Raw genomic sequence first — 72,089 nt, forward strand, 5'->3', positions numbered from 1 at the left:
CTACAGCGATGCGTTCATTTGGTCAATAGCCATATGAGTAGATCATCTAGGCTTTTGCTGTGGCAACACATTGACAAGAAATTTTCTAGCAAGATTTTCTACCAAAACCAACAAACCACTGTCTCAGGACAACACACAGGATAGTGTACAATAAATTGAAACATGTATCAGGGCAGACAAACATGTCAATTCGCCAGACTGCGTTTGGCAGTTGAACACCATTCTCTTCAGTGGGGTGTAAGAGCTCAGCCTCAATGAAGAGTTCTAACACCCCACCACATTGTTATCTCCTGATTCAAACTGCAAGCCAGAATGAACAATTCTGAACTTGACCAATTTGAACAGAAAATTTTAGCTATGAAGGCATCAATACCACTTGGCAATAATTACCAAAAAACATTTTGTAAATTGGTAGCAAAAGGTTTATTATACACTTTGTACCAATGTGCAAACATTTATTTTTATTACCCGTAATGGAAGATGTATTTCAACTGTATTTTATAATCTTCTAATGAGAATTACAATATACAGATAATCATGCTAGGCTGGCTGATATAAATGATACAATTTACATATATATATATAATTTATATACAGTATATATATCAATCTGACTCAATACCAGCTATATAAACCTACCGATTGTTTCCTATATTGTCTAACCAAATTGCATCTTGTCTCTGCATGTTAAAAAAGTGTTGGTAATTATGGCTTCTATCAGGTGAAATACAGGACCTATATACAACAGGTGCAAATTACAGGGTGGAATCTTCCACTGAGAAGTTGGTGACATTTTTAAGGTATACATTTAATAGGATATAATAATGACTAAGGATCTAGAAGAATGTTATTACTATTTTAACTAGAAGTGCTAATGTTTATAAGTAGCTATAGGGATTAGTTTGTTAAGTGTTTAAATAATAATAATCATAAATATTTGGCTCGGAGTAGCTGGACATTGTTCTTTACCTATTTATTCTGTGTATACTTGCATTGCTCTCTAACAGTCTAACAGTTGCACAAACCCTGTTTCTATTGCCATTATTCAGCAACACATTGCTTTGTTCCCAGATATAGTTCTTTCCCACTCCAGGAGTGTATGGTAAGCATACCCAGGCGGCGGGAATGGCCATCGTCTCGTTAGCAGAGACGCCCACCGCTCGCCTCTGCTCCTTCCTCGTGTGCACCATTTCTTCTAGGTTCGTGTGGTGCTCGGTGGCCTTCAACTTTATTCGGCGCCTTCGCACCTGACATCATCGCGATGGTGCGAAATTTAAATATTTGTCATTTGTACCTTGCCCAACGTAAAGGTCTTTTCATAAGTTCCTGGGTGCTTTATTCTGAGTGTATTTAGTTGTTACTGACCCTGCCTGTCCCGGGTTCCATCCTGTCTGCTGCCTGTCCTGACCATTGCCCGTTCTGACTACTCTCTTGGATTCCTGCTTTGTACTGTGACTCTGGTGTGTTTTTGACCTGTCCTGACTATTCTCTCACCTGGAGCCTCTTCTGGCACATACAGTATAATACAGGCATTGTGTTGCTTTGGAAACAGATGAAGTGTAAGTCATGAACATTTGTATGCATTCACCAAAGTGAAAATCCATTCAGTGTGTTCTTTGCATGCCACATACTTTAGTAAAGCGAATTAAACTGTTCAAAAGACCCCAGTTTTCATTTTTATAATAATGCGTACTCCTGGAGTTTTTCTCTATACAAGTCAGTAATCTACATCAAACTATGTATGTCTTGTACTAATGTGCTCCTGAGACACGGGGCCTTTCTAAATGAGTTTGAATTTGGTTTATAACATCAAATAAAAGGTATTCCTTATGGGCTTCTCTAGATTGTAAAAAATAGCTACTTTTTAAGAAATATTTTGAGTCCTATATGTTGTTACAAAAGTGTAAATGAACAAAAAAAATCATGTTTCGCTTAAGATTTAGAAAGTTTAAGTTGCCCTGAGAATAAAAAATACATCATTTTGGTGGGTAAGCTAAAAGTCCCCTGCAGGGCAAAAACATGTTCAAAAATCACCTGGAAATAGACAAAAATGTCAATTCTGCTGGCAATGGTAAACCATGCAGTGCTGCTTGGATAAATACTAAGCAGCTATATAGCCAGTTTAGCGCTAGATTTTTGAAGAACCCAGAGGCTCCTTCGTAAATTCTGTTTAGCGCAGTCTTTGAATTGTGCCTGTATTTGATAACTCTGCTTGAAATTTAGCTAGGAGCATTGTTTTTGGAATTAAGAACATTTACTCCCTTAGCATGAAACTCTGCACAATAAATGTAGTCACTTATACTGCATTTGTCATTCAGCAACAGCAGGAGAGTACAGGCCCAAACCCCTAGTAGAGAAGGTCTCCTACCATACAGCTAATTTTTACAGGCATCATTCAGCCCTATAGAGTTATGCTCTCATCTTCAACAGAAAACACTTGTCACTGACTGGGCTGAATATGATTTAGTGGGACTTGTATAGCAATGGAGCACTCTTTTCAGATTACTGAATGTCTGCACCATTTTTTCATGTGTCCACCCAGAGTTATTGGCATTTTATGGCAGCATGAAGGGGACCATATTATATGTGCCGTGGTGCACTCTGGGATTTTACCTGCCATACTGCTAGTGTCCTCAGGGGTTGGGATGGCTCTGGCCTTGTCTAGTTACATTTATTTTTACGTGTCCTTATCTCCAAATTGCATTATGGTGCCTTCAACCTACCTGCCCTGGTTAATTACAGTATTTATATAAAGCAGATTACAGGTACAGTTATTCAGGTTGGCATTCTAATTTCTAACCCTGCACCCTGACTGGATTAAAGGGCAGATTTATCAAATTTTCAGATTCAGCGCACCACAGATTGAGATTGATAGCTGTGAGATTAGAGCTCACCCATTTTTATTCATCACTATGGGATTTTTTAGAAGCATATTTATCACATGGTGAACTCTGCTGTAACTTTCACCCATTGATACATACCATTCTAAAACTCCCAACAGGAATGAATAGTGGATGAATTTTTCAGAGGTGAGCCGTAATCTCACATTTTGATCAATCTGACACACAGTAGGAGTGGTGATAAAGAAGCATTGCTGGCTCTCTTAATAAAAAGCTTGACCAACTGCATATGGATGTTTAAGGTATTGTAGAGTCAAAAATAAAACTGAAATACTCGGGTCGACTTATACTCGAGTATATACGAGATATATATATATATATATATACAGTGTATATATATATATATATATATATATATATATATATATATACCAACCAAAGATCTATAAAGATACTTGACCTGCATTTAAATGTATTGTTGGTTTAAAAAAAAACCTTGAAATTACCTTTCAGTAGTCACACACATGCATACTTCCCAAAATTTTGGAAACAAAAAGAGGGACAAAACTGTTGCCGTGACATTTTGACCACGCCCATTTTTGTGGCAACACCCCCTACCCTTACCATGTTAATTTTACAAAATTTCGCAGGTTATAAACTTTTAAACATATTTCTGTAGTTGGTTTTCAATTTTGATAATGAAGGTGAAGTGCCCTTTAAGCTGTCTATCTTTTCCCAAGGGAGCTGTTATCTTATATTGTTACAATTACTTATTTGCTTCTCTAGATACATTTGAATGGTTACAAATGAATCTTATCTTCTGTTGTGGCTGGTCTGGGCTCTCTGCCAAAAGCCAATTAAGTTAGAAACTTTGTTTCTTTTTCTGGCAGTTCAGTGCAGAGAAAAATGGGACTTTCCAGTACAAATGAGGGACAGCAGGTTGAGCTGTCAAAAGAGGGACTGTGCCTCTAAAAACAGTTGGGAGGTATGTACATGTAGAGCATGGGCATAAAAAAATACAGTACACATTTCATTGCAGAGAATATTTTGTTTGAAAAGTGTTTGTAAAAAGTGTTTGCATTTAGTTGAAGAAAAATCAGAGCACTAACCTGCCAATATTCTATTCTATATAATATCAGAATGCCAACATATTTGTCCTTGTCCTCATTTTACAATTGGGATTGTGCCTGCTGACTGAGTTCCACTGATATACATTTACCAGCACAACATAGTAGAATAACTGATTGTTACATCCTTGATGACTCAAGTCATTTACTAGGTGCAGTGCAGGGTGCAAAAAATGGGCACAAAACCTGTCCCGTACTTTGCTACACACTGGGGTGCGGCTAGCACTACCTTCAGATTTTTTACAATTCATCATAAACCCAAGATAAATCCTACTTAAAGGTCTTCCACACAGTTTATGTGTGTACTCACATGCAATATTTGCAGCAATTCACATTTTCAGTCTGAGCTGAAATCACACAGGAACATCAGACAATTAGCATTTCTTTTTTTTACTTCTTACCGTACTCCTCCCCAAACTTAATATGCTGTGTAAGCATAATTCTATACCGATTAAATGCATTCATGTTTCTGAAAAATCAATGAGGTCACGACAAGACAAGAAATGGTTTGTCATAAATTGTCTCTTATGAAAGGTAAGGTTAAGAGATGACAAAGTGATACTGCATACAGGCATAGGGTCTATTATCTGGAATGCTTGGGGCCAAGGCTTTTCTGGCTATAAAAATCACCTTAAGTCTGCTGAAATCATTTATCATTTAAACATTCAAGAAACCCAATAGGATTGTTTTGCTACCAATATGGATTCAGCCAGTTTAGTTCCCATCAAGTACTCTGCACTGTTTTATTATCACAGAAGACAAGTTTCCTGTCTCTCTCTCTAACACACTAGAAAAAATGATGTGGCAATCAGACAATAACGTAGGTTGAGCTACGTTCCTTTTTTTTTCACAAATCATATTTTTCCTGTGTGTTTTTTAATTAGATTTATTAAGTGTAAAAACTACAATGCAACAATTCTCCAAGTAAAAGCAGTCAAGGTCCCATAGAAGTCAGTGGGAGCTGCACTGAGCCTACTGGCTCTTTTATTTAACCAATTAGACTTTTAGAAGCTTCTGATTTTTAGAGTTTTTAGAGAAATTTGCAAATTTCATTCGCTGCGAAAAAGGGCAAATTTGTCGCGAATTTGAGCCTGGCGAATGAATTCGCCCATCACTAGTAGTCAGCCATTGTCTTGGCCATGAGGTCTAAGGCGTGTGAGCTTACGTTACTGGGGTGTGATCAACCATAGCCTCCAATGTGCTCATAGCATTAAAGAATAAGTAAACCTTTAAAATAAGTTAAATTGATATGGGTGCTATTCTAAGCATTTTTACAATGTACATTCATTATTTATTTTTCTTTACTTCCAAGATATTAAGGGATAGTGTACTGTTAATATGAATGAATTTTGTGACAACAGCACCACCTGCTGGTCAGTTTCCTTCTGCTTAGGAAAGATGTAAGAAAGGTTTCTAATTCTTTTCCTACGCAGAAGAACATCAGAGCAGCCTCTTTCTTTCTCCTGACAACTTCCTTGACTACTTGGTCGTCTGAATGGTCCAAAACTGACCAGCAGACGGCTCTGTTGTAAATTCATTCATATTAACAGCACAAGTATCCATTAATATCTTGGAATTAAAGAAAAATAAATAATGAATGTACTTTGTAAAAGTGCTTAGAATAGCACCCTCATCGAATTTACATTCACTTATTTTAAAGGTTAGCTTATCCTTTAAGAGAATGACCAAGCAATCTCACCCTAGATGTTCCCAAAGAAAAAAGAAAATGAATATCATACTTACCGAAATTTTCTTTTCCTGGTTAATAGATGGCATCATTTACAAGTGGGTAATCTCCACCCCCCACTTTCGACTGGACAGAGCACATTCCAAAGCAATTAGCTTTTAATTATAGTTTATATAAGTCCTCCCCCACCCATTCCTCCTTGTCTCATAATTCAGCCACTTAGGGAGGGTCTTGTAAATGATGCCATCTATTAACCAGGAAAAGAAAATTTCGGTAAGTATGATATTAATTTTCTTTTTTCCCTGGTTAATATGGCATCCTTTACAAGTGGGATATATTTAAGCAGTATCCAGGGTGGGTTATAAGTATATAAATAACAGAAATCCATATTGCATTTGAACACAGAAAAATAATTTTTATTCTTTGTAAGATTGGACTGCTGACAGAACACTCTGTCCGAATTCTGTTTCCGCTGCCGATCTTACATCCAAACGATAATGTTTCAAAAAAGTTGAGAAGGAACTCCATGTAGCAGCCTTACAGACCTCTTCTGGAGATATTTGTGCCTCCATAGCCCATGAAGCACTTACAGCTCTAGTGGAGTGTGCCTTAATCCCCTCCGGAATCTGTTTCCCCTTTGACCTGTAAGCCTTCTGGATTGCTTTAATTATCCACCTACTTATGGTGGAGATGGCTGCCGCCTGTCCCCTCTTTACTCCAGAAGGGAGAACAAACAATTGTTGAGACTTTCTCCAACCAAATAAACAGACAAGCATCTGACTAAATCCAAAGTGTTCCACTTTTCCTCCTGTTCACCTTGAGGTTTTGGAAAATATGCCGGAAGTACTACCTCCGCATCCAAATGGAACGATGTCAACACCTTCCAGAGAAACTCCGGATTTAATCTTAAAATAACCTTATCTTCCTGGATCACTGTGAAAGGTTCTTTAGATGACATAGCTCTTAATTCACTAACCCTTCTTGCTGAGGTTATTGCTGTCAGCAAGACTGTCTTATGGGTTAGAATTGTGTCTGATACCTCTTGTAGAGGTTCGAAAGGATGTCCAGTCAATGCCTCCAATACTAGCGGTAGATTCCATGACGGGGAGATGTTTCTTCTAAGAGGTCTCATCCTGAATATAGCTGCCATAAATTGTATCATAGCTGGCTCTTGAGCCCAAGCTTTTCCCGTAAAAGCTGAAATTGCTGACACCTGAGACTTTAGGGTTCGTAAACTTAAACCCTTCTCTAGCCCCCTCTGTAGAAATTCCAAAATATTTGATATTTTCATCTCTTTTACTGAAATCTGTCTCTGTTTGAGATATTCCATGAAAACTTTCCATTTTCTTTGATATGCTTTATTTGTCGAGGATCTCCGTGAATTCATCATGGTCTCAACCACTGAAGATGGTATTCCTACTTCAACTAATCTATCCCTCTCAAATACCATGCCTTGAGGGCTAGTGCATGGGCTTGTGGATGTCTCACTGTGTTAACAAATCGGGTATGTTTGTCAACTACATTGGATTGTCCACCACCATCCGCCTGAGTAATGGGTACCATGGTCTCCTTGGCCAATCTGGGATAATCACCACAGCTTCTGCTTGGTCCTGTCTTATCTTCCTTAGTACTCTCGCGATTAATGGAATAGGTGGAAAGACATACAGAAGACCGGTGCTCCAATCCTGTGTCAATGCATCCGTTGCTATCGCTACTGGATTGGGAAATCTCGAATAAAACTGATGTACCTTCCTGTTCTCTCTTGTCGCCATCAAGTCTATTACTGGTCGTCCCCACCTGTGTACAATCTTTTCGAAAGCTTGTTGACTGATCTGCCATTCGTGTCGGTCTAATCGACTCCGACTCAGAAAGTCTGCTATACTGTTTTCTCTTCCTGGCAGATAGATCGCTGACAGATCTTGTAGATTGTTCTGTGCCCAAGTCATTACTGGTTCCAATTCCTTCATCAATTGTACACTTCTGGTTCCTCCTTGTTTCTCCAGATAACATCTTACTGTAGTGTTGTCCACTCGAACCATTAGCGATTTTCCTCTGAAGAAATGTCCAAAGTTCTGTAGGGCTAATGCTACTGCTCTCAATTCTCGAACATTTGCTGGAAGTACACTCTCCTTCTGCGACCAAGTTCCTTGTATTACTTCTGCCCTCCAATATGCTCCCCAACCTGTGGAACTGGCATCTGTTGTTAGGACTTCCCATCTTATGTCTCCTAACCTTCTGCCTTTTGCCAAATGATTGTCCTTCAACCACCATGTCAATGCTGTCTTCACTCTCCTGGGGATCAAAATCTTCTGTTCCCAATCTTGAGTCCACACATCCCACTGGGTTAAGAACTCTCTTTGTGGTATTCTTATATTCCATCTTGCCCACTGTAACATGGGTATTGTTGATGTTAAGAGGCCCACAACACTCATGTACTGCTTTGCTGTACACTCTACTCTTTCCATCATCGAACAAATTTTCTGTTTTATCTTTTCTTTCTTCTCTTCTAGGATTGTGACTATTGCTCTCCCTGTGCAGAACCTTGCTCCCAGGTATACTAGATCTTGAGATGGTACTAATTGACTTTTTTCCTGGTTGATGACCCAACCATGCTTTTCCAGAAATGTAATGACTAGATTTCTATGTATCTTCCGACTGTGAGGATCCTATGCCAGGAGGAGAATGTCGTCTAAATAATGATAGACACTGATTCCTTGTCTTCTTAATTGTGCTATTAACATAATAAGCACCTTCGAAAACACTCTTGGTGACTTTGCCAGGCGGAATGGCAGACAAGTGAATTGAAAATGTTGATTCTTTCCCACTGTGAAGCGAAGAAACCTCTGGTGCGCTCTTGCCACTGGGATGTGGAAATACGCATCCTTCAAGTCTATTGACAACATCCAATCTCCTGGACTGATTTCCAGAATTATTGTGAACAATGATTCCATCTTGAATGGTTTCACCACTAGATGTTTGTTTAGTTCTCTCAGATCTAGCACTGGTCTGAAATCTCCTGTTCTCTTTCTTAGCATGAAAATGGGTGAATAGAATCCTGTTCCTTGCTGAGGCTCTGGTACTACTGTAATCGCCCCTTGCTTCTGCAACTGTTCCACATAATTGAAGAGAATTCTCTTCTTCTCCCTGTTGTGTGGAATCTCTGACATAATTAATTGATCCTTCAGAGGAATCATCTTGAATTCTAGACAATATCCTTTCTTTATTGTACCTAACACCCACTGATCTGATATTGACTTTGCCCAAATCCCTATAAACTTCGATAATCTTCTGGGGATGTTTTGGGTTTGGGCTGCCTCTATCTCAGAAATATCTTCTTGCGCCTCTTGTTGTTGAGCTTCTGCCTCTTTCAACCCTTGCAGATGTACTTTGACCTCTCTTCCAACTTTGTGGTTGATTATACTCTCTTCCCGGTCTATATGCCTTCTGATCCCTAAACGTTGCTCTACTCCGAAACGATTGTCTCTGTTTATCCGGAAAGGAATCAGTTGAAAAGTTCTATCTGCGCTCCTGCGGCAAAAAGACGCTCTTACCCCCTGTCACCTTCTTTATGAGGTCTTCCAATCTAGCGCCAAAAAGCATATCACCTTCGAATGGTATATTGCATAGGTTTGCCTTAGAGGCTTTATCTGCATTCCATGACCTAAGCCACAATGCTCTTCTGGAGGCAACCGATAATGTTAGAGCCCTGGATGAGGTCTTTATTAAATCAATAGATGCCTCTGCTACAAAATCTGTAGCAATCTTGAGATCTGACATAGACTTGAACACACTCTCTCTATCTACTCCTTGTTTAAGAGATCTCTCTATATTATGTATCCATGACTGCATTGCTCTTGAAACTGAGGCTAATGCTATCGCTGGTCTGCAAGAAGCCGCTGTGGCTAAATAATTTTTCTTCAGCATAGTTTCCAACTTGCGATTAGGGATGTAGTGAACGGCGGAAAAAATGTTCGCGAACATATTCGCGAACTTGCGTCAAAAATGCGAACGGTTCGCGAACGTCGCGAACCCCATAGACTTCAATGGGAAGGCGAATTTTAAAAGCTAGAAAAGACATTTCTGGCCAGAAAAATGGTTTTAAAGTTGTTTAAAGGGTGCAACGACCTGGACAGTGGCATGCCAGAGGGGGATCAAGGGCAAAAATGTATCTGAAAAATACATTGTTGACACAGCGCTGCGTTTTGTGCTGTAAAGGGCAGAAATCACACTACGTCACTCAGGTGATGTTTCTGGACACGGAATGTGAAAAAGCTCACACAGCTAGGTGGCACTTGGTTAAAGACTGGGCAAACAATGCCTGCAAGGGCAACGTATACAGTAGTGGATACGGAATATATTATTGCTGCTGTAAAAACATCACTCAGGTGATGTTTACGGACACGGAATTATTATTGTTATTTAGACAGAATGTGAAAAAGCTCACACAGCTAGGTGGCACTTGCATACCTCCCAACTGTCCCTTTTTTGACCACTCAACCCCCTGTCCCTCTTTTGTACTGGAAAGTCCCTCTTTTCTCTGCACTGAACAGCCAGAAAAAAACCAGTTTCTAACTTAATTGGCTTTTGGCAGAGAGCTCAGAACAGCTAACAGGTGCAAATAAGATACTTTGTAACAATTTTGACTCTGGTTGGTGCTGGTAGTGGTGAACTACTAGGAGGAGCAGCACACCAGTCCCTCTTTTCTCTGAACTGAACAGCCAGAAAAAAAACAGTTTCTAACTTAATTAGCTTTTGGCAGAGAGCTCAGAACAGCTAACAGGTGCAAATAAGATACTTTGTAACAATTTTGACTCTGGTTGGTGCTGGTAGTGGTGAACTACTAGGAGGAGCAGCACACCAGTCCCACTCCCCAACACAGCTAGACTAATAGCACTGGGCTCTTACAGTAGCAAAGTAAAAAAAACAAAAAAGAAAATAAAAGCAGTCCTTACAAGGACTATTGGGTTATTACAGCAGTCAGCAGATGAGATCAGAAGCAGTGCCCACAGCAGCTACATACAGAGCACTGCAGTAGAAGGTAGATTACTAGTCAGCAAAACTAACTAACCTAAACTCACTGTCCCTCAAATCCCTGCAGAGTTCTGTCCCTACAATACAGAGCAGTATCAAGTAGATTACTAGCCAGCAAAGTTACTATCAACTGTCCCTCAAATCACTAAACAGCTCTCTCCCTACACTAGCTCTTCCAAGCACACACAGGCAGAATGAAAAAACGCTGCAGGGCTTCAGTTTATATATGGAAGGGGAGTGGTCCAGGGGGTGTGGGGGTGGTCCAGGAGGGAGAGCTTCCTGATTGGCTGCCATGTATCTGCTGCTCTGGGGTGAGAGGGCAAAAATAAGCGCCAGCTAAGGCGAACCCAAATTGGCGAACGTCGCGCGACGTTCGCGAACATTCGGCGGACGCGAACGGTCGATGTTCGCGCAAATTAGTTCGCGGGCGAACAGTCCGCGACATCCCTACTTGCGATCCATAGAATTAGCGAATGAAGAAACATCGTCCACTGGTAGCACTGTTCTCTTAGAGAGTCTAGCCACCGCTGCGTCCACCTTCGGGGTCTTTTCCCATATCTTCTCTTGATCTGAAGCAAATGGGTATAATCTCTGGATCTTATTCTGTATTGTAAACCTCGCATCTGCCTTCTCCCATTCTGCTGGGATTATCTCTTTTATTGTTTCATGTAGCGGAAAAGTTTGCCTTTCTTTTTTAAGTACCTTAAACGGGTTACTCGTAGAGGGTTGTGCCTCATGCTCCTCTGTTAGCTTTAATTCCTCTCGTACAGCCTTTATCAATGGCTCTACATAAATAAAGTCAAAGGTTGGGAATTGTTCCATCACATCTTCCTCCTCTAACTCAGATAAATCTCCCTCAGACGAGTCTCTTACAGGCGAGTCCTCTATAGCAAAACATTCTCTCTCCGCTACTCTCTTCCTTGTTTGTTTTATCTTCCCTGCAGTTGAGGCTTCCTTTATGCCTTGTGCCACTGCCTCCTTAATCCAGGACATAATGTCCACAGAATCCGCTGAAATTTCTCCAGACAACTTCTTTGAGCATGCCAAACAAAATTTTGAATTTCTCACTGCTGGATTCTCACAAGCAGCACACCTTGGCTTTTCTCTTGTTCTTACTGGGGAAGACACACTGATGTAGTATAGACAGAGGGCAAGAGAGGAGATGGATAGAGAGAAAAAAAATTTTACTTTGCTGACATTACACCCTTCTTTTTATTGTGAAAAAATAAAAATAATGGCCCACCTCCTTTCATCTCTGCAAGCTACCTCTGGGCTATGTGAGAGACGCGACTCCATGGCAAACTGCTGAATAAATATATAAGCGTGAGTATTCTCACCAAACACCATACCATTAGCTGACTTCTATATTCGATGCATACCGCTTGAATATTGCGCCTCCTACGCACCCGCTGCCAACCGCTTCGGTGAACAGCCACACGCCGACCTCCCAACTCAGGGTTAGTGCGCGTGGAATTCACTTTCTGGTAACCGTCAGCGCGTCCGCAAGCCCCGCCTACTTTTTGAAGTCACCGCTAACGTCACTGCGGGCTTCACTACTCGCTCCGTTTAACCCTGTGTCAGGCGCCTCTTGCCTCTCAACCACCAGGTTTGAGATATCACTTGCGCGTCCCTGCTACCATTACCACCAGGTAAGGTATCTTGCATCCTTCGGATCACGCTCTCTATTACTTGCATAACAAATGACCAGGCATGTATCGCAAGACTCTCTCAGTGGGAAAAAAAGAAGGGTGAAAGAAAATTACCCCACTGGATTTGGGAGCCAACCAAGGGTCCCGTGGGCCAAATAAAAAGATAAATAAATAAATTAATTAAAAACTCCGCCAGTCAAACTGTAGGACAGATGAAAAAAAGACAAGGAGGAATGGGTGGGGGAGGACTTATATAAACTATAATTAAAAGCTAATTGCTTTGTAATGTGCTCTGTCCAGTCGAAAGTGGGGGGTGGAGATTACCCACTTGTAAAGGATGCCATATTAACCAGGGAAAACAGCAGATTTTCCTATAAAAATATTCCTTTTTGCTCATGAGGCAGTATCACAGCCAAGGTTTCTGTTCTTACTAAGTGGCAATTATCTGTAGTCAGTGAATAAGAGCCGTTGACTACTGAGTTACCCTGCTACTTGGTCTTTCTGTGACTGACGCGCCATAAACTTTTATAACTGATAAGAGTTATTGGCTGCAGTTACGGATGCCCATTCTCTTTTCCAAAGCCAGTAGAGTTCATCTGTCACTTGATACCTTGGCCATGTCCAGAGGGAATATATCCAGATTAAGCTACAGACTGAAAGAACTGCCAGCTATCTGCTATACTGAAACGTTAACATGTACAGATTATATATCGAGTGGCTGTCCTAAACCACGAAACACAGGTAAGATGCAACATTCAGCGTTTCACCTGCATACAGAGCTCCTGCATATCCAAGATGTGGAATGCAACAAGGTCACAGCATGGGTATGAATATTGAAATGTATGTGTATAAGAGCCCTAAAATGCTAGAATTGCCTAATACAAAAAAAGTTAATTCATCCATAGCAAAAAGTGATGGACGAATAAATTCACCATGTGCAAATTTGTGGTGAATTTCCGAATTTTACCACCAGCGAATAAATTTACGAAACTGAGGCGAAAGTTCACCAGTGAAAAATTCGCCCCATCAAAAAAATTTGCCCGCGCATCACAATAGTGGCGTGCATTAAATTGTTGCGCGTCAATATTATTTAGACGCCCATTGACATTAATGCATTTGGACAAAATTGTCGAACGTATAAAAATTGTCGCAGGCGTCACAATTGACGTGTGTTATATAATTTTGATGCCCGTTGACTTCAATACATTTCGCTAATTTTTTGCCGTTTCGCAAATTTCACGGACAAATTTACCCATCACTACTAGCAAATTTAGTGTTCCCTGGATAGTGCCACATCACAGAGTATCACAGATGTACACTACTTTCTGAGACGGGATTCCCACCCTTTTGCCCTTAAATACTTGCAGGAGCAGTACTGCCAGCCCCCAGAGCAGGTTTTGGCTAGAAACACTTGTGTTCATGTTCTGACAGAGGGGGGGTCAAATCTTTTCTGACAGCATTTTTGTGCCAGCAAAGAAAACACTAGGGGTTGTTTATTATATATTAAGTCTGTTTTTTTCTGGTCAGACTTTAAGGGTCTGGCCACACGAGCAGATTCGGGGAGATTAGTCGCCCCAGCAACAAATCTCCTCTTCTTCGGGGCGACAATCTCCCCGAACTGCCTTCCCCCTGCCCTCCGCCGGCTAAAAGGAAAATCGCCTGCAGCAATGCACACACGGCGCTTCATTTTTCGAAGTCGCCAAAGTTTCCTTGTGAGGAAACTTCGTGTGACTTCGGAAAACGAAGCGACATGTGTGCATTGCCACAAGTGATTTTCCTTTTAGGGCCCCGGGCTTTCTGCTGCGGAAACTGACAAGAAAGTGCGTAACTGGAAACAAGTCTGTAAGTGAGGTACCGGCAAGGGTTTAGAGAAGACGTGGTCAGAATCAGGCAAAGGGTTCAAGGCAGGCGGGAATCGTAGTCAAGGGTCAGGCAGGAGTCAAAAACCAGGATAACAAAGTCAGAATAAACGCTTGAGCAGGAACAGATAAACTGAAGCTAGCTTGGGCACTTTCAAAATGGAGACTTGGCTTTTTAAAAGAGATTTGGCGCCAAAGTTTGAATTCTGCACCAGTTGACGACGTCATTATGCTTGGCATCAAAACATGAGCGCCCTGGCGCTCAGCGTCAAACGCCATCGATGTGACCCCGGCGTCCATTCGACATCAGCGCCAGATGCCTACGCCCCCTGGAGACGAACAGAGACGCACCGGGAGGTATTAAGCCGGGAAGATCTCCCGCCGTGTCTTACATAATGCATTCAATTAGAATGTCCATAAGAAGACCCATAAATCAAGGGTAAAAGTCCTGTGTCCTAGAAATTATAAGAAACTAGCCAGGATTTTTACCAAATCTACAAAGTAGGGCCGACCATCCGTAATCAGGGGACATCATACAACTAAGTAAGCAGGGCCTGCACCCCAATAATTAGCCCACCAGTCAACTAGCCACCTTGGATGGAGGGCACTGGCAACACGTAGCACAGGAACCGAGCCCAAAATTTCTTGTGCTCCCGAGGAAGACCACTATGGTCGAAACGCATTGGGCTAATGATGTTATTTACTTTGGTATATTTTTTGATGTAATAAATACTTTTTTATTTTTTCAACTTTGGTGTGCAATTCTTCAGTTGATTTTTTTTCTCACACAGGTTACGCCCCTCGCACAAACTGGGAGCATTAACCCAGTCCCACTCTGAGATACACACAGCATCACCTGACCAAGTTAAGGCACAGCAAAGATACTTATAGCGAGTTCCACACAACAGCAATGCAGAGAACTGCAGTATTATCAGGCAGAGAATAAGCACTGAGGGCAGAGTTGGTGGTTTTCTAGCAAATTGGGCTACTAATTTGAAACCCAGGCGGGTTTTAAAAGTAAAAACTAGCCATGGTACGGATTTGGGCTACTTTTTGGGCCTTTGGCTGGTTTGTACTTTGGAAACTAGCCAAAGTTTTTTCTTGCCCTAACGTGCCAAGCCTGCGTCTCTCAATACATGTTGGGTAATGTAGTTTTTGTTTAACAATTTGCCAACTGCCAAGTTTAATGTAAGACTACAATACCCAGCATGCAATTTGACTGACTTGCGTAGAAGTTGGGAGTTGGTTTTGCGCTCTGTACCCCAGTCTCCTGTCCCATTCTCGCATTTTCCGGTGACTTTCCTCAATTATAGATAATTTTGGGCAAAAATCTATTGGCCACCAAAATGTCTAGAGGTTGACCTGTTTTACCAATATTTATTGAAATAATATGTGTATTAAGGCCTTATGGGGCCCCTATACCTCCTGGGCCCCCCTCTGTAGTCACGGCCCTGGTGACAGGCGAATCGGTCACATTTTGCTTCATTGAAGAATTTGAAAAAGGCTTATTTTTCACATATATTAATTTTTAGTCTTCTTTTCACTGCACATATTGTGCTATTTTAGGCTACTTTGAAGTGCCTCTTGGCTAGTTTTGTACCTGACTTTGGCTGGTTTTAAAAATTAAACCTGGCAACCCTGAGGGCTTAAACGCCATTATAGGGGGCTGGGGAGCTCGTACTTGCCCTGTTTGTGGGGAAAGCACCTGCACCTAAGAAATATGTCATTGTTAGTGATTATAAGTGGAAACTGCAGTCCCATCCATCCCGCTTAGCTCTCGCCCCAGTCCACTTCTGCAGTGTTGCCGTAGTTTCCCAGCAGGGGCAGAGGCGAGCAAATTCTGAGAAAAGAACAAGAGACCCAAGCAGGCCTGGACTGGCAATCTGTGGGTTCTGGCAAATGCTAGAGGGGCTGCTATAAGGTGCCATAGCAAGTCAGTATTTAGTGGGCTGGTGGGGGCTGTTTGGGCCTCTGTGTACCTGAAATGCCAGGGCCTATTTTAATTCTCAGTCCGGACCTGGATCTAAGGGTTATAATCTCAGTCAGTCAGTGTCCAGTACACATAGGCTCAGGGACGTCGCTAAATTTCACAGTGAAAGTGGTTACAGAATGTGTTAGGGGCTGCAGTCAACGCACAAGAAGATATCGCTGAAACCACCCATGTGTCAGTGAGAATAGTCGCTTCCATCACTGACAAGGAGCAACTGGTGGGGAAGAGTCGACTGCTGCTGTGAAGCAAACACATTCCATAGCAATTGGCCAGAAAAAAGCCACAAGCACCTCAATATTATTTGTGTGTAACAGTTTCCTGCCTTGTCAATAATTAATCATTAGAATCAGGTTTTCTACATGGGAGGGTTTTTTTTCTCTCTCTCTCTTTGAAACAAGAGGCAAGTGGGAGGGGCCAGCACACCTGTGTAGAGGATTCTTTGCCTCCCCGAGTTCTCACACAGCTCTTTGCTGTAGACAAGTTACCTGCAACTCCTGGACCAGATGCGCTGCAGGCTACACAGGGAGGCGCACAGGTGAGGGGGATTCACTACAGGGGAGCTCTATGTCAGGCAGAGAGAAGAGCTACCTTAGCTTTATCCCTATCACCATATACACAGGCACTATATGTTACTGTCACCAGCTTCACTCTGAGCCAAAAGAAGTATAGGTCATGGATTAGAGAAGCTACCATTCTCCCAAATGTGTAGACTGAAAGGGGACCTCTGCAGGTTTTTAAGCAACTTTCCAATAAACATTCGATCAGTGTTGTTTTAAGGTATTTGCAAATGTCATTGCTGCCAAAAATCTGCTTATATTCTCTGCACCCTCTGCTCAGACTCCTGAGACAATGTAGCTGAAGCCAGCTGATTAGCTGACCTGGAAGAGAACTGATTCCTGTTGTTTCAAAAGTCTGAGCCAAAGAACCCAATAGGATAAACTCTTACTGCTTTCAAAAGCAATGTCATCTACAAATACAGTAGAACCCACAGTTTGTTTCTTTATGGTGCAAAAAAAGTTTTTTTGGGTGAAGTACCCCTTGAATGCTTTGGCTATGTAGTAAATATTTGATTTTTTTTAGAGTTTTTATAATTTTAAACACTTTCAGAAATTGTTGTTGTTTTCTCTATAAATATGAAGCCTGACAGCCTCACTTATTATCCCCCCCCAATCTGTGCGACAATTGTGTTGAACCTGAATGTCAATGTGATACCTGAATTTCAAGTTTTTCAGCATTCATGGTGTTGCATTTTTTTTGAGTTTCCCTCCACTCCTTGAAAGATTGTGAACAATAGCTAAAGGATACAGGGGCAGTGTTTTTATTGTATTGTTTCCTAGCAGAGAACTTGTTTTGTTATTCTGAGTTGCAAAACCAGCAGCTAATGGCCTGGTACCTAGAAAGGTTACCATGTGTCAGTGACTACTGGTGCTTTTTCAGGTCACTTGGGGTTAATGGATGTTTTTTTTTATCAGATTGTCTTGCAGATATTAGAACTGAAATGAAAGTTTTTAAGGAACGTTATCCCTTATTAAATTAAATATTTTCCATGGAGAGGTATGACTATGGGGAGGTACATATAGCTTCAGTTACTATATTTGTAGTGGGAAAGTTAAACAGGTAGTTATCTTTTAGAATGTCTTAAAGGAGACATTTTGTGTAAAAATAAGAATGTACCAGTGCATTATACTCATTTAGATATAGAAGAATTCTGCTTTAAAATTGTGTTTCAGGCTGATTTATTGAATATTTCTGCAAAAACCCTAATAATCCCTCCCGTCTTTTCTACTTCATGCTCACTGAATTCCCAGGTTGTGTAGGGGAGCCGGCGGCTCTCAGCTCACTGCACTGTAGGACAGGAACCAATCGGCAGTTAGCAGGACCTGATAGGGAACTGAAGCCTGTCTGTGCTGTGTGACTGCAGGGCTTTGATTGGCTGTCCCCCTCCTACTGTGCTTCTGGCAGGGACCATTAGGACATGTAAAAAAACAAGTGTTGGTGCAAGGCACTCAGGTAGACCACGTATAGACCAGACCAAAAACTGTTAGATAAAAATACAGTAGATAATTTTATTTATACAGACATCTCTCGCCTAACGTGTTTCGTCTCTCTAGGACACTTAGTCATAGGACACTCCCACCCCTCATTTGAAACACTGACAGGGACCAGTGAACGTCTATAGGGAGCTCCAATAAAGGGGCTATTTTTAAACATAATATTGATTTTTAGCACCATGTAAAAGCAACACCATAAATTACTCATAATTGCCTACAAAATTAGGGTTTTTTCATTTATCCTATACGTCTCCTTTAAATACTAAGACATTTCTTTTTCTTACCAACTTTTTAAATGGTCTTTTTTTATATATAGTTTATTTGCCTTTTTCCAGCATTCAGATGGCAGCCAGTGGGCACAATTATATTGTTACTGCTACTTTTTAATTACTTCTCTTTCTTGCTTATCTGATTCATCTTTCATTCGTTTATTCTATGTACTGCCTGGTTGCTAGGGTAAATTGGATCCTAGTGAGCTGCTGAACAAAAAAGCTAAATCATTTCAAATCAACAAAACCTTGAAAAATAAAAGACCATTTTCAAATAAGTCTTTTTCTTATACTAAAATGTAATTTAAGGATGAAGTACCCCTTACAAAAGCCTGAGCCCCACAGATGTATCACTTATGGTTGAACCGAATCCAGGATTTGATGCATCCTTAGTACAGAAAGCCATGTTGGTGTCAGGCACATTTTTATTTATCATCACCTACACTAGAGCATAAGGTGATGTTGGGAGTTGTAGTCCAATAACTGCCACATAGCAACAGATTGTTTCATTAATGGTGTCTCGCTACGACTATAGACATTCCTGTACACAGTATTCCCCGAAGCAAAGCCTTGTTATAGAAACCGTTGTTAACAAATGACTACCTTAACAATCCTAACAGTCCCTTCTACTGGACATTCTAGCCATTCACATGTATAATTAGGATAAAGGCATGTTTGTCATATGGGCATGTGTTTATCTTTAAGTTGTTGGCGACACCTGTGTGGGCCAAAGGTAGGGATGGAAACCAGTTCTGAGCTACTCATGGACACATCACTGATGGCAGTTTAGTCACTGATAAGAAACAAAACCCTGCCCTGGACTTCAATAGCAACAAAGTGAAGTCATAGAAGAAAGCTGTTAACTATATGCTCTGTTTACAAAAAAGCTTACCATATACTTCATTTGTCTATGCATGATCTCTGAAACACATAGGATTATATCATTATTAAGCAGCTGTTTTGATTGAAGATACATTTTTATTTCTTTATTTTTTTCTAGGTTCTGACGCAGCTATCCACACGTGGAGCAGTGCAACTAAATTCCTAAGCCTTTGCATGCTCTGTTAATAGGTAGCTATATTTTCTCTATCATAACTTGCATCTTCTTAAATATATCAGAATGAAGCATGTCATACATTCCAAGACCTGTTCCTTTGGTCAGCAAGCAGATCTTCTCCAGACTAGGCCACCCAAGTACTGGGCCTAATCAAACCGGAACTAATGACAACTAATGTTAATAGATTACTCAATACTTATTGGTTTATTTAGGAATTGGATGGTTATTCTTCCCCTTTAAATAGGTAGACTATATGCTGCCCAATTGCTGTGTATCTTCCTACATTCACCTATAAAAAGGAGACTAATGAATTAGAAATGATTGAGCTGCATATTTAGTACAGTTTTGTGCCGCATTCAATGTTAATCTGGGAGCAGTGCTGCGAATTATGCTGGCGCTATATAAATAAATGTTAATAATAATAATGAGAAGGACTAAAGTTGGGTTGTGTTTTCAGAGAAAGCTAAAGTATTTAGTTGGATTGAGAAAGCTGAGGACTGGGTTATCTGGGGCCCACCAGAGTTTGGTTGTTTTAATGCAAAGTGTTATTCTTTTCTTATGGTCTTACAAAATAAATCCAGCAATAAATGTGTATATTTTATATCTGGGATCCACCCTGCCAATATAAATAATCCTGTTGCTTTGTACCATTTGTACATTGTTTGCTGTACATTCTTGATATGACCGTATCAGTATGCTGATAGAACTGTTTAACCCCTAGTGTGTGGCAAAAGCAAGTACAGGTATGGGACCTGTTATCCAGAATGCTCGGGACCTGGGGTTTTCCAGATAACGGATCTTTCCATAATTTGGGTCTTCATGCCTTAAGTCTACTAGAAATTAATTTAAACATTAAATAAACCCAATAGGCTGGTTTTGCTTCCAATAAGGATTAATTATATCTTAGTTGGGATCAAGTACAAGGTACTGTTTTATTATTACAGAGAAAAAGGAAATCATTTTTAAAAATTTGGATTATTTGGATAAAATGGAGTCTATGGGAGCCATTCCGTAATTCGGAGCATTCTGGATATCGGGTTTCCAGATAAGGGATCCGATACCTGTACCATATTATGCCCATCCAGAAAGGTTTTCTCCATAATGAAAAGGAGCGTATCAGACAAACTATGTATCAGGGGTTAAAACTATCCATAAACATTTTGGTGATTGATTTTCCTCACTGCTGGGTGTGCCAGCTTTATGTGGAGAGCTTGTGGCTACCCAAGGCAGTGGCGTAGGAAACATGGGGAGGGCACTGCACTCAGCTCAGAAGAGGACCCCTTAGTGAAATGCTAAATATCATGTAATGCTTGATATTACAGCTATGGGATCCGCTATCTGGAAATCCATTATCTAGGAAGCTCTGAATTACAGAAAGATAGATTTCATTTTATCCTAATATCCAATTTTTTTTTCTCTTTAAATAAATTAAAGGGGATGTAAAGGCAAAAAAATAAAATCCCATTTTTACTTTCTTTAATGAAAAAGAAACCTATCTCCAATATACTTTAATTTTTATAATAAACTTGACTATATGCAGTGAAATGCCCCCTTCCTTTTACTTGCTCTTACAGCTGCAGTTAGAAAACTTGCACACTGTGCCAGGACTTGTTGGGGGAGCCTGAAAGTTGACAGACTGGGCAACTCTGTATTATTTGGCAGGGGCTGCTGGGAGTGAACGGTTACACAAGCCATAAGAACCACGGCACCTGGGTAATTGGGTTCCTTGACTAACATGGCAAGGCAGGAATTGAATTGAACAAAATACTTTTGTTTGGAAACATTTTTTTACTTTTAAAACGTTGGTGTGTTTTTCCTGTCTGGAACACATACCATATTGGAATGTGGCATGTCCCCCCTGTTTCATGCACTAATGCAAAGGGTGTGTAACTGCATAGTCATGCAAATGTAACCCTGTATACTTTCTACAGTGCTTCCTAGTTAGGTTTTATTGAACCACAGCTTCTGAAATTGCCCCGTGCCTGACTAGAGCATCGTGAGTCAGCAGTTCTCCGGGTTACGAAGTGGCTACTGTTTTGCTGACCCAGCTAGTAAAATGAGATTTGATACAAATGTTATGATTAGGAAAGAAATAGAACATAAATAGAAAAACTGTCAGCCATAATAATAACTGCCTTGGTAGGAACAGCTTTCATGCACATTGCTTTCTTTTCAATTGGATCACTGTTCTGTTTAACAGAACCGCAATAGCGCTGATTATGCATAAAAGGTTTACTGTACCAGCCCTGGGTAGCGATGAGCGAATCTTCGGAAAAATGTAAAAAAGGAAAAAACTTTGCAAAACGCATTAAAGTCAATGGGCAATTTTTTGCACTACGATTTTTAGGCGCGCAACATTTTCACGCTCCAAATGCATTAAAGTCAATGGGGTTTTTTTTTCTCATGGCGACTTTTTTGTCTGAATACCTTAAATTCAATGGGCGGTTTGTCTTATGGTGACTTTTTTTGTCCTAACGCATTAAATTCAATGATTGTTTTTTCTTATGGGAGTTTTCTCTCTGCAAATTTTTCGGCTGCAAATTTTCACCACTGTTTCGTGGGAAAATTCGCACATGGTGAAATTCAGAATTTTGCCACGAATCATTGGCTGGCTTGTAAATTCGCTCACTAGTCCTGGGGAATGGCCGCTCTTTCATTATTCATTAGGCGCTCTCTTCAGCTCCCTGGATAAGTTTGTCTGCTGCTCTGAACTGGGAGTACTAGGAGATGGCACCATGCTATATTATTATCTGACACATGTACAATAAAGCATGGGGAAAGTCCTCTGCAGTTTTGTTTCAAAGTAAATGCACACATTTTTTAGGTGGCATGTACCCATCATCAGACTTATCTCTGGGACTGTCTCTGTGACGTGAGGCAACTTCGGGCGACTTCGGAAAACTAAGCAGCGCGTGTGCATTGCCGCAGGCGATTTTCATTTTAGCCGGCGGAGGGCAGGGGGAAGGCAGTTCGGGGAGATTGTCGCCCCGAAGAAGAGGAGATTTGTTGCTGGGGCAATTAATCTCCCCGAATCTGCTCATGTGGCCTGACCTTAAAGCTTAGTGTACTTCTAGATTGGTACAACATGTTTAACCTAATCCTCTCCAGAGATTAAGCTGTCCTTTGCTATATGTCGCAGGTATGCTAGATCTATACTTATCTGAATCATAACATTGTCTGGTCAAAGCAGGATCAATAGATGTAACAAACAAGGGAAAGTTGTGCTCACCACTAGCAATAGAATTCTTAATGAATTAGATGAAAATTAAGCGTAGGACTGGCCAGATATGGGATGACTTTGACGTAGTTGGCCAGCTTAAATATATTGCAATATATGGACAAACAATCCCTGTGTTGTTTAAAGGGTAAGGCATTTTTCAGTAGCAGTATGCACAAAATGTCTGTCTTAAATATATTGATAATGGGTTGAGTGCAGAGGACTCTTGTATTTGTCTATAAGGATCAATAGATGTACCTTTATCTAGGAGGCTTATTCATGTTTACTAGAATAGGTGTGACTATTAAGGGGGATTATTACTTCTATTCAGGCTCTGCACAATAAATGGCATTGTCATTGTTTATGTAAAAAGGGGGGTGATAATGTTATGACTGTATCCCTTTAAGTACTGTATTTAGAAATGTATTTAAACCTGGGACAGCAAAGGAATATTTTGCGAGACTGGGACTTATTGGAGGGATGTTCTAGACAGAATAGCAAACAAGATACTTTCACTAAATTTAAATACAATTTATGTATGCAAAAATAATTAAATGATGCATATCTGTGTTGTTTCCCAGGTTTGACTGCCGTCACAAAGCAAAGATGGATGTCAAACACATTAAGGATTACCTCTCATGGCTGTACTATCAGTATCTTCTCATCACATGTAGCTACGTCCTGGAACCCTGGGAACAATCCATTTTTAACACCCTTCTCCTGACTATTATTGCAATGGTGATCTACAGCTCTTACATTTTCATCCCAATTCATGTTCAACTGGCAGTTGAGTTTTTTACCATAATCTTTGGCGGACAACATGAAAGTACTGTGGCCGTTATGAGCTGAGAAACCGTATATTTTAGGGACCTATACATGGGACCTGCTGCTTCTTAAATCAAGTGTGTTCGCACCGACTGCAAACATTCCAGTTCATTTAGATCCCGGCTATGAAAGGGCTTGTGGGTGGAGGACATTGTGCAACTATCATTCACTACATTTTATATGTAATGTGCATGTCTATGATGTATATACTACAGCTTAAGCTTAAGTATATGTGCCAGTATTCTGCTCGTCATGCTGGAAAACTGAAGGAAATTTTTAGCAAACAAAAATCGACACAAGAAAGTGCGGTGTTTGCCCACATATCCATGGAGAATGTACAGCTGATATTCCAAAGATTGGTCAGTTGCTATGCATATTTTGATGCAATTTATTTCAAGTTGAAATTTGGCAGCAAATCTACTCCATTACTTGCAACAGTATTGTAAGACTTGGGGTGCTCCCATTACTGTGGAGTTCTCTGAAGTGACAGCATGTTCTATAGCTTTACTATTCACTAGTCTTTAGATTAACGGATATGGTCCGTAGATTGGTGAAAATTTCTAAATAGTGTGTGTACATTTGTTGGGTGCCCCTTGGGCAGTACCCTGTGGGCCCTGAACTCTGCATGTGCCTGTGTAGATGCTGAAAATGCAATAACGCATGCAGTACAAGTAAATATGCATGGCTGTTGTAATTCATACCAAACTATTCTAAATATGTGACCTGGAAAGAGGGATGACTCTCTAAACATATTAGATTTGAACTATGTTGTCAGTAAATGAAGTATTCCATCCTACAACACTTTAACATATACTGTGAAGCTATGTGGTCTTGGGAAAGGGCCAGTCTTAGAGCAGGGCAGAGATTTTACTGTGGGCTCTCATCTCAAAGGGGCATTTAACAAAAAAATATACATAGTATTACACTGTGTAAGGGTAATAAATATTCTTGGTAGTTTTGTCAAGGGTGATCAATCTGCATCCCTTTCGCTGTCATAAAATTGCAACTCCCAGCATCCCCTAGCTATTGGGTTCTGTGAAGCCGTACCTGGAGATCAACAGGATGGACAACCCCTGCTCTAAAGTCTCATGTTTCTTCCATCCCACAATCACTTTATTTCCAGCTTTAAGAGTATACCTGCCATTCCCTATGACACTACAGCAAAGACTGTGCTTGGGCAAAGAAGCCTCTGATAATGGGCACTGTGGTTTGAAACCATATCCAGCAGGTCTGAGGAATAACGATTATGGACTAAGCCACAGCCCGTGTATGATGTCTGTGCTTCAGCCCGCCACATTACTGTATAAGTCATTTCACTTGTTAATCTATGCATAAAGACAAATGTGACATTTTATAAATACATAGTACACAATACAAGCTGATTCTTCTGTGAGTGTAATATTGATGTGTGTGTGGGAATTGTGTTGGGGGTTTACCTGTTATTTATTACAGCATATAATCTCCATATTAACTTCTAAAAATCCGAAAACATCCTTTAAAGTACCGTGGCAGCAGTTTGGCTGATCCAGAAGAAAAGCACATAAAAGAACAGCATACAATTAAAGTTGAACCTTTTTTTATTGCTTTTTATGTGGGTCAGCAACGGTGACAGCCAGATTGTATTTTCAGATACAGATGGGAAACAGGCAGGATAGGAGTGCCACAAATTAAAAAAATATAGTTAATTAGACCTATCAGCTGCTGTGCAGGTTATTTTTTGTGGAGTAAAAAAAAAAAAATACACCCGGTAAAAAAGAGTGTATGTGTTTTTCTTTTATTTTTTAAATATGCATCAGCAAAGTTTATTCTGCACAGGATCTTCCAGTGCCCCCTATACCCTCCATTTTTAAAACTGCTCAAAATTGGAAATATAAAGGTGTTCAATTTTTAAGACTTTTGACATGACATAGCACCCCAATTTTTTGTTATATATTAATTTTTGTTATGTACTCTGTAGCTCTCAGTCCTGAAAGTTAAACGGTTATCTGATTGCTAGGGTTCATTGCTACAGTAACCAGATGTGCCTTTTTAAAGATCACAGATGAAAGACCCAAAAAGACATAAGCAATAAGAATAGCAATAAAATTGAAGCCTTGCGGTCAAGCTGTATTTTGGTTCCCAGGGTCAGTGATCCCTGTCAATCCCAAAAAAAAGACGGTATTTTTCTATGTATGCTGGAAAGCTAAGGTCAATGACATGCAGTAACATCCATCAAACAGCGTTTTGTAGTTGCTACTAAATGCCAGAAAATATGCATATGGAGACATATTTTAAAAATTACACAATTTCACTGTGGGTCAGACCAAGTACGCAAGAATATTGGGGGTTATTTATAAAGAGTGGGCAAATCTGCACCTGGGCAGTAAACCTCAGCAACCAATCAGATGCTTGCTTTCAGTCTTCAACCTGCAGATGGCTGAAAAAAGCTAATCGCTGATTGGTTGCTATGGGTTGCTGCCCAGGTGCAAATTTGCCCAATGTTTATAAAGGAGCCCCATTGTCTCTAGCTGCCACTTGGCACTAGGAAAAGGATCCAGACACAGGTGTATCTTTTATATAAGCGTCCTTGCTGATCTCACTAGAGTTTCTGAACAAAGAGTAAATGAACATGGTTCCACCACTCAGTTGCACGTAATGCCAGTGTTGTTGGGAGCTCAATGAATGAGAACAAAGGGTAAGTGAACACAGCTCTACCACTCAGTCTCACTCAGATTTATTATGCTGTGTAAAATGACATTTGCCAAAGGTGTATAAAACTTTATTAAATATATGGCAAATTTATCAAGCTGTGTTTTATTTTACTCTATGCGAATGCCAGGATTGTCGCTATTATTTTACACTGCTTCAGACCTTTGTAAGTAAATTTTGGCGGAAGTTGCTCAAAGAAAAAGCGCATTATTCCCCTGTTTTTTACACCACATAATAAATTTGCCGCTTACATTTGCCCTTTAATTTGAATAAAAAAGACCAACTGAAATTTGTTTAAAAAAAAACAAAATTTTTGTTTTCAGGTGAATATGCTATTTTTGTTCGAATTGTACGAATCAAAGTAACATCGAATTCGATCAATTTCGATTCAAAGTTTTTTCTAAAAAAAAACTTAGGTTTTTGAAAGTCCACCAATTTTTTTCAAATTCTAATTGAATTTGGACTATTCGCTAGTCGAAATACACAAAAATAGCTTGAAATTTGAATTTTTTTTAATTCAAATTTTCACTTTAACCCTTGATAAATATGCCCTTTGATCTGGAGACAATTTGCATTTGGTTTTCATTTTTTTATTATTGAGGGTTTTTGAGTTATTTAGCTTTTTATTCAGCAACTCTTCAATTAGTTTTTTAAGCAATCTGGTAACTAGAGTCCAAATTACCCTAGCAACCATGCATGGATTTGAATAAGAGACTGGAATATGAATAGGAGAGGCCTGGATTGAAAGATGAGTAATAACAAGTAACTAACAATATATTTGTAGACTTACAGAGCATTTTTTTTTTAGAAGAGGTCGGTGATGCCCATTTTTAAATTGCAAAGAATCAGAAGAAAAAGGCAAATAACTATAATACGATAAAAAATAAATAATGAAAACCAATTGAAATTGAAAAGTTGCTTAGAATTGGCCATTCTATAATATGCTAAAATTTACCTTAACAGTGAAGATTCCCTTTAAAGTAATGGTTCAGTGTAAAAATAAAAACTGGGTAAATAGATAGGCTGTGCAAAATAAAAATTTTTTCTAATACAGTTCGTTAGGTACAAATGTTATGTATAAAGACTGGAGTGGCTAGATGTCTAACATAATAGCCAGAACACTACTTCCTGCTTTTCAGCTCTCTTGATTGGTTACCAGACAGTAACCAATCAGAGACTTGAGGAGGGCCACATGGGTCATAACTGTTGCTTTTGAATCTGAGCTGAATGCTGAGGATCAATTGCAAACTCACTGAACAGTTATGGCCCATGTGGCCCCCCCTTCAAGTCACTGACTAACTCTAACTCCGAACTGTTCCTTTAATATACATTGCTGCTAGTGGTCTAATGGGTTTTAAATACCCCTTTTCATGGCATCATTTACCATGAAGAAGAATTCAGGAACCACAAGTCCTCTGTTTTTCAAAAGCCTTGATATTCAGCTCACGGAGATGTAAATATAAGCAGTCTCAATAAGAAAGTTCATCAGAACTGTTCAATTATTAACTGGAATCTTTTATGTCTTCTGTTCTAAACAAAGTAGGAATTGTGCCATACATTCTCCTGACTGTGGTACGTCGTGCCTCATTATGTTTTATCAGGGTTTGTCTCGCATGATGAAGTAAAACGATACCAAGAACTGGTATGACCGCTCTCCGTGCCTGCTTCATCTGATAATCCCATTTGTACCATTCTACTGCTGGAATGCTATTTGCCTTTTTATATGATGGAGTATGTTCATTTTGCAACTCGCTCTGCAAGTTCTTATATCTGGGAATGTGACAGCATTTTATCTCTACAACTACTTAATGCACTTTAATATTTCATAATAAAACTGAACCTTGTAATGGCAGATGGCATTTCTAATGTATTTGTGGTGCTTTGCTGTTTAGCATTACTGTCTGTTAAATACTGTAAGCAATACAGCACCTAGCCATAAACACAGGGGCACCCACCAGGACAGAGGTGGCCGTCAATATTCAACTGAAATTGGGAGAATTATCACACAAAATACCCATAAGTGTACAAACATCAAACATTTTGTCACAGCCACCATAAGCTTTGTGCTTGTCAACTTGGACTACATTCCTCCAAAACCCATTGCACCTAGAAAAATTCTTCTTGCATAAAAAAATAAACAGCACCTGTATTTCATTCCACCCTTTTTCCAGTCTTGGGATTCCAGCTGTATGAATAGCAGATAATTTTACACAATTAGTGGTACTATAAATCACTAATAGTCAGTGGCGTAACTACCGGGGGAGCAGGGGGTGCAATTGGGCCAGGGCCCGCACCCCCGCAGGGCCCCCGGCAGTCATGCGCCCACCGCAGCGCTGCATGGAAGAGGGTGGGGGCGGGGCCTGCACCAGGGCCCGCCCCCACCTACTTCCGTCTCTGCTAATTGTTGGTTAGCATCCTGAAGTGATGGGTGAGGACGACAGCACACAGGGCAGTCTAGAGTGTCAAGTTGTTTCCATTGTATGGCCAGTTTTGAGGCATTTAACAATGACAAACATTTTTCAAACAGTGCTTTGCAAAGACCAAAAGCCAAGACGGTCAGCAGGGCTGGAACCAGGTTTTACGCAGAAGAGGCATGTGCCTCGGGCGTAAAGGTGGGGGGCTCCAGGCATGCACTTCTTTTAGCCTACACCTAGGGGCAGGTTCACTAAAGAGCGAAGTGGCTAGCAACTTTTCACCAGCGTTGCCACCCACAGGGACATCGCCAATTCACTAACAGGCGCAGGCGCCAATTCGCTAGCGAACGGGACCGTCGCTAGCATTCATTCACACTCTTCGCTCTGGCAAACGATCATTACTCTACGCAAATTCACAAGTGCAGATTTTAATGAACGTTACCTCTTTCGCCAGATTTGACTTCGCCACCTCAGACCAGGCAAAGTGCCAAAAAGAAGCTAGATCTTCCGCAATCTTGTGTCACTTACATCATATCCTGTGTGCCGAAAATGCATTAAAGTTCAAAAAACGCTGGCGACTTTTCTGTTTTTTAAGCGGGATTGGCTGCAAAAGCCATAACTTAGACTTTTTTTGGGTAACCGGTTTTCTCCACACATTTTATAACATATGTAACATTCATTTTACAGTGGGCTCATGTGTAGGGCATTATATTAACTCTCTTGTCTTTATTAAGGTTCCCTAAACATGTGTAATAAAAAGTGGTAACTTCCCGCCCTATGCAAATTGACCTAAGCGCAAGATCACTAACAAATTTTCGGTAGGCACAAATAAACGCTGGAAAATCTTCGCTATGAGATACTCGCACAGCCGAAGTAATGTTAGCGAAAAGTCACCATCGTTCGACACCCGGAATGAAACTTTGCATTTTAGTTAATTAGCATATTCGTAGTGCATTTGCACCGGTGTGGTGTGAGAGGTGCGAAGCTGACCCTGGTGAAAATTTGCCCGTTAGTGAATCTGCCTCCTAGTCTGGACCCTTGTCCCCTCTCTGCCCACACATCGCTGGTACCTTTCCCCCACTGCAATCCTAACATGCATTTCCATGAGCTCCCCCTGTGCCTTGAGTAAGTAAAAAATCCCATTGGACAAGGACTGTATTAGGCCATTCACGCAAAATGGGCAGAGAGTTTAAAGATATAATAAACCGATTTTGGTTTTCCACCTTTACATGAATGGCCACTTTATGATACAGAGGGATTTCAGGCCACTGACTCATGGATTCTGGCAAGACTAAAGTGATCATATGAGATGAAGAGTTACTATCATTTTGACAATTAAAGCACTGGTGTCTTGCACTCAACAATTGAATAATGTTTTCCAGCAAAATCACATTTAGTCTAACGCAAAGCAGAGAATATAAAACATAATGATGCCCAGATCCTGAAGCTGCAGGAGTTAAGTGAACTCTTTGTCCTAATGGTACTGTGTATTTGAGAGGATGCAAACTGGTAACACAATAGCATCCCTACTGTTCTTGGTCCAGAGAGATCCAAAAGCAAGCCAGAAAGATATCAGTCTCATTCTAACAAGAGCCATGGAATGGCAGGACAAAACTGTTATTCATAGAGAATGAATTATGCCTTTGTTCATAGCAGGCTTTATAATGGCACATACAGGATATGGTTTGTTCAGGAACCACTAATCAGTTGCTTCATTTGCTGTTGCTTGTAATTACAACCTTCCTTTAGATACTGTTCTATGATACAGAAGTTGCCTACATTCCCATTCCATATACTGCTTCTTTTGCACACCACAAAGTTACACTGGGCTCATGTGTAGGGCAATATAATAACTTTATTTTATTTTATTAAGGTTTCCCGGGCTTGTGTAGTGTCATGTATTTGCTGCAACATATACATCCATTCAACATCTATTCAGCGTTGTCCTGTTGAATCTACGCCTGGCGAAGTGTTGCGATGTGAGCAAAGCCATCGCTGGCGTATTTTCGGAAGTTAGTGAATTTGCCCCTAAGTGTGTTAAAAAAATTGGCGAGCCATATTATCCCATATGTACTCAGAACTAGTCAGTAGCAGAGGCAGGTGCCCAGGAAGCAACTTAGGGGATGCAATTTTTTATAAAAAAAAACAACATTAAACACTCTGTTCCACCTCCCCTCAGTCAAGCCTAGGATGAATTATCAATGGGTAAATATTAAAGATTTAATGGCAGCATCCTTAGCTCACAATGTATAACCATAAGGAATAATAATTTGAAATAAACCATGAAACATGCTTTATCTGGGGAAGATCCAGTGGTGGAACTACCGGGGGAGCAGAGGGTGCGATTGCTCCAGGGCCTACACCCCCTCTGGGCCCACTGGTGGTCCGCGTAGAAAATCGCTTCTGGAGGGGGGGGGCGGCTGCACGTTACCGGGAAGATCATTTGATCTGACAAGTAGTTATCATACCAGTTCATTACAGGGCATGTACTGTGCACATGGAAGGATGATTATTTCTCAGCAACATTTTAACCTACTTAACTTCTTTCATTTTGTGATGGCGAAAATCATTATGTTAATGTCAAGAGAAGAATCCCACACTGAGTCATATAGATTATGCTCATTATGAAAACATATCATGTTGGTGTGATAATCCCATGTTCAGGATGACTAATGATACTTCTTATTGCTGCCAATATAGCTTTGTCCAAACCCCTTGGTGGTGTGCACAGCCTTGAGGCTCATCAACTGGAACTACAGCGATCAAAACTCCCGTGCCCACTGACAGCTGTTCGCCATTCATGTGAAGAGCAAATGTGCTTTCTATGGCAGATGCTGATGCTGGTAGACTGGAATTGATTGTGAATGATAACATAAGCCATCCCAGCCTACAGGCACCTCAACCAGCCAAACTGCCACTGATAGCTCCCATATGACAATCTGAACCCCAGTGAGTAGTAAAAGAAGTATTCACATTTTTAGTAATTAGACCCCAAAGGGGGAATGTAATTTAAAATCGCAAGCAATGTTTAAAATGGCATTTTTGCCAATGTTTTGCACTGCTTGCAATTTTAAAGTATTCGCTGATAATGCTAAGAAAAGGTTAGCGGCCCATTTATCAAAGGTTGAATTTCTTAATCATGTGAATTTTATTCAATTCGAATATACTCACAATTCGAATGGAAGGTTATTTAAGAAAAAATGAGAATGTCTAATATTCGATCGAATGGTTCCAACCCGAAAATTCAAATCATATTTAATTGGTATGAATCAAGTTTTTCTCCCTTGAATGTCAGGAAACCTATTAACATCTCCAAATGGCTCGCTCCCTCCCGGTGCGGGTGGCCTAGGACTGGCCGGGGGGGCAGTTTTTTGTTTTTTTTTAAAGCTATGAGCCTGCACCTTTGGTTGGGGATAATATATTTTGCCAACAGTTGCCTTTTTAAGTTACTTATCAGTCATTCTCTTAACATAGGTTACAGTACAACACAACACATGCCATGATGATAAAGTGATTATGTATTAATTGGTTACTTATGCCTAAACAAAGCTTTTCAAATAAATTAATAATAATTTATTATTTATGTTATATTAATAAAATAATAAATTTTACCCGATAAAAACATTGTTTTGGGAACCTATAATTAATTACACCTGCTATTCGCCTTGCTTTATATCATTTGTACTGATGGTAGGTGATGAAAATATAATAACACTGAAAGGTTTATCAAATATTTAAATACAAATCAAATTGCTTATTTTAATTTGCACACAAACATTTCGTTATTTTGATAGTTACATGAATTAGAGAAGCCCAGCCCCATTCAGTCAATAGCTCCAGCACCTCTGTGTGTCTCCCAAAACGGTCAATTTGGCCAGTCTAGCTCAAAACAAATGTTCATTAACCAAAATGTGAGGCCCAACCAACTGAAGACCTGACTGAGCATGTGAGGGGCCTGTATTGTAACTAAGTGTTCTATACTTCCTGTAGGCCAATCTATAGGAGCTATGCACATACAGAATGAAAAAGTTACTTGCAAGCAATAAAGGGTTTATTATGCATAGCACTGCAATGCATTCAATATGGCTAAAACCAAAGCTGTCATATAAGTAAAATAGTAAACATTGCTAATACCAAAAAGAAAAATAAGCTGGTCATGGTTTTTGGTTTGTCTGGGTTTCGAGTGATAAATACGAGTGTGATTCACGTCAATCCTCCTACATGAAGCGATAAAAATTGCTGTGCAGCGTTTGGAAAAGGAATTGCTAAGGATGCACTGGATCATGTATTTATGTAAGGATTTTTGGCAGTTCTGGATTTGGCAGGGATTTGGCTTTTTTCAGAAGAATTCGACTAAATCCAAGAGCATGGTTGAACCCAATCCAAAGGGTTAGATATAACCCTTCTTGATAACCATTAATAACAACAGTAATAGCAAGCTGCACCTTTTGCATTTTAATCAGTGAGTTGCCTAGACATCACTGGACCCCACAGCAAACCTTGTTTTCCATGCAAGTGCATTCAGAGATACAGTAGATGCTCCATGCCAGATACATTCAGGGAAAGGCAGAATATTAAACAGCAACCTACCTGTTACCTGTTCTTATCTGAAACTACTCTAGAGCATGGAAATAAGCCAAGATCAAGAAAACAAATGTGTGTACTTAAGAATAAACAGATGCTATCCACCCCTATTAATTCCTTTAGCTTCATAACAGCTATGACTACACAGCTCACAGGAGTTTGTGCTAAACAATCTGTTCTTTGTATTTTTTTGCCCTCCCAAATAGGTTCCTCTCACTGTTTTTAAGAAAAAAAAACCCAGTATTTGATAAAATGACAAATGGATTATTAATTATTATTTAATCTTTACTTCTACTTTAAGGTGACCATAGATTTTTAAAAGATTTGTTTCAATGTACGATTTGTCCATCAATTAAAAAGACCATTCTTATCGATATTGTCTAGTTGAAGCCCAGAAAACTGTGGGTAGGTGCCTGCTTGGCCCTGCAAACAATTGGACAATGGATACATTTCAATGCTAACAATGAAAATCTTCCAACCTACCCATACGATTTTCTGGCCAATGTTGGACGAAAAACCATTGGATGCAAGATTGTTTGTGCCCGCCAACCTCACAATAATTTTACGGATTTGTCGAATTTGCCTGGCGCCCCCCTGTTGATGCGCCCTAGGCAGGTGCCTCTTCTGCCTACCCCTAGTTCTGGCCCTGGTATCAGCTTCTAACCTATGTATTCGTGAGGTCATCTGCTGGTCTCTGTATTTCGAATTTGAGCACTGAGACCTTTGGCAATTTGCGAAAAGTATGTTTTTTCCACTATACACCGTGCCTTCAAGTTCATAAAGGACCCTATTACATTGTGTCAATTATTATCAAGATAGCGGTTGGCACCCTAAAGTCAGAACCGATGCCAAGCACCCTGGTCTTGGGTCGTGCTTCTGCCTGTAGCAGCCGCCTTTGGTCTCGAGAGGAGCTCTCAGCTACTCAGATGCCGCCAGGTCTTAAAACGGGAGGTGCAAGGCGAAGGGTTCTGACCAAGCAAAGGGGCACAACGGTTTGCAAAGTCTTTGGGCAGAAGGTCGCGGAACAAGGCGTAAGACAGAATCATAGTCAGATCAGGCCGGGTCGGGGCAGGCAGAGTACAAACGAAGTCAGGCAGGCAAGGGTCAAAACCAGGAAGTCAATCAGAGGGTTAAGCAGAATCAGACTCGGTAATCACGCAAGGGGTCAGGATAGGATACAGAATGTAGAATCGTCAAAAGCCAGGCAGGGGTCAAAACAGGTAATCAGAATCAGGTTCAGAACAGAATAGCAACAGCTAACAGCACCAGGAAACAAGTCCTATAATGGGCAATGTGGAAATGAAAAATGTACCTTTAAGTACTTTTAAATTTCACGCCATTGCGCGCTGGCGTGGCGCCTATAATTAAGGAAGAGGTGCGCCTCGAGCGCCCTAGCGAACCGGTGCCAGCGAGGAAGATGGGCGTCCCCCCAGTAGACCACCAGGTACAGCTTTTATTACATATACATTTTCAACATACTTAAACATATGTGAGGAACTTTTTATCTCTTAACTCAAATATAGATTGTCCCATAGTGCCAGATCCAAGAACATCTAAGGGGCTAAATTCGCCAGCAACAGCTGCGCAGCCATCACAACAGGTGAAAATTCACTAAAACAATGCTAATTTACTAAAATGCGAAGTTGCATCCAGGGCGCTGAACGATGGCGAATTTTTGCTAGTGTTACTTCGGCAATGCGAGCAAATCAAAGTGAAAATGCACTAGCGTTCAATTCTGCCTAGCGCAACTTCGTAAGAGGTCTTCGCTCAGGCTAATTTGCATAAGGTGGGAAATTATGAAGTTGAATGGACGTATATGTTGCAGCAAATACATTACATTACACAAGTCCAGGGAACCTTAATAAAGACAATAGAGTTGTTATAATGCCCTACACATGAGCCCACTGTATAGTTTATGTTCCATAGGTTAGAAAATATATGGGGGAACCCGGTTACCCAAAAACATTTTAAGGACTTTTGCAGCCCATCACTCTGAAAAAAGGAAAAGACGCCAGCGGTTTTTGGACTTTTTCCACTAAAAAATATAATGTAAGTAACGGAAAAATGAGGAAGAGCTATGCACTCCAGTGCACTTTGCCTGGTCTGAGCTGGCAAAGGCAAGTCTGGTGAAAGTAGTAACGTTCAGTAAAATCCGCATTTTAGTAAATTTGCGGAGTAACGTCCATTCGCCAGAGAGAAAATTTGCCTGGCGATAGAGTGCGAATGAGCGCTAGCGTCTATCTCCTTCGCTTGCAAAGTGATGCCTGTGCCAGTTAGTAAATCAGCGATGTCCCTGAAAACGCTGGTCCTTTAGTAAATCTGCCCCTATTTGTCACATGAAAACTTCATTGACGTCTATGGGAATTACTAACTAACTAAAATTAAGTCAAGAGAAAAGTTTTTTCTCCTTAAATTTAATCTTTCCCTTAAGTTTTCATGTGATAAACCATATATTAACATTTTATCATGGATTTGGCCTATAGTCTCAAGGTACAATGGGTATCATGTAGCCTAGGGGTGCCGCACATTTCATGAATTTAGCCCCTAAAGAGCAGGAGGAGGAGGAGATACATGCAAGATAAGTTAAGGCTACATGTAGGGTTCTATTTTGGCAGAGGGCACTGACAGGCAAGTAGCACTCATCACTATCAGACTAAAATAACAGATGTTTAATATAAGTTTAAATATAATTACAATTCACATTTGTGTACTAAGGAACTATTATGCATTTTTTCAGATCCCATTGACTTGAGTGTGCAGTGGAGGATTTCTGAACTTCATTGTGACAGCATTAGCACAGTCTGCTGTTTCCCATTCTAGGGGTGATGTCATTTGGCTGCAAAACTCCACATGATTCATGAAATTTAAGCTCCCGATGTTGTTTGCTCTCTGCATTTTTTTTAGTTATTTTCAATTGTCCTAGTCTGAAAACACATTATTACCCCATCAGAAACCCCTTACCCAGCAAAGCTGTTAACTGACAACTTGTTACTATAGTTGCAGGCTACAAACACTGAAGTTTCTAGGTTATCTTTAGAGGTCATCAAAGTTGTAACCAAGTAAACTTAGGCTATGGGCACACAGGCTGTTGACAGTGCACAGGCTGATTGGATTTAAATCAATGGAGCAGAGGCACTGAGCAGATTTGCTTCTCTCAGTCTGAAAAAATACACAGACTGACAACAGCCGCTAACAACAGCCTGTGTACCCATAGCCTTAAAGCTGACTTGTCCTGCTTTATTTACCAAAGTCTGATCTCTAACTGGCCTCTGACACTATGGGGCAAATTCACTAACCTCCGAAAATTCGCCAGCGACGGCTTTCCCATCGCAACACTTCGCCAGGTGTAGATTCGCCAGGACAACGATAATTCACTAAAATCCTATATTGAATCCAGGGTGCCGAATGCTGGTGAAGTTGCGATTGCGTTACTGCGCCAATCCAATCAAAGTTTCGCTAGCGTTGTCTAATTTGCATATGGCGGGAAGTTAAAGTACAATAGGCGTATATGTTGCAGCAAATACATTACACTATACAAGCCTGGGAAATCTTAATAAAATAAAGTTGTTATATTGCCCTACACATGACCCTAGTGTTTATAGTTTATGTGCCATATGTTAGGAAATATAGGGGGAAGCTGGTTACCCCCAAAAAAAATTCTGCTCTTTTTCAGCCTATTACCCTGAAAAAAGGAAAAGACGCTAGCATTTATTGGGACTTTTAACTTTCAAAATCTTCAACTATTTTTTTAAAAACTCTTATCTACTCTATTGCACTTCGCCTGGTCTGAAGCGGCTAAGGCAAGTCTGGCGCAAGAGGTAGCATTCGGCAAAATTCCCATCTTAGTGAATTTGCGTAGTTACGTCCTTTCGCCAGATTGCAAATTCGCCTGGCTTTAGGGAGCAAAGTAGCACTAGAGTCTATCTCTTTCGCTAGCGAAGTTACGCCACCAACCGTTAGTAAATTGACAAAGTTCCGAAATGACGCCACACTGGCGAATTTTCGCCAGCGTTAGTGAATTCGCCCATTAGTAAATTTTCCCCTATGGGTAGCCCCCTTGGCTCAGAAAATATTAACTGTTTTCCTAACTTAAAGTATTATAATGTGGCCATTATGTATGTCTGGGTGAATCACAATACACTGCTCACATTCTGTACAGTTCCCTTGGAACAAGGGCTGTGGGGCAAAGGCCCCAGACAATAGTAGGGTGGTGGCAGACGAGGCTACTGGATAAGATTAGTCGCCCAGCCACAAATCGCCTCTTCTTCTGGCAACTAATCTCCCCTAAAGGCCTCCCTGCCGACTAGAATGTAAATCGACAGCGGGATGGCACTCGGATCGCTTTGACTTTCCAGAGTTGCCTTAAGTTTCCTCATGAGGCAATTTCGGGCTATTTCGGAAAACAATAATTCCCGCCGGCGATTTACATTCGACTAATCTTCTCCAGTAGCCTCGTCTGCCACCACCCTTAAGATGCATATTAAATAGCAAATAGCAAAGAAACAGGGGAAAACTTGGCAAAACACAGCGTAATAGATTTTGTACTGAGATATGCTTTACAGTTACTGAGAAAATTTCTGTAAAGTTGTTTTTATATAGTGCTGACACATTTAATAAGCGCTTTACAGAGATTATGAATTAGTCGCTCCTAGATGGAGTTTACAATCAAGGGTGCTTACCACATTCCAAGTTTTGGAAAACACCTTTTATTCCAATCTCCCATTTTAAAAACAAAATGAACTGGGTCATGACTAATGAAAAATTAAAGAGGATACTTACAGACAACCAAGCAAAATGTAGGAAAATCTGGAACCCATGGTACACCTACTCCTTCCCCCACTGCTGACATTCCCTCTATTGTTTTGTTGTAGATTAGTCTATGGTGCAAATAACAACTCAGAATTTGGTTGAAAGCAATAATAATTGAATTCAAAGTCATAGCTCTTCTGTAAATTCTTGTAGTTATTTAATTTACTTTCACCCACTATGGGGCCGATTCACTAACTTCGAGTGAAGGATTCGAAGTTAAAAAACTTTGAATGTCATAGTGTTTTTTGGGCTACTTCGACCATCGAATGGGCTACTTCGACCTTCGACTATGACTTTGAATCGAAGGATTCGAACTAAAAATCGTTCGACTATTCTACTATTCGATAGTCGAAGTACTGTCTCTTTAAGAAAAAACTTCGACCCCCTAGTTCGCCATCTAAAAGCTACCGAAGTCAATGTTAGCCTATGGGGAAGGTCCCCATAGGCTTTCCTAAGTTTTTTTGGTCGAAGGATAATCCTTCGATCGTTGGATTAAAATCCTTTTTATCGTTTGATTCGAAGGATTTAATCGTTCGATCGAAGGATTATTTCTTCAATCGTTCGATCAAACTATTTGCGCTAAAATCCTTCGACTTCGATATAAATCGAAGTCGAAGGATTTTAATTCCCAGTCGAATATCGAGGGTTAATTAACCCTCGATATTCGACCCTTGGTGAATCGGCCCCTATGTCTCTTTCCATCTTCAGCCCTGGATTCCTGTTGAATAAGGACCAGCTTTCTCCTTTTCTTCCTTATTTCCTTCTTCTTTCACATACTTTAGACAAGCAATATGTGATTGTCTTGATTTGCTTAGGCAGACCTGCCATGCACTGAGCCATTTTGCTATATTTTCAGAAAAAATTCTATTTTATTACATTTATATGGAGAGAAAATACAGATCTGGAACTGAATAAGCTAACGTTTACACAGAATATCATTCTAGTTGTTACGTTCAATGAAATGTGGCAGACCCAGTTTACATGAACAATCTTGTTTAGTAAGATTTTTTGGATGCCTCTTAAAACAAAGAAACAATGCAGCAAAGCAGTGTGTAAAATACACACGCATACAGTATATAAAAATGCAATATTTGAGATTTGTAGCAAGTTACAAAACTGACACTTGTTTAAAAGTAAAATCTCGAGAAACACATCCACTGGAATAAACTCCTATTCAGGATAAAGAAAAAATGCACATTGTATATTAACTATCACCCCTCTGCTGATGCCGATGAACTTCTTAAATGCAGTCATATAAATGATATGCTTTAAAGAGTCACAGTGAATACATATATACAAATGAATCAGTACATGGAGAGTACAGTTCATACATATAATCATATAGTATATTAGAAGGAACAGTCTTTATGCAGTTTGTTGAAAGCACCTACATAGAGTTCTAAAAATGTAAACATATACTTATTTTTAAATATTTATTGGTTATTTATTTTACAGCTCAAGTACACATCTCAATCCAGATTATATATTGCTTCCTATTTACTGGTTTATATTCTAATGAGCAATTAATATTCATTTATTTATACAGAATGTCGGGTGTTCAAATTACTAGCCATTTATACTGGTAAAGTTGTCAGTGATGCTATTGGATATATGTATTTATGTATGGATGTATCTGGCTGATATAGTGGAGATCAGGTTGTGCTTTCTCTTTCTTAACCACTTGGATAAGAACTTACATACATTACTGCCCCCAAAGCACATTTTAAATTCACTTGTAGTGATGATTATTTCTCTATTCCAGATCACTTTGTTACTCCCATTTAAGGGGGTAATGTAATTAAAGGTGCAATATTTGCTACAGGTGTAGTAACCCTAAGGGCTCTTACTCACTGGCGTTCTGACCTGCGCTCCCCTGCATTCCGTTTTTTGGCGTTCAGCCGCAGGGGAGCGCAGGAATAGACGCAGGTCATTATTTCAAATGGGGCTGTACTCACTCAGGCGCGTGTAGGCGCCGAACGCAGGTTGAGACGCAACATGCTGCATTTTTCCTGAGTGAGTACAGCCCCATTTGAAATAATGACATGCGTACACTGGGAACACTGGTGACTTTTCGTTTGCGTTACTTCGGCAGTGTGAGCATTTCATAGTGAAGATGTGCTAGCGTTCGTCTGTGCCTAGCGAAAATTCACTAGTGTTCTTGCACTTAGGTCAATTTGCATTCAGCGGGTAATTTAAAGTTGTATGGAGGTTTTTATTATAAATGTTGGTGAAAATACTTGAAGATACCATTTTTTATTACAAATGTTTAGGGAACCCTAATAGAGACAAAAGAGTTAATATAATTCCCTACACGAGCCCACAGTAAAATGAATGTTCCATATTTTATGAAATGTCTGGAGAAAACCAGTTACCCAAAAAACGTTAAAGTTAGGACTTTTGCAGGCAATCCCACTTCAAAAAAAGGAAAGTCGCCAGTGTTTTTGGAACTGTAATGCATTTTTGGCACACAGGATATGATGTAAGTGACAGAAGATTGAGGAAGATCTAGCTACTTTTTAGCACTTCACAGTTGGCGAGTGTGAACGAACGATAGCGGCGGTCTCTTGGCGTTAGGAATCTAAATGGTTGAATTGAAGTACAGTAATTAGAGCTTCACTCTCTTTCAGGAACGAAGACTAATTATTGTGTAAATACATGACCCTGTGTCTCCCTAGCAAGCATATTGACCAAGGATAAGGTGGTGCATTGCACTGGTGCTCAAATTAAAACTAACAATAACAGGATAATGTGTTTTGGAAAATAAGGAGAATATCCCCATTCCATTGTCAGCTCTATAGTCCTAAAGGCAATATCACACAGAGCATTTTAGAGTTTACTAGGCAGGAACTAACCTCCAATAACCCATTCATTTACTTCAATGGTCTTGAACCAACTGTTAGGGTGACAGACACTCTTGATATTGTTATGTTTTCATTTGCTCTAAAGGTTCTTACTCTGACCTGCTCTAAAAAAAGGGTAGGCCCTACTCACATTGTACAATATATAGCAGTCACATATTCTACTTGACTTCTTTCTGACTTACTCAATATCGACATGGGATATATGGTCGCTGCCATAAACTGGTGTACTGCACCTCTATAGATGAGCAAGTAAGTGCAATTGTACTCATGTATTAATGCAACTATGCACACACCTAGCACCACATCCCTATAATGACCAAAAACAGTCTAAGTAATTTTGATGTGTTTATTATTCATGTAGCTTTATTTTAATTGAACTATTTCTATTTTGTAAAGTATATATTGGAAGAAATGACAGTTGCCATTGGGGACTTTTGCTGTAAACTGCATCATAAACAGAATAAACAGGTTTTCTAGTTTTCCCCTGTTTTAATCGGCTAATTAGAAGTACAATACAGATTTCACACTGGAAACATGATAAGACAAGTGTCTCTGAAGAATGTTTAAATAGATCAGACCACAATAGTAATACTAACAAATTGCTACATAAATAAGAAGCCAAGCAGGGATGCCCCCAAATTTGCTCTGGTCACAATAGGGTTGTCTCTGTAATAACAAATATAAAGGCAATGCCACACAGGGCTGAAATTTGGTGCAGACCAAGAAGCAGCCTCTACACTACAATCTACATCGACCTGGGTGCAGGCACATGCAGCAGATTTTGGAGCTGAGAGTTTGCATGTCATTACTGAGAGTTTGCATTTCAGCAACAAAATCTGTCATATGTGCCTGCACCTTGGCCAATGCAATGGTTCCAGGTGCATGCATGGTAAGCGGCAGAAAGAGGCTGATACTTTTTTGCACTTTTTGGCAGGAAGAGTTTTAGTCCCATTGATTGACACTAACCTAATAAGGACCCCTAAATCAATAATCTGCTGCATACGCTGCTGAGGGGAAGGGGAAGGTAAGGAGGTAAAAGAACACAGAAGAAAGGAATGGAGTGAAATCTTAACAGGGAAGGAGAATGGACACAGATGAGGGGAACATACACAGAGAAAGGGAGGGGAGGAAAACAGAGGCATGGGCATACGCGTACCAGGGCCCCCACAACATTCTCACCCATAAGGCCCATAATTCATTGCACCCACTCACTCCATGCCGAGTAGGATGTAGATTATTATAAATAAGTACAGTAAATATATTAAAAGTCCCTTTGGAGTTGGCTGACTTTTATGATGACATAACCTGCTCAGTTGCTACTTGTCCAGTTTTGAACCAGACTGGTTTTTATATGGACTGTCCTATCCATAACTTTCTGTCCATTCCAGACATGGCTCTGCTTTGATTGACACTGAATTCAGCCATTCACTGACTGAAGCATCATAGCTCTGACCCTAATGTCACCACCCATCTCTAAACATCATTGTCCAACCCCTGACATCACCATCCTCACCCCTTTGTTCAGACCTTTGAGGGAGCAAAAATGGCAATGCTACTCCCCAGTGACTTCTCATATTCTTATAAACCAGAGTGGGGGTTACCTATACCCTGTAACAGCATACTTTGATTTCATATTGAACTTGCAGCTGCATAACAGCTGGATAATATAATTGTGCACAAGTACTCATGAACTCCATTACCAACAAAACTCAAATTTCTCCTTGAACTTGTTTAGGGCCCTAAGCAGGCTGTAAATTGGTGATTAACCACTGTGTTTTTCTACTGAGCTTGATTTATGAGCAGGTGTCTCTGAGATAATAATTCCAGTTCTACATTCAAATTGACTTGTGTATTAATCTTAAACTGATGTAAATTTCAAATACGTTTTCATTTTATTCCTGGGAAGAAGTCAACTTTTTCTTACTATATGCTAATTCATGGACTATTCCACTTTAGAATTTAGTATAAAAGGATGCTCTGTATCTTTCTTCCATTATATGTGCCATTATAATGTCTAATTTTATAGGCTTGTTATTTTAATGTTGATGCTTGCGCTGTTATATTTTAGAAGAATATTTTCAGTGAAGCAGTAAAAAAGGAATGTTTGTAAAAGAAATCAAAATAATTCTAAATACTGCAATATACACCCTCTTAACATATAAATATACCAGCAACAATAGAACATCATTTACTTACCCAAGTGCAATTTTGGACACAATTTAGTGGGTTTTTTTTAACCACAAAGCTTTTTTTTCCCAGAATTCCAGCTTTATTGATGTTGATGTGTCAAAACAAAAAATGCTATTGTAAATGTGCATGTTTAAAGATTGCAGATAACATTTGGATGAGAGTAACTTTGATGAATGATTTAAACAGCCACAACATTTGCATCTATTTTAGCACGACCACATTTAGCTGCATTTGTGAAGGACCCTTACTTTTATTACATATTCAGTGTACAACTGCAAACTATAAAATTCACAGCCTTTATCTGCACTTGTGAATGGGGTTGCTAAATAGTTTTGGATTTTAAATTTGCTCAAAGGGATTGGGTACAATGCAGGACCCAGTGTGCAAAGCAGGGCCGGAACTAGGGGTAGGCACACTTTTAAGGGGATTTTTTTTTAAACCCTGGTTTGCATGGCCTTTAATATGGTGGACTTTTTGGCTGCTGCAGGTACAGTGGGGGCAATATGAGGGATTAGCTGCTGCTGGCTCAGGTACATGCGGCAATACGGTGTCAGGTACACAGATGTTTGGCTCAACATGATGGATTTATTTGGCTGCCGCTGGCATAGGTTCAGATTGTGGGTAACAATATGATGGATGTTTTGTCTTATGCTGGCACAGGTGCAAATTGGGGACTTGGGGGCCATCTGAGGGATTGACTGCCATTAGCACAGGTGCAAATGGGGGGCAATATCATAGGTGCTGGCACAGGTACAAATTAGGGGCAACATGATGGATTTTTTGGCTGCCGTTGGCATAGGTACAAATTGGGAGGATGATGGATGTTTTGGCTTATACTGGCACAGGTGCAGATTGGGGACCATCTGAGGGATTGACTGCCGCTGGCACAGGTACAAATGGGGGCAATATGATTGGTGCTGGCACAGGTTCCTTGGCAATATGAATGGTAAGGTGGGAAATGGTAATGCTGGACCAGGTGGGGGGGCACTGATTGGAGCCCTTGCCTAGGGTGCCAAATTACCTTGGCAGGCTCTGGTGCAAACTGCAAAAAAAAGCCCATAGGTGATTTGCACACTGCATAATGTATTGTATAACTTGTTTCCCTAACCCACTGATTGAGCCTTACCTGCATTATGCAGCACTTGCTCAAAGTAGGGCAGGTGGGGGGTGCATGATAGCTTTTCGCCACTCATCTCTTACCCTTTCCATAAGTTGCCTTAATGCAGCCGGTAATAACAGAGCTTTTGTGCCTCCTAACACTACTCTCTGCACAAAGTTTCAGATTTTTTATCTGGCCTTCATTGGAGAGAGTAGCATTCCCCGGGGTGCAAGTGCACCTTGTTTGCAGAAATAAAAAACTGTTTGCATTGCGGGGCTTTGTGCATAGATTTTTCATTAATGACTTTATTACATTGGCCTAAAAGAGTTGGGCAAAGAGTTGGGTGCGATGGTGCGTTGCCTCCATTCATAAAGCAGCCAGATATCCATGTGAATATAATGCATTTTTATCACACATTTTTCTTCTTTGACAAAAGAGAGATACCTTTATTTACAGGAGGTGAAAGGAGAATAATAAAGAGTAAAACTCCAGGGAAGTTATTTGAAAAGTTCTAGTGCAGAGGGCTGTGCACATCAGAGCTCAAAATAAAGCTTTTATAACACTTTTTCATATCCCAAAGCTATAGCCTGCCATCACAAGGTTCTAGTTAAACTGTTTTGTGATCCTTACTTTGTCCATTGCTATTTCTGCTCTGGCTATTGACCTTTTTCTTTTAAACCACATGACTGCTGACTTTTGCACAGTTTATGATTTTTTTTTTTAGAAAGATAGAAAACAGCAGCCTACTGATAAAGGTCTTCTTTGCCAATGAACTTTAAGAGATAATGAAAAGTGGTCACACTTCATAATATGCAGACCTCAGACATTGAAATATCGAAGTACTTGCAAAGTAAAATACATCCAGTGTACCCGGGATTTATAAATGGAATGTATTTATTTATTTTGCCTGAAACAGCCAGTGTTTAAGCATTTAAAGATACAAACGAGATGAACTTGATCAATGCACATACCACATTATGGCGAACCCCATATGGTAGTTCTAACTATTTTCACCTAGTCATAATTTCACAGGCTGTCATCACCCTATATACTGTAATTGTATTTTTGGGAAAAGTGTGACAAGGGCATTGCTCTTGCAGGCTGATGCTCCTTCCCCCTAGCTTTTATAGGGGAGAGCAGGGCTAGAAATAGGGGTAGGCAGAAGAGGCACATGCCTAGGGTGACTATCCAGCACTGAGGGGGAGATCTCCAATTTTTAAATGCATAAGACCAAGATTAAAGGGTCATTTGTGGGGGTGATACAACCACATGGATAAATCACGATTAGAAAGAACAAGGGAATGGCCAGGAGGCAGGTAAACTGCTCGATGCGGTTTATTGTAAGCACTACATGTTTCAAGCCTATTGGCTCTTTGTCAAGTGACAAAGAGCCGATAGGCTCGAAACGTGTTGCGCACACTTGACAAAGAGCCAATAGGTTTGAAACAAGTTGTGCTTACAATAAACCACATTGAGCAGTTTACCTGCCTCCTGGCCATTCCTTGTTCTTCCTAATTGTGATTTCTAATTGAATACTGTACAAGGGATTGGCTGAATGATCTACCAGCTTTGCGTTCTAAAGTACCAGTCCAACCTATCTTACAACCACATGGATGTTTGGCCTTGCTTGCTAAATAAATACATGGGTGGTTGGGGGAGCACTCCATATTTATCAAAAAGTGAAGTTGGAGATCGCCATCTAGAGTGAAATTCCACCACTCTCCATTCATTTCTATGGGATTTGTAAAAGAGTATTTATCAATTGGTGAAAGTGAAAGTTCATTCTATGATACAGTAAGTACGCCTTTCAAAATCCCATAGAAATGAATGGAGAGTGGAGGAATTTCCACCAGAGGCTCGGCTTGTCACTATACTTAATTTTTATGCAATTAAAACTTGCTTTCAAGCTTGGAATTCAAAAATAATCACCTGCTTTGAAGACCCTGAGTGCAACATCGAAAGGGTTGGAGAGCAAAATGTTGCTCAGGAGCTACTGGTTGGGGATCTCTGTGTTAGTGAATGATGTAGAAGGAGACCGAACATAGAAGTGCAATTGTTACCATAGCTACAGCAATGAGTTACCTACTTTAGCTACCTTTCTCAATTCCAGTCTTTCCTCTTTCAGGTTTTCTTCTGACCTTGATTTTAAATCACTCTGTTTTTTACTATTAACATCCGACTTTTTCTTTTCCCACTGATACCTGCCTTTGGGTCAGGGGGCTGGCCATAGCATCACATGGGGCGGGGTTATGACTGTTGGGACAGGAAATGTTGGCTGGGGCAGGATAGTAGGCGGGGAAATAGGTGGATTGGGCAGGGAGATGGGTGGGGCAAAGGCAACTCTGTGGTGAAAAGACTAGTTCAGCAGCGGAAAGAGAGGAGGCATATAGGGTTTGCAGATTTACCCACAGCTGCATTGCCAGTTACTTTGTAATAATGGTACCAGTCCTAGCTGGTGATTTTCTGGCTGGGCAGGTCATATCGAACCTGTGTGTCCCTGAAAAAACCGTAAGGGGCCAATTTCTAACATTTGGATTTCTATTTTTTTCTCTAAATAATTCAAGATTTATAAAGTGTAAAAACTAGCTCTAATTCAAAGCTAGTAAAACCATATATATATATATATATATATATATATATATATATATATATATATATATATATATATATATATATATATATATATTTACAGAAAATTAGTTTAATCATTTAAGGGTGGTGGCACACGTGTCAATTCCGGGGAGATTAGTCGCCCAGCGAAAAATCTCCTCTTCCTCAGGTGACTAATCTCCCCGAAATGCCTTCCAGCCAGCAGGAATGTGAATCGCTGGAGGGATGGCACTCAGATCGATTTGGTTTTCTGAAGTTTTCTCATGAGGCATCTTCGGGCGACTTCGGTAAATGAAGCGATCCGAAAGTCATCCCGCCGGCGATTCACATTCTTGTAGACGGGAAGGCATTTCAGGGAGATTAGTCGCCCGAAGAAGAGGTGATTTATCGGGGCGACTAATCTCCACGTGTGCCACCACCCTAAACTCTAATACCACTAAAATTGGACCTCTAAAACACAACTGTTGAATTTTTTACATGATCTACAGAATGCATGAGGAGGAAATCCTGTGCAAAAGTTGACTTTATCACTATAAGTTTCTAATTTTTTTCGCTTTCTCTCCTGCGCTAAACAAGGCTACTATTGTTTCTATTGCAAACAATGGCAAATCCAATCCAGAAGTGTTGGTGGAAGATTACATGAAGCTTAACAGAGAGAGAGAGAGAGAGAGAGAGAGAGAGAGAGAGAGAGAGAGAGAGAGAGAGAGAGAGAGAGAGAGAAAATGTAATGATCTGTAAATAGGAAATAGGTTACAATATACAAGTATGGGACCTGTTATCCAAGATGCTTGGGACCTGGGGGTTTTCTGGATAAGGAATCTTTCCGTTATTTGGATCTCCATCCCTTTAGTCTATTAAATAATAATGTAAACATTAATTAAACCCAATAGACTGGTTTTGCCTCTAATAAAGATTAATTATATCTTAGATTGGATTATGTACAATGTACTGTGTTTTTATTATGAAGAAAAAAGAAAATAATTTTTAAAAATTTGAATTATTTGATTAAAATTGAGTCTTCCTGTAATTCTGAGCATTCGGGATAACGAGTTTCGAGATATGAATCCCATACCTTTATATAAATGGACAGGTTTAAATTTTTGGCAACACTGGCAAATTGGCAGATACAGCAAATGGGCACCCTGATTGGCTGTTTAATTCCCCTACTGGAAACCAAAGCTCAAGGTTGAATGGAGAAAAGAAGAGCAAGACTGAGAGGTGATGCAAACGTGTCAGTTAAAATCACCAATGATAAATAACTACAGGCTTGTCAGTGCACAGAGAAGAAGAAGAGTCAGGCTCAAAGTCACAGAGGAAAGTAGGAGGGGATGTGGATGGGGAACATGTATAAATTACAGCAATACATGCAGAGAGAAGGTGAGACAGTTGTACTGCATTTATATAAAGGGAACAACAAGAAGGAAGGTACTATAAAAATGTGTTTGTAATAATAACGGGAAAAGTCGAAAATGCCTGACCCATTGCTGCCACTGCATGGGGTAGGAGAGAAATAGAGGCCAATGCGAGAGACAGCGACTGCAATGGCTGTGCTTCTGGGAGTACCAAGTTACAGTTACGCCAGATAGTAAAACACCTTTAATAAAAACCATTCAGACAGAGCAGGTACTGAGAAAGGCACAAGAAAATGGGAAGGCTAGGAAGAAGGAAGAAGAGGGTAGAGGTGTGAATGGGTTTAATCTTTGAAGAATTTTTATAAACTGAAGCAGTCAGGACCCATGACTAGGAGGGATATCACCAACAGCAAGTAATAGCAGGAGAAAGAGATAGAATGAATGAGAATTACTTGAAAAGGCTGTGCTTCAATGTAGTCATGGGTATTAGATTTTGTAGGAAGTTACATAGTATATAGGAGCAGAAATATGTAGATGGAGGCAATTATTTAGATATCTGAAGTCAACAAGTAGTAGCATAACTATCGAGGGAGCGGTTCAGGATGTGGGTGGTTGGGAGTATTTTAAAATAGTAAAAAGAAGTAATAAACAGGAGTAATAGCAACATTATTAGTAGAGTATTGGAACAGGAAACAATTCTAGTGCAGTATATCCTCATTTGAGTTGGAGAGTTTGTTTATCCATAACTAGGCAGCAAAATAAATGGGCTTCTGCGCTGGCTTTTTCTCATTAAGTCCTTGTTAAACACTTTGCAATGATTCACCCCCAGCACTGCCCTGTAAAATCTCTACAGGTAAAGACCCTATTTACAGGGCTGAGGAATTAGAGCTGATTACATTTAATTAAACAACACTGAGACCTATCGCGTGTGAGAGAAGTGCAAAAATATCAATGAGTCTGAACTGCAGTGTTTGGACTGGAGTTTATGTGGGGACATGAACTACTGAAGAGACAAAACTCCAGGAAATGGTGATGATAAAGTCATGCAACAGAATGTATTATTTATTAAAAATAAAAAAAATTAGACGAAACTAAGGTCCAAATGGAAGTAAATAAGGCATCAGAACATTTACGTAATGCTACGTAATAATGTTTCAAGTTATGTCAACATACAGTATATATATATATATATATATATATATATATATATATATATATATATATATATATATATATATGTATTCGTACAAACTGGAGTGGAGCGGTGTCCCTGTCGTGGACTTAGTCCATATCCTGGACAAAATTTATATCAAAACAAAAAAGTCCAGACCAATGTGGTGAAAAAAGTATTGCTTTATCAGAAACTCTGCAACGTTTCGAAGCTCCCGCTTCTTTACCAAGCAGTATACATCAAAGTGACATCACATCCTATATAAAGGCTATGCCTTAACACATCTGACACATGAAACAAATCAAATCAAAGCTAATCCAATCAGGATCCTAAGAACATGTAGATCAGGTTCCACCCATATTATATACATCACATTTTGTGTTATGGCTTTTGAACATCATATCACATATTACAGTTGTCATATTACAGCATATGTCATTTCTAAGTATATAACAATATTGTAACCACTAGTGGAACTAACTAGCTACATCTAGATACAATGTGTGTTAAAGGCAACATAGTCCCAAACCACACCCATAAGTAACAATATTATATAAAGGCATACAGGTCATATTCCCTATTAAGACCCTTGGGATGCAGTGTTTGTAAAGTATGAATCCAGAACTTCTCCCTTTTCTGGAGCTGTAAGAGTCTGTTGCCCCCCCGGCGAGGGGGGGCAACAGACTCTATAACCTGAAATCTCAAGGCTGCTGCTGAATGTCGTGCTGTGTGGAAGTGTAGAGGAACCGGCAACTTGAGTACCTCTTATCGTGGATTTGTGTTGGCTAATCCTATCTCGAATCGGTTGTATGGTCTCCCCTACGTAGGCCAAGCCACAAGGGCATTTCAGCATATAGACCACATATTCTGAGTCGCATGTATAATGTCCCTGTATCGAAAATCTTTTTCCTGAATATGGATGTGTGAATGTGTCACCATGAATGACACTTGAACATTGGTTGCATCTACCACAGGGATACATGCCATTACGTAGGGGTGCTAGTAACCTCTGTGTGCTCTGTTTTGTAGTGCCCAGATCCGCTTTAACTAACCTGTCTCTTAGGTTACGAGGGCGTTTATACGACAGAAGTGGAGGTTCTAAAAACTCCTGTATATCTGGATAGGCTCGCTTCAATAGAGGCCAATGTTTGTGTATAACACGATGTATCTTACGTGCACATGGATGATATCTGTGTGTGAACGGTATACGTTTCTTTTTCTGCGTACCTTGTGACCTCTCTTGAATTACACTGTCACGGTCTAAACTTTGTATCTGTGTCATTTTCTGCTGCAACATATCAGTGGGATACCCCCTCTGCGTGAATTTAGATGCCATTTCTGTCAATCGTACGGGTAATTGTTCACTTTCAGTTACTATCCTTTTCACACGCAGAAATTGTGACCTGGGAAGAGAGGAGATATTAGCTTGTGGATGTGCACTCTCAAATCTCAATAGATTATTACGATCCGTGGGTTTCACAAATAAATCAGTGAACAAACACTCTCCCTTCTGGTACACTTTAGTATCCAGAAATGTCACACATTCCTCACTATAAGTTAGTGTAAATTTAATAGAAGTGACACAACCATCTAGGTAATCTTTGAATGCCAGGAGGGATTCCACGTCGCCCCCCCAAATGACCAACAGATCGTCTATATAGCGCCACCATCTGATACAATGCTTTTTATATAGATCATGTGTATACACAAATTCATTCTCGAGTTGGTTCATGAATATGTTGGCATAAGTGGGGGCGACGTTGGATCCCATCGCTGTCCCCTGTAGTTGAAGAAAGAAAGTATCCTGAAAGAGAAAATAGTTGCATTTCAGCACCATTGTTAATAACTCCATAAAAAAGTTAATCCGTGGGGTGTCATAATGTGAATTTTCTAATGTTGTACGCACCGCTGTTAACCCTAAATTGTGGGGTATTGACGTGTACAAACTGCATACATCAAACGCAGCCAACAAAGCCGTATCTTCTCCTAAATTCAAAGATTGTATTGAACGTAAGAAATGGGAGGTGTCCTTGACAAAAGATTGTCCTAGAGGTACAAAAGAAGCCAATACCTTATCCAAAAAGGTTGCTATAGGAGAAAATATAGAGTTAACCCCAGCTACAATTGGACGCCCAGGTGGGAATTGCAAATTTTTGTGAACCTTTGGTAAGGTATAGAAAACTGGTATACACGGAAAATCCTGTGTTAAATACTCCTTTAACCCTTCACTCAGTATCCCCATTTCCTGGTATCTACACAATACTTCATTAATGGCTCTTTCATAAGCCTTTGTTGGATCACCTGTCAGGCTAACGTATGTACTGGTATCATGTAATTGACCCAGTATCTCTTGCACATAGTAATCTTTATCAAGAATCACCAATGCCCCACCTTTATCTGCAGATTTATACACCACACTTTTATCATCCATTAATGCACTTAATGATATACGTTCAGCTTTGGTCATGTTGTTAGAAAATCTAAGAGAACGTAACCCTTTAGAGTCCTGCATTAAATGGTCAATATCACGAGAAATAAGATCAATTACAGTCTCCACTGGATGAGAAGAGGTAGGTGGTAAATATCGACTCTTTTTATACAGCTGGAATTCCTGTGTCGTAAGAATATTACTTTGTATAGGTGTAACCCCTTTATCTCTATCTTTGAACTGTACCTTCAGTCTCAATAACCTATAGAAGCGTTGCAAGTCAATATCTAATGAAAAGGTATCTAGGCGAGTGGAGGGACAAAATGATAATCCTTTCTGTAATACAGAAACCTCAGCCCCAGTCAGTACCTTTTTAGAGATGTTGATCACTAACGATTGTGTTGCTTGTACGCCGTCTTGTTCCCTGTCCGAATTGGACGCGTTCTCCCTGCTGCCGTTGCGCCGACTTCTTCTGCGGGTCCTTCGCGCTCCCCGCTGCTCGAGGGAGCGCTGTCCTCTAAAAAAGAGGATCTAGATGAATCTGTGACCCGTTGTGGTGAGGAGTCTTTTGAGCCGCTTTGCGCGTTGTCTTGCCACCTGGGTAGATGCGCCTCACGCATCCCTCGTGGTGCAAACGGCTGTGCGCGCTGTTTCCGGAAAAAGGTGGAGGTTGAACTCGGGTGACCCGGAATCCACTGGTAAACCCGCCCACTCACGTAGTCATCGGCGTCCCTTAGGAACTTGCTCCGTTTACGCTCCTCTGTGTCCTGCCTGAATTGTTTAACGGTTTGTTCAATTTGTGCTTTAATTACTTGAAATTCCTCAGGGGTCCCCAGCTGATTAAGCTGTGTCTCGATATTGTGTACCTGCTCGGCCACAGTCACCAGCTCTTTCTGTATGTATTCGATCGTTAAGGTAATAATGTCCAAAGAACACTTATTCAGTATGCCTTCAAATTTCTTGCAAAACTCCACATTTTCGGAGAACAAGGTTGGGTGTAAATGTACCCTTAGTCCCCTAGGGATACGCTTGAGCCGGTAATATTCTGCTAAGGTACAGCCATGTAATTCCAACGCTACTGACCTCTTAGATAGCCGCTCCAAATCACGACTCCGTATCCCTGGGTGTGCTGCATGTAGGAACTCTCTTGAGCCCCTTGCCAAGGTTGCTATGCTGGCTGCCTCCAATTCTGTGTAGGCAAATACATCCGCTTGGGAACTCACATGTGGGTTGGATTGGGACATGAGTAACCACTCAACACTCAATCAATATGTGATATGATGTTCAAAAGCCATAACACAAAATGTGATGTATATAATATGGGTGGAACCTGATCTACATGTTCTTAGGATCCTGATTGGATTAGCTTTGATTTGATTTGTTTCACGTGTCCGGTGTGTTAAGGCATAGCCTTTATATAGGATGTGATGTCACTTTGATGTATACTGCTTGATAAAGAAGCGGGAGCTTCGAAACGTTGCAGAGTTTCTGATAAAGCAATACTTTTTTCACCACATTGGTCTGGACTTTTTGTTTTGATATATATATATATATATATATATATATAGATATATATATATATATATATATATATATATATATATATATATATATATATATATATATATATATATATATATATAGAGCAAAAATTGGTAATTTTGATGGAGAACAGTTTATTAGACAACCACTTTGTGGGCCCAAGCTAGCAACCCAAGTAACTTTCCAGGAGTATCCCTTTATACACTTGGCTTCCATTTCCTAGATAAAACCAGTTATCGGTTAAACTTCCAATGTCGTTGGCATATCATATTTTCTGCAGCCAGAAGTCACCTTACGTATCATTTTTTATGAATTGTTTTACAGTGTAAGTGATGATGCAAACATAAATCAGATAGGTTTGATAGTGCAGAGTCATCCACACAGTGCCTAGATTTTCCAATCTTCTATAGATCTACAGTCACATCTTTGTTTCCAAGATAATTACTCATAAAAATGCATATAACACTCCAATTTTAACACATTCATTTATCAGTTTAACCTTGTTGTAGCTCAAGTGCTGTACATATCATAATCCTGACATGCTGAATTGCATTTTCCATCCCTTCCTGAGAGCCTTGTTTCCTAAAGGAAGGGTTAATGTGTTGCTCATGCATTAAAGATGGTGCAGTTTTGCCTTAGCAATTTGCAATTTTTGCTTCCTGCTCATAAATTTGCTCCATAAAACCCTATCAGAAAATCAATCAATCAAGGAAAGGTTCCAAGACTCTTTCAAAAGCTCATATATAATATATATCCTATGTTCTATTTAGGTGAAGAGAAACTCAAAGATCAATATTTACGATGATGTCAGTTTAAGAAAGAAATAACATTGAAATACACCAAATATCACCACTCGGATGTGTATTTTTAAAGATGTTTTGTGTAGGGTAAAATCTATTGGAAAAAAGTGATGTCAGCTATTCACTCCAATTGGTTATGGCAGGTCTTAGGCACTTTAAGATAAGGGTGCAATTGTTGGCATTAGGCTGTGTTGAAAATAATACATACCTTTAACAATACACAGTATAATCTATTTGTAATGGATTATTTCAGCAATTGCAATGACTAGCAATATTGGCATTGCTCTGTAACATTTTCCAACTATGATATATATTTACATAGTTGAAGGGGACCCATCACCCCAAAAAACTATTCAGAATCCTATTTTATCAAGTGAGTCAAGCAAAATAAACTTTAATCATACTATATAAATTATTTGAATCTTGTTTCCATCACTCTGGGAATTCAAAATTATAGCAAGCAGGCAGGAGCCATTTTGTGGACACTGTTATTAAGACAAGCCTTCCATCATCTCAGAATCTTGTTTGTGCACCAGAATGGGGGGACCTGATTTCCATCCCCATGCCCTGGTTACACAATTAAACAGTGAAGAGAATGGGGGAATGTGGGGAGTGCAGAGACATCCAGGAAGTGCTGAATGGAAATTGAAAGTAATTGTCTGCCCCGCCTCTGCCTAAGGCATAGAGGAGGGGCAGACAATATTTGATTGACAGCTGAGATTTTTAAACGAGCTTACAACAGCTATGAATGCATTAATAAAAATTAGAAATTGGATTTCATGTTTAATTTGAAAAGGACTTTTATTATACATATTCTTGTGTCTGGGTGACAGGTCCACTTTAAGTTGGGTTGAAAAAAGACCAAAGTCCATCAAGTTCAACCCCTTCAAATGACCCCCAGTGGAAAAATATGTAAATGCTTTCACATGCTTATCTATATTTTTGCATACATAATTACAATTTATATACCAACTAGCTGTAGATCTTAATACCACAATAGTCTTGAATATTTGTTTGTTCAAGAAATCATCCAAGCCTTAAAGGCATTAATAAATTCTGCAACATCTTCTTGCAGGGCATTCCACAACCTCATTGCACCTACACAGACAGACAGACAGATTAGGACAAGCGTTGCATCCATAATTATTACATGTTATTACATGTTCATTTGATGGATTTGGAGTTGCCCAGAAGAATGCCCTATAATTGTGACATTCAAGGTACTGTACGAGTGCCAATTGCTTTATTAGCAAAGGACATACAGTAAGATAGTGTTTCCCCCCTCATGCAAATAAAAGGGGGATACAAACTGGAGGGTCATTTCACAAAATACAAGGGGGTACATTTACTAACCTGCGAAAATTTGCCAGCGACGGCATTACATCCATCACTTCGCCAGGTGAAAATTCGCTCAGACAACGCTAATTTATTAAAATGCGAAGTTGCGTCCAGGGCGAATTTTCGTTAGCGTTACTTCAGCAATCAAAGCAGAGATGTGCTAGCATTCAATTATGCCTAGCGCAACTTCGTTAGAGGTCTTCGCTCAAGCTAATTTGCATATGGTGGGAAATTATAAAGTTGAATGGACATATATGTTGCAGCAAATACATTACATTACACAAGTCCAGGGAACCTTAATAAAGAAAATAAAGTTGTTATAATGCCCTACACATGAGCCCACTGTATAGTTAATGTTCCATATGTTAGAAAATGTATGGGGGAACTCGGTTACCTGAAAAAAATTTTAAGGACTTTTGCAAGCTATCACTCTGAAAAAAGGAAACGACACCAGCGTTTTTTGGGACTTAGAAACTTTTCCATTAAAAATTTGATGTAAGTAACAGAAGAATGAGGAAGATTGAGGAAGATCTATGCACTCCAATGCACTTCGCCTGGTCTAAACTGGCAAAGGCAAGTCTGGCAAAAGAGGTATCATTCAGTAGGGAATTTGCGGAGTAACGTCCATTCACCAGAGTGAAAATTCGCCTGGGGATAGAGCGTGAATGAGTGCTAGCGTCTGTCTCTTTCACTAGCGAAGTTTTGCCTGCGCTCGTTAGTAAATCAGCGAAGTGCCTAAAAGCGATAACGCTGGGGTCTGCTATGAGGTGTTCCTGGTGAAAACGTCCATAGACAGACAACCATGATAAGAACCTTTGTCTTGAAGTGAGCTCAAATTACCTGTCATACCTAAGGGAGAGGTGCATGTTTTCCCATGCTTAAGTCCCTGAAACAGAGCATGGGAAATACATACATTTTATGCTTCACAAGTGCATATCCTGCAGTGCAACCCCAGTCAGATTGCAGCTTTCTCTTAGAGCAAGAAGCATCATTTTATAGTTACAGCATCCTATTAAAGGAGATACATTGTGTAAAAAAACAAGAATGTGTGAATGTATTTAAATTTAGAAGTAATGTGCTTTAAAAAGTAGTGTTTTCGTATAATTGATTGAAATTTTCAGCAAAATTCTTACTAGCCTGGCCCATCTGTTCCATTTCCTGCTGCCTCCTTCCCCAGGCTGTGCAGGGGAGTCTGTGGAACTCAGCACACTGCACTGCAGGGTATTAACCAATCAGCAGTTTGGCTGACCTGAAGTCTGGCTTTGCTGGTGTGAATGCAGGGCTTTCATTGACCCTCTTCTGCAGTGCATCTGCCGGGGACCATTAATACACGCTCACCCCTCATTTGAAATATAGGGATCATAGCTCCAAACACGGGGAGCTCCAATAAAGGGGCAATTTTTAAAGGTAATATTAATTTCCTGGACAAAATGAAACCAGTATAATAAATCATTTATTATATTGCCTACAAGACTGAAGGTTTTTTTTTTAGTAATGCGATATGTCTCCTTTAAGCAGGAAGACAGAAAAAATAGCAGGGTGTTTTTGGTTTCTATTTGATAAAGCAAATCCAATATCTATAAGTATTATTCCCTGTCTCTTCACCACTCCTTAGACCACACTACTTAGCTTGCTTTTTATAGCAGGAAGTGTACATAGAGCCCTACGTGTCCACACTACAGCTTGGGCAGTCTGTTGCAAGGGAATGTACACACCCAAAGGGATAAGCAACGACTGGCACAAGGTGTTACATGTTTGCAGACAGCATAGATCAACAACAGCAAGTGCAATTCTTACATCAGCATGTACTGAAACTATTTTTGGAATCCCTTTGTTCCAATGGTTGGTCTTTCACCGTTCTTAAGTACTTGTATATTACATACCATTGTCCTTCTTTTCTCCATTTCATTTAACTGCTGTCTATATATAAACTCACAATAAATTGCTATGGTTATCAATTAAATGGAAACTGTCTGCATTTGTTTGTCACCCCCCCCCCCATTAACAAACACAAGTACAGCCAAGTACAGTACAATTTGACTATGAAGATTTTTATTCATCCAGGTCATGGTATATCTAGTATAGGTCTAAAAACAACTGGACTTGCTCAGTAATCAATGAAGACGTTTCACTACTCATTGAGCAGCTTCTTCAGTTCAACTGACTGGTGTGTGAAGTTCTCGTCATATAAATTCCACTAATCCAATCACAAGCTGCTCGGATGAGTAGTGAAACATCTTCATTAATTATTCAGCAAGTCCAGTTGTTTTTAGATTTACCTATACTAGATACAGTACAATTTCAGGCACAATTCATTATGCAATGCAGCATTTTATTTCTCATAATTCCATGGAAATTGCACCTCAAAACGCAAACAATTCCATGTGTGAATTGTGAGGAACTGAAAGCTTGAGGTAGCTCCTTGGTGGTAGTATGTGCGGTATGGATGCATGACTGGTGTCAATTAGCACAAATACTGCATTCATTTTTACAGTCGTGGGTTGTAATATAGGGTTGCCACCTTTTCTGGAAAAAATACCAGCCTTCCTATATATTTATCTTTTTTCCCTATTAATAACATTGGGATCAACCATCATTTTTACCGGCCAGACCAGTCAGGTGGCAACCCTAGTTGTAAATGAACTCTCATATTCTTCCAAGCACACTAGTTAGTTTATCCAGCACGCAAACCGACCTGGGATCTTATAACTTTTCTATAAGAAGGGTGACCACAGGTAGGGGTGGATAAATGAACATTCTCCTCTAGGCTATGGCCTAGGGGCCCATCTAGCTTTATTTCTATTTTCTTTTTTTATATATATATTTTTTATTTTAATATTTATTACCCTGCTAGGTCCAGTGGGGCATGCCTGTTTGGAGAAGAATGCAGGCAAGGCATGCGCATGCATGCACCGAATGTGTGCAGATCCAGTAATGTCACTGCCACATGCCAATCCCAACCCATCCGGACCCAGTAGTAGCCTAAAGGGGAGGCCAGTGTGGATATACCCTAGGGGCCCCCCATTGCATTGGTCCACCACTGCCTACAGAGCATTAGACACTAGAAGCAGCAGAGGCTATTACCAAAGACTCCAGAGCAGGTATTCATTTCAGGGCAAGTTACTATGAAGATAAAAACAAGGCAATTTAGTTCTAAAGTGGCACTGGCCAAAGTGGCCAATCTGCTTCATTAATAAATGTATACTTTCATCTATTCTTTCCTAATCTTTCTCTTTCGTTCACAAAGCCAATGCATCAGCAGGAATGCCCACTATATGTGGTTATAGCCATCACAATGAGATGCCTTTAAACTATGTCTTTGTATGGCTTCACTTCGTACCAGTCCACATAAAATTTGAGACCTTTCAAATTTCCTCTAGATAGAGAACAGAACCAATATATCTCTATTATAGCAAATGTTTCGCGAGAACATACAACAATGTGATCAAATGTGACGTGAGCTAGAGATTATGAGCAAAAGGTTTAACTTAATGGACCTTCGTCTGCAACTTCAGCTGCTATGTAACTATGCCATTTAGGAAATGTAATTGATAACAGGCAAAATACAGTTGAAAAGTTATTTGTTAAAGGTCTTTCAGAGCATAAATGTCGTAGTCCGTAGTCGTAGTCTCTAGTTCCATAAAGTATTGGTCCCCTGCTCATTAAAGCAGCTTCCCCTGTAACCCCAAGAGGATCTAGATTTGATAGGCTACATAGTGCCTATTGTGCACGGTAACAGTTCAACTGAAGGGTTGGGTGAAGGTGGAAGTGAGAGAAAACCTGTATCTATAACTTCAGTATCAGCTTACATCTCTTCATTGTTTGAGGTACTTGAACCAGATGACAAGCCCCAAATGTCTACATGACAGAAATGCACGCTTATCTATATTTTTCTGCTTTGTGTTTACTTTTGCTCCTGTTCCTTTCCTCAGCAAATACTCATTTATTACTATGCCTTTATCCTTTCATTACACAAAGAAAAGACTTTTACTGCCAGAGAGTTAATAGCATATCATATAATCACAATAATCACTTATAACAAATAAATGTCAAAGGGAAAGTTATTTTTGGACAGGGGAAGTATAATCCCTGAAAAAATGTATTTTGTTCTTGTGGTTTATAATTATAAATATATTTTGGACAAAAGGCAGACGAGTTGCAGAACAATGATTGTGATATGATTTACTTAACATTTCCATTGTTTGCATCGCTGTAAAACTGCTAAAGCTAGTTATAAGGATCATCCTGCCTAAAGTGACTGCATCAAAGCATTTTACTAAATGCCATGTTCTCCAGATGAGGACACTTTAACAATTATATCTCTGTCAGTGCCAGAATTTTTTTTCTATAGGAAAGCAGCTTGTATTCTATATAAATAAATGATGATGTATTTTATCAAGTTACACTTCTGCCCAGTCCTTCTAAAGGAGGGCTGAAATGAAGGCAATATCTTACTGATCAAGTTGTGGTTGGGAAGATAAATCCTTTTCAGAAAATGTGTTTCACCGCAGATAACGGGGATTATTTCTTTGAAATAACAGAAATTCCAAGTCTGGATTCAATCAAGTAATCACCATAACTGTAGAACAGATTATCTGCCTACATGTAGAAATATTCTTTTTTTTTTGCTTTTAAAGGCAAGTTCACCCTTTCATAAAGCTCCATGTACACCTCTGGGGCCCAATTGGGATTATTTTGGCAGGGCCCCTAGACAAAGTGTTTCTGGCTGGCATTTTGTTCCAAGGCTGAGTGGCCAAAATGTGCCCTGCCTTGTCCTATTGACATCCAACATGTCAAGGCACAATGTGACCCCAAACCCTGTTTAAAGACACACCAAAAGTATATAATATATAGAGGCCAAGGAAATAGGAGCACACTGGCACAAAAGAGAAGGAGGAAATTGTGGCACAGAGGGCAAGACAGAGAGAGGCACAAGATAAAGGGAGAACGTAGAGGCACACAGGTCACCAAAGAGGAAAGAACTAGGGGTACATAAAGAGACAGACTGGGCAGACCGGGATTGAGGGTGGGCTCGGCCTAACAGGCTTGGGTGCGGGCTGGGTAGCAGTATGTGCTGTATCTTCTCCATGCTGCCACCTATTGTGGGGCTCTTATGGGCATGAGGAATGGGCCCAATCGGCCTTAAAGACAGCCTTAAAAGAAAGTAAAACTCCAGCAGGCCACCAGATAATTCAGCTCCTTGGCTTTCTGACCCAAAATTGGCTATACAGTTATTCCCCTGTAGGCAGGATGGAGTGGGAGACTACCAGGACTGACAGACAGGAGCTGAACAAGTATGAACAAGACAAGGGCAGGATCAGGACAGGAGGCAGAGCAAGAACAAGAGCTAGGGTCATGTGCCTCAGTGCTCATTGTTGACCAACACTCAGGACTGGCAGTGAAGAGGGCTGGCCTTATAAAGGGCAGGGTCAGACCTGATTGGCTGGCCCCAACCTGTCAATAAGGCTGCAGTTGGCAATAGGATGGAAATGCCAGGTGATAGGTAATGTGAAAGCCTTCTAGCTGTTCACCTGGCCCATTGGCTAAAGCACGGAGCCAGAAAGTCCAAAGTCCCTGGCTTGAATCCCAGCAGAGCCTTACAATATACCTTGTAGAAAGACACCCACGAATTAATCATTCGTTAGCAACTCTGCATAGAGACTTCCATAACCAGATTGCCCAGAAGCAACCCTTTCTATGCTGGTGGTGCATATATGTGCTAGAGAAGAATGTCATTGTCTGTTCTCCTACACAATATACATGAGCCTCCTGCTAAAATAATGGAATTTACATTTGTTCCCTCCATGCAGGGTTGGTCATGGGCCCCCGCCGGCTCAGACCTGCCCCCCAGCTGCCCCATAAAGGAAAGCTTTTATGACGCAGCTGGTCTTTTGTGCATGTGTGTCATGTCTTTTTGCGCATATGTGAGGCGAATTTATGCAGGTGCGAGCCATGGGCAGGGGTTTGGAATTCCGGAGGGGGTCCACAGGGATGCCAGGAGGGCCCTTCGTTTTGCAGTCCCGATGGGCCCCCAATGCTCCAGTCCGACAGTGCCTCCACGGTTCTCTCTAACTATATTTTTATGTATGCAACTCTAACAAGTCCACTCACGTAGCTATAGATTTCATCTATAATTGCATTATATGTCACTCAGGACTAGACAATATGATTGCTGAGACCATAACATGGCAGTGTGCCGATGATGGGCCATTATATATTTTATTTTAATTAAGAAACACAATCAAAATAAGCTCCATTTTTCCTGAAGTTTATTAGGAAGGACAAAGACACTCATCTTCTACATTGGCTAAGATGCTATCTATCATATCTCTAATAAAGGATAGCTGATTAAAAAAACACTGCGCTGGGAAGCTGTTCTTAGGTTCCGTATACTATCAGGCAAGGTCACAGCAGATTTATTCTGACTCCGTTTATTAACAACTATCCTGCGCCAAATATCAATTCGACGTTGATAGCAAAGACTTTCATACAGAGGCAGATTCTTTTGGGTGAACAAAATCATATTTCATTAAAGTTGTAATGTAACATTTCTTTGAATATACATTATTTTAGGCACAAAAATGGTTACCTTCATCCCATCAGCAAGGTGTCAAATGTGACAAACAAATTGCCTGCATGACACAGGGTAGTTAAAATTGCATTACCATCCCGTCTAATTACTTTATCACACACACACATACATACACACACACTATAGCAGGTCTTATCGTCACACGCATTTGCATGCATACACACACTATTGGATTAAATAAATGAATGCAAATCCAGGAGGTGTTGGCTAGTGAGCATATCGATATACATTTCTTTCTGGATTGACTATAATTAAAACAAGAAATCAAGGTTTTTTTGTTTTTTGTATTTCTTTCCTGTATCTACTGGGATCCATTGAAAGCTCTTGGGCCACACTGAAATGGATTTCTAAACAATCAGAAGGCAAATAAAGAACCAAATGATAAATATAGGCAATGCAAGTTTGTAAACATATATCTTAAATAACAACGACTAATAAAATACAACCTCATACTGTATAGATTATAAATTATATAGTTCTAGACATTTTAGTCTGTGCCTTTAATTGGAGTTGTGTAAGAACTTGCTACCACTGTGCCCAGTGCAAGAAGACAAATCAATTACGCACGTGTGTTGGTAGAAACTAATGTCTGGACTCAAGGTAAAAATGATGTGATTCTTTAAGCACAAGTTGTGGGAACCTTAGAATCACCACCACATTGTGGATAGTAATATCTCCAAGGTTTCCCAGCATCAACAGCTGCACTTACAGATATAGAAATGCTACGAAGGTATTTGGGTGCAAGTACCTTTAATGAATGGCGTCAAAAAGAGTGTCCATTGTAGAGTTACAGCACTTGGCTGAGTTTATAAATTACCCCTTATGAATTTTTTTATTTTGTATAAAAAGCAATAGAAAGCATGTACAGGTATGGGACCTATTATCCAGAATGCTCAGCACCTGGGATTTTCTGGATAACAAAAAGTAATTTGGGTATAGTTTTCCTTTAAGTAAAGGAGAGAGATTCAGAGGAAGAAAGCTACAACTGCTGAGCCTCTCCCAACATCAGATGCGTGCCAAGATGGACACCCTATGTATTCCGGCCACTCAGCTCTCAGGCCTCAACCGCCATGCATGACTAACCATTTGTGTGTCCTGGTGGCCCACCAGCTGCACATACATGCATCCATTTGAGTGCACACTGACAACCCGGCAGTAAGAAGCAGTGCGGAGAATACCCAGGAGGCAGTGGAAGGCAAAGCACAGAACATGGGAAGGCTGCAGAAGAGGTACGTGCTTATCACCCCCTGCCATTGTGCCTTAGGCACTTCTCTTTTGTCTGCCCCTAGTTCTGGTCATGCACAGCATCCTTAGACAGCCAATGGCGTGGAGTTGTCATGGACATGGCTATTTGACACTACATTACCAGATCCATTATCCAGAAAGTTTTAAATTTCGAGAAGGCCTTATCATTTTAGTCAAATAATTCAAGTACCTTGTATTTGATCCTAACTAAGATATAATTAATCCTTACTGGAGGCAAAACCGTCCTATTGGGCTCTTTAGTTGATTGATGAAGTATGGTGATCCAAATTATGGAAAGATCTCTTATGTGGAAAACCCCAGGTCCTGAGCATTCTGGACAACAGGCCCCATACTAGCAATCTCATTTTTCTCTCTTTATTCTTTAAAAAAAAAAGCTTTAAAGAAATGTAAATACTGAATGATTGCTATTGGCAGATTAATGACATATAGGGCCTCTAGGCTACATCCACACAAGCCCCCCTTCTAGGCTACTACTGGGTCCAAATGTGCACAGAACACACAGCTCTCAGGTTTGGTACATGCCAGTGACCTTGCTGGATCTGCACACATGTGAGTGTATGCACACACCTTGCCTGTCTTCTTCTCCCAGCAGGTGCATCTGACCAAACTCAAATAAAGAAAAAAAATTGAAATAATACTGGGCCCCGATTAAACTCGCTATAGCCTAGGGGAGCCTGTACATTAATCCACCCCTGAGGAATGCAGTTTGGATATCTGAATGGGGCACAACATAGAAATATACAAACTGTAAGCTGCCTTTCTAGTTATTCAGTCCAAGTCATGAATATGTATTAGTTACAGCCCAGTTAGAAACATCTTAATTGGCGCAGGGCAATGTATACAAATCCTATATGTGTATGTGTGTGTATGTTTGTGGTCCTATAATTACATATTCCTCATTCTTCTTTCCTTTTAATAAACCGACCTTGAGGAAAGAAGTTATCACAGTTATTTGGGAAATGAAAAAGCAGTGAATTTCTGGATGATGTCCTTTCCTCATTTTACAGGAAAAAAAGTCAGTAGAATAAAATATGTAATAAATAGCTTGGCCTTTTTGTCTTTCCCTGGATACCAGTGCACCTCACGTACACCCTTCCAGGAGATGCCATCATACAAGCCTTGCAACCAGTCTAAAGGTTAAACAGCGAGGAGCAAATACCATCAGGCATATTTAATAAAAAAATATTCCTTTCCTTTTAATGGGAAAAAAATGACAGCCTGCAAGTCATTTCTCAGAACAAACACTGATAAATCTGCCCCCAGTGTTCCTGCGCCGCAGATTCTGGAAATATACATTATTTCTCTGCAATAAAAGTGCGTTGTGTTATGGCCTAAAAGTCATAATTATCTCTTTTTCTGTCAGTACCAACATTATACTCCCGGACAGCTATCCCTAGTGGAAATCACTGAAAGACTTATCTAAAGTGTGAGGTGCTAATTCATACGGACATTTTAATTTTCAGAGCACTTCTTAATTTGCTTTCCCCTCTATAAGAAAACTTCCTCGTAGATAAGAGTCTGTGTACAGACATGGCTGTGAATTTAGAAGAGGCTTTTACAGTCTGACAGGTTTGCCTATAAAGCTGTCAGCCCACCGTCATCAGTCACTAGACTCCTCTTTCAGACTGTTGGAGAGAATACTCTTCATGCATTTATTCACTTTGATTGATTCCTTTGACATTTTCAGGAGTGGGTATTAGTAATGGGCATGTTAATGTGTTTGCGTGAAATTATTTAAAGTTGAAATGTCTGCAGGATTTGCATGCGGCGGAATGGCGGGCAAAAATAAATTGCACATTGTTCTATAATTGACTCTCACAGTGGAGAGTTAGTAAAATGCAGATAAAATGAATTCCAGTATATTTCCAGGTATGAGCGATTTTAAATGAAGCAGCCATATAATAACATAGTAAACATAGTAAAACAAGTACAGGTATGGGACCTGTTATCCAGAATGCTCGAGACCTGGGGTTTTCCAGATAAGGGATCTTTTTGTTATTTGGATCTCCATTCCTTAAGGGCAGAGACACTGAGATTCGGGGAGATTAGTCGCCCGGCGACAAATCTCTTCTTCGGGGCCTTGTTCCCCTGCCTTCCTGCCGGCTAGAATGTAAATCACCGGCAGGATGGCACTCGGAACGCTACATTTTCCGAAGTCGTCTGAAGTTTCCTGAAGCGCTCCAAGTGCCATCCTGCTGGCGATTTACATTCTAGCTGGCGGAAAGGCAGTTCTGGGAGATAAGTCGCCCCGAAGACGAGGAGATTTGTTGCCGGGCGACTAATCTCCCTGAGGGTATGTCTCTGCCCTTAGTCTACTAAAACATTCATTATACCAAATAGGATTGTTTTGCATACAACAAGGATTAATTATATCTTTGCTGGGAAGAAGTACAAGGTACTGTTTTATTAACACAAGGGAAAAAGGAAATCATTTTTTAAAATCTGAATTATTTGATTATAATGGAGTTTATGGGAGATGGCCTTTCTGTAATTCAGAGCTTTTTGGATAATGGGTTTCTGGATAACGGATCCTATATCTGTACTTTATTTAACAGAATAACATATGCTGCATTTTCGACTGTTTGTTTTCCCAGTACAGGCAATGATATCAAATATCCATGGGAATAAAGATATATTATCTTTGTAGTGTCTGCTTACAGCTCCTATTAGAAGCATGGAGGAAAAGCTGAGCAATAACTTTACTGCTCTGTTTAAAATACAAAATGTTCTCATCTTGGAGCTGAGTCACCATCCCTTGCATTATAAGGAATTATGTACGTGCAAGCAGACATTACAGTGTCACTTTGGATTTCCTTGACCTGCAAAGACACTCATGGGGGAATATAACACAAGGCGTAAACAGAAAAAAGAAATATGTGGAACGCAGACAATTTTTTCTCAGTACGTATTTAATATTGGCTTTTCAAACCTGTAGTGCTTCATCTGCAGCAGAAAAGAGATTACTTGTTTTATAGTTTACAGTGAATGTGATGAAACTTTACAGAAAAAGTCATTTTTTTTGTGCCCACAAAAATGTCAGTAGTACATTGAGCAGTGTGTCTAGATATAAGCCTTTATAAGGCGACTGGTTTGGGGTACTTCGATCATTTCTTATGTCTCAACGGCTCATTCTGTATTTTAATTTCTGGTCTAATGTATAATTAATGATTTTGTCTGTATAAGAATGAAAATTGGCTCCCCTTGCTATTTAGAAGGAGATCTCCATATATTTCTCTTATAACGTGTCATTTTTTCCTACAATAGTAAAAAAAAAAACAAAAAAAAAACGCAGAAATGAGGCTAAACACATTTTTGAGTCACAGCTGATTGCACAACTTCAATTGGGTTCCCCAACAAAAAAGGGTCAAAGGACAAAAATACCCTAATCCATAGGGGAATGCCAATACGTTAGCAACTTGATTTCCTTGAGTTGCACTAAACTAATGAAAAAACCGAAACAATTTGATGCCACCATCTTACTTAGCTTTCCCAGTAGTCCTTCTTAAGTCTTAAGATGGTTTTACATGATTTAAGCTTATCTGCCCATGTATGGGCCCTCCATGATTGGCTCCCCAATAAATAATTGTCAGTCAGGTGAGTGAGACCCGCAATAACATTTTATGTCACCCCCACAATTTTTCTATTGGATTAAGGACAAGGGATTGGGCTGGCCACCTTATAAAGTCAATCTTGTTGGTCTGGACCCAAGCTGTTGCTCATCTACTGTTGAGTTTGGGGTCATTGTCTTGTTGAAACATCCATTTCAAGGGGATTTCCTCTTCGGCATAAGGCAACATGAACCCTTCAAGTATTTTGATGTATTTAAACTGATCCATGATCCCTGGTATGTGATAAATAGGCCCAACACCATAGTATGAGAAACATCCCCATATCATGATGCTTGTGCCACCATGTTTCACTGTCTTCACACTGTACTGTGACTTGAATTCAGTGTTTGAGGTCGTCTAACAAACTGTCTGCAGCCCCTTGACCCAAAAAGAACAATCTTGCTTTCATCAGTCCACAAAATGTTGTGCAATTTCTCTTTAGGCCAGTCAATGTGTTCTTTGACAAACTGTAACTAATTCAGTACATCTTTTTTTAACAATGGGACTTTGCGGGGGCTTCTTGCCGATAGCTTGGCTTCACATAAGCATCTTCTAATTGTAACAGTATCACAGGTAACTTTAGACTTTCTTCGATCTTCCTGGAGCTGATCACTTGCTGAGTCTTTGTCATTGTGGCTATTCTTCTATCAATGTGAATGGTAGTTTTCTGTTTTCTTCCACATCTTTCAGGTTTTGGTTGCCATTTTAAAGCATTTGAGATAATTTGAGAATCATTTTCTGCACTTCTTTATATGCTATCCCCTCTATGATCAACTTTTTAATTAAAGTACGCTGTTCTTCTGACCAATGTCTGGAACAATCCATTTTACTCAGATTTTCAGAAAGAAATGCACTATAACCAGCAGGCACCACATTTGCTGCCTTCCCTCCTTAAATAAGTGCCGTAATTGACACCTGTTTCTTCGGAGAATGAATGACCTCACTATTTGAACTCCACACTGCTTTTATTTTGAACCTCAATTAATGATTCAATTACACACAAAGGTGACATACCTCCTCCCAAAAAAGGTCTTATTATATACCCAGTATATCACACACAAGATCAATCAATACATCCCATCTTAAATTGACACAAACCATATTATTGTATATATTTCGTATCCATTATAACCAACACTGTAACCATGTTGAATACTGTGCAAGAACCTATGATGCAAGTCACAAACGGTTAGTAAACAAGATTGCGATTTATGATGGGGGTGTGATATATACAGCAATGTGATTGGTATCACTTAAAGATGGTATGTATCGTATGGCATCATGAGTATATAAGAGTTTCTTTGGGAGGGGTTATCATATATCTGGTGAAGTCCCCAGGAGGGGGTGGAACATTTTAGGTGTTAAGGGTATATATATATATATATATACTGTACCAATATCTGCTGTTTTTAATTTGGGAGAATAAATGTGAATGTTGTTAGAGAAATGGATTTGGACTGAATTAGTCACGACTCTATAAATTTGACGCCCATATGCCTTAGGGATAGAGAATAGGGCAAACATGGCAGGCTGCAAAAGGACTCACAGACATATGAAGGATAGTGGGGAATAGCTGGGGTGGATCCGGCCGTGTGTTCTGTTTGGATGAGCATTTTTTTTGCCCCCCCCTCCCATTTTATTTTGTTGGCAAGGACCAGCACCCACAGAAATTGGGCAGCCAGAGGCCTAATAATCCTGCTAACTAAGCAGCGTGTAGCCCCATTAGTTCTGACATCATCATCATTTATTTACAGTATATTGAATCACACAAAGCAGGGAGGTCTAGCAGGGAAAAAACAGCTACATGTATAGTTGAACACATCTATCTGTATACTAGAATAATATTAGGAGGAAAGAAGTCTGGGCTGAAACAGGCAATCAAACAAACTGTAATAATGACCAAGTAAAAACCCCATTAAAAGAATGATCTCCGGTGCAGATGAGACACATTTATTCCGCACAACGGGGTCATCATGAGAGAAAAAGCTGCAGTGGGAAGAAAGCAGCAGGGGTTATGCTGACCAGAGGTCTAATTGCTTCAGACATGCAGCTATTGCCTTTAATCTGGCATCTTTTAAAATGCAGAATTACTGTGAGGCCACAAAGAGAAGCACAGTACTATGGGGAGCTTGCCTTTAAACTCGACATCAATCCAGGTATCCTCAATCTCAGTAACCGTTCAACTGGTAAAGTCATTGTGTGATTCAATATAGTGTAAATACATGATAATATAATTTCTTACTCCAAGACCAGTTCCTTAAATAAGTGTTTTCTCACCAAAAAAGACATCCCATCAACATGTCAGGGAGAATTACACATTCATAACTTTCACTGTAAAAAAAAAAAAAAAAATACCTTTTTGAATATTAAAGTGGTTGTTCACCTTCAAACACTTTTTTCAGTTCAGTTGGTTTCAGATTGTTCACCAGAAATAAAGACTTTTTCCAATTACTTTCTATTTTCTATGTGTAACTGTTTTTCTAATATTGAAGTGTAAATTTTCATTTTTCACCTTCTAAAGCAGCTCTGGGAGGGGGGGGTCACCGACCCTGTAAGGGTAAGGTCACACTGGGCGATTTGTGGGAGATTTAGTCGCTTGGCGACTAATCGCCTCGTCTTTGCGGCGACCAATCTCCCCAAATGCCTTACCTCTGTCTTGCGCTGGCTATAATGAAAAATCGCCTGAGGCATGGCACGCGTGTTGCTTCATATTCCGAAGTCGCCTGAAGTTTCTTCGCGAGGCAGCTTCCTCTTCTTTGGGGGGACTAATCTCCCCAAACTGCCTTCCCGCCGGCTAGAATGTAAATCTCCAGCAGGATGGCACACGGAGCACTTCGTTTTCCAAAATCGCGCCAAAGTTTGGCTTTGGAAAACAAAGCCCTCTGAGTGCCATCCCGCCGCCGATTTACATTCTAGCCTGCGGGAAGGCAGTTCAGGGGAAATTAGTAGCCCAAAAAAGAGATTTGAGGCCAGACGACTAACCTCCCCGAATCTGACCGTGTGTCTTTACCAATAGGAGGGGGAAAATGCAATGGGCTGGGTGAAAAACAAAGTGCTAGAATGCCACAAAGTGCTCTGGGGATTAAAGAAGGTAGGAGAGTCGGAAAGCTCAGCAAAAAACTGCATCAGCCTCTGGGAAGTGAATGCAAGATGATATACCCACTGTAACATTTGATGTCAAGTACTACTCCCAGAACCCTCTTGCTCAATATAAATACTGGGCCCTGGAAAATTGTTATTCCTTAATCCCTACCACCATTCACGAAAGCTCCGATTCATAACCATACTCAGGGAATTAATCTTTTATATGTGTGATCTATATATACATATATCTATTTATTCATATATCTAGATATATATCTATATATATATATATATCTATATATATATATATTATATATATATATCTATATATATATATATATATATACACACACACACATATACACACTAATATTTATAGTGAAATAGATTAAAACTCCTGGAGATCTGACCTTGATCAGATGGGAAAAGTTGAGGCCTGAGTTTTCAGAGTCCATCAAAGGTTAAAAATGGGATTACTTAAAAGTGCTGATAAGAATTATGCATTACCCTACTTTTATTGAAGGGTCACTAGACAGTGCAAATGAGCTAAACATTCTGCTCCTGCCGGATACACATCAGTACAACCTACAGTGTTCAGTAAGCCGCTACTGCCATCTGCAGGCACATCTAAGTAATAAAGAATTTAGTAGTTTAATTATATTTTATACCTATGGACACACAAACACACATAAATAATCTCTTATCTCCAAATATCTCCAATATCCAGAAAGCTCTAAATTACAGGAAGGCCATCTCCCAGATTCAAGTAAAGATCTCACACCGAGGCTTGGGGGTCACTTAATTGTTTCAGAACTGGAATGTAGCTTCCTCTAAGTGACATCTCGTATTTACTGTAACTAATTACAGAATGCTGACACAAACAATATTGAAAGCAGCCGTTAAGAGACAGCAGAAATCCTATGAGGTTCCTGGAAGCATTTTCTGACAGCTAATATCACAGAGCTGGTCCAAGGCACCACTTATTAACTGTCTACCGCTAAATCAGCCTTTGAATTCCCATAATGCCTTCTTTCCTGCAAACGCTACTAAAGAGCTGATGTTGGCAGGTGTCATTTCTCATAGTGTAACAGAGGACAGTGGAAGTACTAGGTGCAGCATTTAGCCAGATCCATATCCTCAGCCAATATTATGCGGTGTAGACTATCCCAAAGCAAAATAAAAAGGATTCATGGCATGAATTATATTTACCTGATGCCTCTGGGTCCTTGGAAAATTTATAGAGGCAGAACATAGTCAAATCTGTAATTAAATTTTTTTAAAAAAATGATAATATAGTATACATTTTCAGTAAATGAAAAACACAGTTCTGCTGCCATCTACTGGCTAAACAAGAAACACTGCTGATGCTCTTCAACCTCATCGACTGCTCAGAGTGACATTTAATAAGTTCTAGGAATCAGTGTTATGGGCCAGGTAACTGGAAGCTCATCATCATTGATAGGTTTGTGGTCCTAAATCACATTTGCTGTTCACAAAGCAGTTTAAGCTGCCGGTGTGTGTCCAGCCTGAGACAGCGCCTTTCACAAAACAGAGCAGAGAAAATATCAATCGCAGAGGAAGAGCAATTGTTCCCAGAAAAAGAAAAAACATAGGGAGGAATGAATAGAAAATAGTGTTACTGATCAGAAATATGTAGTGTCAATTTTAGCGAGAACAAAGTCATCAAAAATCAATCGCTGATCAGTGCTTTAGTGTCAGCACCCAGGGTTGCATGGAGGAATCTCTTTTAATGACAATTGTTCTAATGCAGCTTGCTAGGCATGCTCCTGAGCTCTCCACAAAATTGCCCACAACCTGCCTCAGTTGTCAGAGCCGAGCGAATGATCTGAATTGATCCTGAAGGATTTAGCATTTGCTGCCGGCATCTGTGACTGCTGGGTCTTGGCTCACTGTACTGTATCAGGCTGAGAAAACCAACACAGAGCAGAAACCATACAATGCAACCTCTGAAATGTCCCCAGGTGGGACTTTACAAGACCTGCCCTAATTTACGGTGACAGGTTCATTTTAATGCAAGGTCAAAGAGAGGC

The 72,089-nt window shown here is 40.0% G+C and overlaps 1 protein-coding gene across 2 annotated transcripts; it reads left to right on the forward strand.

The window, feature by feature from the left end:
• Positions 1-16,565: 16,565 nt before the first annotated feature.
• On the forward strand, positions 16,566-24,976 carry LOC108718104 (serine palmitoyltransferase small subunit B-like). Of its 2 annotated transcripts, XM_018265720.2 has the most exons (3): positions 16,566-16,718; positions 19,504-19,574; positions 23,359-24,976. In XM_018265720.2, the coding sequence occupies exon 3, from the start codon at positions 23,384-23,386 to the stop codon at positions 23,624-23,626; it is 243 nt and encodes an 80-aa protein (XP_018121209.1). In that variant the 5' UTR covers positions 16,566-16,718; positions 19,504-19,574; positions 23,359-23,383; the 3' UTR covers positions 23,627-24,976. The 2 variants fall into 2 exon arrangements, with proteins under 2 accessions (XP_018121209.1, XP_018121208.1); XM_018265719.2 differs by lacking the exon at positions 19,504-19,574 and having other exon boundaries at positions 16,577-16,718.
• Positions 24,977-72,089: the final 47,113 nt, after the last annotated feature.

The sequence above is a fragment of the Xenopus laevis genome, chromosome 5S, assembly GCF_017654675.1.
Source record: "Xenopus laevis strain J_2021 chromosome 5S, Xenopus_laevis_v10.1, whole genome shotgun sequence".
Classification (NCBI taxonomy): Eukaryota; Metazoa; Chordata; class Amphibia; order Anura; family Pipidae; genus Xenopus; species Xenopus laevis.

Coding starts and splice junctions, on each gene's coding strand:
- LOC108718104 (XM_018265719.2), top strand. CDS start 16,687: ATGCGCTGCAGGCTACACAGGGAGGCGCACAG. Junction 16,719..23,358: donor CTACACAGGGAGGCGCACAG/GTGAGGGGGATT, acceptor GTTGTTTCCCAG/GTTTGACTGCCGTCACAAAG.